This window comes from Aegilops tauschii, chromosome 5 (genome assembly GCF_002575655.3).
Source record: "Aegilops tauschii subsp. strangulata cultivar AL8/78 chromosome 5, Aet v6.0, whole genome shotgun sequence".
Lineage (NCBI taxonomy): Eukaryota > Viridiplantae > Streptophyta > Magnoliopsida > Poales > Poaceae > Aegilops > Aegilops tauschii.
The window spans coordinates 574706476-574778205 of record NC_053039.3 but is presented as its reverse complement, the minus strand read 5'-3'; the positions used below and the strand labels follow the sequence as shown (position 1 = coordinate 574778205).

The 71730-nt window shown below is 43.7% G+C and overlaps 3 protein-coding genes across 10 annotated transcripts; 1 reads left to right on the top strand and 2 right to left on the bottom strand.

Annotated features, from left to right (window-relative positions):
• Positions 1 to 22821: 22821 nt before the first annotated feature.
• LOC109744255 (mediator of RNA polymerase II transcription subunit 13) lies at positions 22822 to 40124 on the bottom strand. Of its 8 annotated transcripts, none has more exons than XM_020303352.4 (23): positions 39787 to 40124; positions 37908 to 38024; positions 36786 to 36859; positions 36530 to 36669; positions 36346 to 36432; positions 36163 to 36250; positions 35989 to 36072; positions 35187 to 35264; positions 35019 to 35098; positions 34130 to 34208; positions 33592 to 33900; positions 33437 to 33523; positions 31841 to 32081; positions 30723 to 30929; positions 28741 to 30033; positions 28415 to 28661; positions 28216 to 28297; positions 28038 to 28125; positions 27497 to 27575; positions 26643 to 26938; positions 24456 to 25497; positions 23996 to 24367; positions 22822 to 23709 (listed from the first exon to the last, which is right to left on the bottom strand). In XM_020303352.4, the coding sequence occupies exons 2-23, from the start codon at positions 37929 to 37931 to the stop codon at positions 23114 to 23116; spliced, it is 5673 nt and encodes a 1890-aa protein (XP_020158941.1). In that variant the 5' UTR covers positions 37932 to 38024; positions 39787 to 40124; the 3' UTR covers positions 22822 to 23113. The 8 variants fall into 8 exon arrangements, with proteins under 8 accessions (XP_020158941.1, XP_073354587.1, XP_073354586.1 ...); XM_073498486.1 differs by having other exon boundaries at positions 31844 to 32081; XM_073498485.1 differs by having other exon boundaries at positions 31841 to 32078.
• A 2055-nt stretch (positions 40125 to 42179) lies between these two features.
• Positions 42180 to 45737, bottom strand: LOC109744256 (RNA polymerase sigma factor sigF, chloroplastic). The gene is made up of 8 exons (XM_020303356.4): positions 44855 to 45737; positions 44625 to 44764; positions 44342 to 44457; positions 43784 to 44249; positions 43435 to 43665; positions 43180 to 43320; positions 42835 to 43032; positions 42180 to 42698 (listed from the first exon to the last, which is right to left on the bottom strand). The coding sequence occupies exons 1-8, from the start codon at positions 44943 to 44945 to the stop codon at positions 42402 to 42404; spliced, it is 1680 nt and encodes a 559-aa protein (XP_020158945.1). The 5' UTR covers positions 44946 to 45737; the 3' UTR covers positions 42180 to 42401.
• A 6599-nt stretch (positions 45738 to 52336) lies between these two features.
• Positions 52337 to 57270, top strand: LOC109744247 (uncharacterized). Its single transcript, XM_020303347.4, has 6 exons — positions 52337 to 52660; positions 53050 to 53161; positions 53730 to 53832; positions 54380 to 55012; positions 56038 to 56087; positions 56668 to 57270. Exons 1-6 carry the CDS (start codon positions 52557 to 52559, stop codon positions 56953 to 56955), a joined length of 1290 nt encoding a protein of 429 aa, XP_020158936.1. The 5' UTR covers positions 52337 to 52556; the 3' UTR covers positions 56956 to 57270.
• Positions 57271 to 71730: the final 14460 nt, after the last annotated feature.

Below are 71730 nucleotides of genomic sequence, written 5' to 3'. Positions count from 1 at the left end.
TTCCATCTACTATTGAGCGTATTCTGTGCGGCCTTAAGCCTTTGCTTCTGCTTCTTCAGACTCCTCGCGGTGGCAATAAGCCTTCTACGGAGGTTCTCTTGTTCCAAGTGCCTTTCCGGGATGATGTGTGCATCGTCGTCCGGACAGTTTTCCTCTCCGGAGAGAGGTTGATGAGCTTTATCCTCGGCGTCGCCGTGATCGGACAGCGGCTCCGTACTATGTTCGACGTCCGTTGGTTCATCATGTTCTGTCGCTGGGTCAATGTGGTCATCGTTTCCTCTGGAGTCGACCGGGGTGTTATTTTTTCTTGTGTTGTTATCGTTGTTCTTGCCGAGGCGGGACTTGGAGCGGCGCCTACGCCGTCGCTTTGGTTGCTTCTCGAGGGAGCTATCCTTCGCTGCATCCTTCCGTTCCTCGTCATTGTTTTCTTTGGGTGTATCCACCATATATATATCGTGTGATGAAGTGGTCGTCCAGCGCCCTGTGGGTGGTGGTTCCTGTTCCTCTCCTGCATCGTCATCCATGTCGTCGATGTCTTCGGAGTCGAAATCGAGCATGTCGGTTAGATCATTGACAGTGGCTATTAAGTGGGTGGTGGGTGGGGAACAAATTTCTTCGTCGTCCGCTTCCCGTTCGGGCCGGACATAGTTCGGCCAAAGGCCTCCTGACAAGGAGAGAGACCTTAACGAATTTAGCACGTTGCCCAGTGGTGAGTGCTGAAAGATATCCGAGGAGGAAAACTCTAAGATCGGTGCCCAATCAGATTCGATAGGCACGGACGCAGGTGGTTCAGAGCCCGTGGCCGGGGACGAATCCAACGGTTCGGCAACACGGGTCTCGTAGGAGGTGAAGTCATTATTCGGCTCTATCGCCACTGAGTGTGCGGCCTCCGTGGCGGGGTCCATCCACCCGTCCTCAGATGGCACAATTTGTTCTGGATTGAGGGCCGGAGTAGTTGCAGGTGTGATCTCCCAAACACTGTCCGACGGCAGAGCTAAGTCATGCTCGTCGTGATTGTGCGGCGCACCTGACATGGGCTCGAATCCGTCGAAGATCAAGTCTCCGCGGATGTCGGCAGTATAGTTCAAGTTTCCAAACCTGACCTGATGGCCAGGGGCGTAGCTCTCGATCTGCTCCAGATGGCCAAGCGAGTTGGCCCGCAGTACGAAGCCGCCGAATACGAAGATCTGTCCGGGGAGGAAAACCTCACCCTGGATCGCATCGTTGCCGATGATCGAAGGAGCCATCTAGCCTTACGGTGACGGCACAGTGGAACTCTCAATGAAAGCACCAATGTCGGTGTCAAAACCGGCGAATCTCGGGTAGGGGGTCCCGAACTGTGCGTCTAAGGCGGATGGTAATAGGAGGCGGGGGACACGATGTTTACCCAAGTTCGGGCCCTCTCGATGGAGGTAATACCCTACTTCCTGCATGATTGATCTTGATGATATGAGTATTACAAGAGTTGATCTACCACGAGATCGTAGAGGCTAAACCCTAGAAGCTAGCCTATGGTATGATTGTTCTTGTCCTACAGACTAAACCCTCCGGTTTATATAGACACCGGAGGGGGCTAGGGTTACACAGAGTCGGTTACAAGGGAGGAGATCTACATATCCGTATTGCCAAGCTTGCCATCCACGCCAAGGAGAGTCCCATCCAGACACGGGACGAAGTCTTCAATCTTGTATCTTCATAGTCCAACAGTCCGGCTAAAGTATATAGTCCGGCTGTCCGAGGACCCCCTAATCCAGGACTCCCTCAGCTGGCGGGTGTCTGTTTCTCCAACTTTAGTTGAATCGAATTTGACTACGGCCGGTCCTTGTTGAAGGTTAAAACATCAAATTTGACGAAACATCGTTGTGGTTTTGATGCGTAGGTAAGAACGGTTCTTACTAGAAGCCCGTAGCAGCCACGTAAAACTTGCAATAGCAAAGTAGAGGACGTCTAACTTGTTTTTGCAGGGCTTGTTGTGATGTGATATGGTCAAGGCATGATGTGATATACGTAGTTGTATGAGATGATCATGTTTTGTGAAAGTTATCGGCAACTGGCAGGAGCCTTATGGTTGTCGCTTTATTGTATGAGATGCACACGCCATGTAATTGCTTTACTTTATCACTATGCATTAGCGATAGTTTGAGAATCAATAGTTGGCGAGACGACCACGACGCTACGATGGAGATCAAGGTGTCAAGGCGGTGACGATGGAGATCATGACTGTGCTTTGGAGATGGAGATCAAAATCACAAGATGATGATGGCCATATCATGTCACATATTATGATTGCATGTGATGTTTATCTTTTATGCATCTTATTTTGCTTAGTACGGTGGTAGCATTATAACTAAAAATTTCAAGGTATAAGTGTTCTCCCTGAGTATGCACCATTGCGAATGTTCGTCGTGCCGAGACACCACGTGATGATCGGATGTGATAAGCTCTATGTTCAAATACAACGGGTGCAAGACAGTTTTGCACGTGCGGAATACTCGGGTTAAACTTGACGAGCCTAGCATGTACAGACATAGCCTCGGAACACTTGAGACCGAAAGGTCGAGTGTGAATCATATAGTAGATATGATCAACATAGAGATGTTCACCATTGAAAACTACTCCATCTCACGTGATGATCGGACATGGTTTAGTTGATTTGGATCACATGATCATTTAGATGACTCGAGGGATGTCTATCTAAGTGGGAGTTCTGAAGTAATATGATTAATTGAACTTAATTTATCATGAACTTAGTCCTGGTAGTTTTTGCATATCTATGTTGTAGATCAATGGCCCGTGCTACCGTTCCCTTGAATTTTAATGCGTTCCTAGAGAAAGCTAAGTTGAAAGATGATGGTAGCAACTACACGGACTGGGTCCGTAACTTGAGGATTATCATCATTGCTGCATAGAAGAATTATGTCCTTGATGCACCGCTAGGTGAAAGGCCTGCTGCAGGAGCAGATGCCGATGTTATGAACGTCTGGCAAGCTCGATCTGATGACTACTCGATAGTTCAGTGTGCCATGCTTTACGGCTTAGAATCGGGACTTCAAAGATGTTTTGAACGTCATGGAGCATATGAGATGTTCCAGGAGTTGAAGTTAATATTTGAACCAAATACCCGAGTTGAGAGATATGAAGTCTCCAACAAGTTCTATAGCTGGAAGATGGAGGAGAACAGTTCTATCAGTGAACACATACTCAAAATGTCTGGGTAGCATAACCACTTGACTCAGCTGGGAGTTAATCTTCCGGATGATAGTGTTTTTGACAGACTTCTTCAATCACTGCCACCAAGCTATAAAGGCTTCATGATGAACTATAATATGCAAGGGATGGAGAAGACTATTCCCGAGCTCTTCGCAATGCTCAAAGCTGCGGAGGTAGAAATCAAGAAGGAGCATCAAGTGTTGATGGTTAACAAGACCACTAGTTTCAAGAGAAAGGGCAAAGGAAAGAAGGGGAACTTCAAGAAGAATGGCAAGCAAGTTGCCACTCCCGGGAAGAAGCCCAAGTCTAGACCTAAGCCTGAAACTGAGTGCTTCTTGATACGTCTCCAACGTATCTATAATTTTTTATTGTTCCATGCTATTATATTATCCATCTAGGATGTTTTATATGCATTTATATGCTATTTTATATGATTTTTCGGACTAACCTATTAACCTAGAGCCCAGTGCCAGTTTCTGTTTTTTCCTTGTTTTTGAGTTTTATAGAGAAGGAATACCAAACGGAGTCCAATTGACGTGCCAATTTTTGATGATTTTTTATGGACCAAAAGAAGCCCCGGAGTAAAAGAATTGGGCCAGAAGAGTCCCGGGCTGCCCACGAGGGTGGGGGGCGCGCCCTACCCCCTGGGCGCGCCCCCTATCTCGTGGATGGCTCGGAGACCCCCCTGACGTGAGACCTACGCCAAAAATTCCTATAAATACAGAAACCTCTAGAAACAAACCTAGATCAGGAGTTCCGCTGCCGCAAGCCTCTGTACCCACCAAAAACCAATCGGGGCCCTGTTCCGGCACCCTGTCGAAGGGGGGATCCCACACCGGTGGCCATCTTCATCATCCCGGCGCTCTGCATGATGAGGAGGGAGTAGTTCACCCTCGAGGCTGAGGGTATGTACCAGTAGCTATGTGTTTGATCTCTCTCTCTCTCTCTCGTGTTCTTGATTTGGCATGATCTTGATGTATCGCGAGCTTTGCTATTATAGTTGGATCTTATGATGTTTCTCCCCCTCTACTCTCTTGTAATGGATTGAGTTTTCCCTTCGAAGTTATCTTATCGGATTGAGTCTTTAAGGATTTGAGAACACTTGATGTATGTCTTGCATGGGATACCCGTGGTGACAATAGGGTATTCTATTGATTCACTTGATGTATGTTTTGATGATCAACTTGCGGGTTCCGTGACCTTGGGAATCTATGCATAGGGGTTGGCACACATTTTTGTCTTGACTTTCTGGTAGAAACTTTGGGGCACTCTTTGAAGTTCTTTGTGTTGGTTGAATAGATGAATCTGAGATTGTGTGATGCATATCGTATAATCATACCCACGGATACTTTAGGTGACATTGGAGTATCTAGGTGACATTAGGTTTTTGGTTGATTTGTGTCTTAAGGTGTTATTCTAGTACAAACTCTATGATAGATCGAACGGAAAGAATAGCTTCGTGTTATTTTACTACGGACTCTTGAATAGATCGATCAGAAAGAATAACTTTGAGGTGGTTTCGTACCCTACAATAATCTCTTCGTTTTTTCTCCGCTATTAGTGACTTTGGAGTGACTCTTTGTTGCATGTTGAGGGATAGTTATATGATCCAATTAAGTTATTATTGTTGAGAGAACTTGCACTAGTGAAAGTATGAACCCTAGGCCTTGTTTCAACGCATTGCAATACTGTTTGTGCTCACTTTTATCAATAGTTACCTTGCTGTTTTTATATTTTCAGATTACAAAAACCTATATCTACCATCCATATTGTACTTGTATCACCATCTCTTCGCCGAACTAGTGCACCTATACAATTTACCATTGTATTGGGTGTGTTGGGGACTGATACGTCTCCAACGTATCTATAATTTTTGATTGCTCCATGCTATATTATATTCTGTTTTGGACATTATTGGGCTTTATTATACACTTTTATATTATTTTTGGGACTAACCTATTAACCGGAGGCCCAGCCCAGAATTGTTGTTTTTTGCCTATTTCAGAGTTTCGCAGAAAAAGAATATCAAACGGAGTCCAAACGGAATGAAACCTTCGGGAACGTGATTTTCGGAACGAACGTGATCCAGAGGACTTGGACCCTATGTCAAGACTTCAACCAGGAAGCCACGAGGTAGGGGGGCGCGCCTACCCCCCTGGGCGCGCCCTCCACCCTCGTGGGCCCCATGTTGCTCCACCGACATACTCCTTCCTCCTATATATACCTACGTACCCCCAAACTACCAGATACGGAGCCAAAAACCTAATTCCACCGCCGCAACCTTCTGTACCCGTGAGATCCCATCTTGGGGCCTTTTCCGGAGCTCCGCCGGAGGGGGCATCGATCATGGAGGGCTTCTACATCAACACCATAGCCTCTCCGATGATGTGTGAGTAGTTTACCTCAGACCTTCGGGTCCATAGTTATTAGCTAGATGGCTTCTTCTCTCTTTTTGGATCTCAATACAATGCTCTCCCCCTCTCTCGTGGAGATCTATTCGATGTAATCTTCTTTTGCGGTGTGTTTGTTGAGACCGATGAATTGTGGGTTTATGATCAAGTTTATCTATGACCAATATTTGAATCTTCTGAATTCTTTTATGTATGATTGGTTATCTTTGCAAGTCTCTTCGAATTATCAGTTTGGTTTGGCCTACTAGATTGATCTTTCTTGCAATGGGAGAAGTGCTTAGCTTTGGGTTCAATCTTGAGGTGTCCTTTCCCAGTGACAGTAGGGGCAGCAAGGCACGTATTGTATTGTTGTCATCGAGGATAACAAGATGGGGTTTATATCATATTGCATGAGTTTATCCCTCTACATCATGTCATCTTGCTTAAAGCATTACTCTGTTCTTATGAACTTAATACTCTAGATGCATGCTGGATAGCGGTCGATGTGTGGAGTAATAGTAGTAGATGCAGGCAGGAGTCGGTCTACTTGTCTCGGACGTGATGCCTATATACATGATCATACCTAGATATTCTCATAACTATGCTCAATTCTGTCAATTGCTCAACAGTAATTTGTTCACCTACCGTAATACTTATGCTCTTGAGAGAAGCCACTAGTGAAACCTATGGCCCCCGGGTCTATTTTCCATCATATTAATCTCCCGACAACAAGCTATTTCTGGCGCTGTTTTTATTTTACTTTCTTTACTTTGCATCTTTATCATAAAAATACCAAAAATATTATCTTATCATATCTATCAGATCTCACACTCGTAAGTGACCGTGTAGGGATTGACAACCCCTTATCGCGTTGGTTGCAAGGATTCATTTGTTTGTGTAGGTGCGAGGGACTCATGCGTGGCCTCCTACTGGATTGATACCTTGGTTCTCAAAAACTGAGGGAAATACTTACGCTACTTTGCTGCATCATCCTTTCCTCTTCAAGGGAAAACCAACGCAGTGCTCAAGAGGTAGCAGGGACACAAGAGACTCTTTGTTATTTGGTTGCAGGGTTGTTTGAGAGAGACCATCTTCAACCTACGCCTCCCACGGATTGATAAACCTTAGGTCATCCACTTGAGGGAAATTTGCTACTGTCCTACAAACCTCTGCACTTGGAGGCCCAACAACGTCTACAAGAAGAAGGTTGCGTAGTAGACATCAAGCAATTTCTGGCGCCGTTGCCGGGGAGGTTAGTGCTTGAAGGTATATCTTTAGATCTTGCCATCGAATCTTTTAGTTTCTTGTTTTATCACTAGTTTAGTCTATAAAAGAAAACTACAAAAAAATGGAATTAAGGGTGCCTCATATGCTTCATCTTTTTAATGTCTTTCGTGAAAATGATGGGAAGGAAAATTGTGCTCAAGTACTAGAAGAAGAATTACATAGAAAGCTTGGCGCAAAATATGTGAATGATGAGCATGATTGCAATGTTGTTATATGAATTCTTTGAATACCCATGATGCTAATGATATGCAAATCCACAAGCTTGGGGATGCTATGTTTGATGAAGATGATATGTTTAGTCCCCCAAGTTTTGATGAGCAAATTTATTATGATGAAAGCATGCCTCCTATTTATGATGTTTATTGTGATGACACATGTTCTATAAAGAATAAAGATAACCATGAAACTTGTCATCATGATTTTAATTTTCAATTGGATTATGCTTCACATGATAGTTATTTTGTTGAGTTTGCTCCCACTACTATTGATGAGAATAAATTTGCTTATGTGGAGAGTAGTAAAATTGCTATGCTTGTGCATCATGAAAATAATGCTTTATGTGATGGTTATATTATTTAATTCATTCATGATGCTACTGAAAATTATTATGAGGGAGGAATATATGCTTGTAGGAATTGCAACAATATCAAGTTTCCTCTCTATGTGTTAAAAGTTTTGAAGTTATGCTTGTTTTGCCTTCCTATGCTAGTTGATTATTGTTCCCATAAGTTGTTTGCTCAAAAAATCCCTATGCATAGGAAGTGGGTTAGACTTAAATGTTCTAGTCATATTCTTCATCATGCTCTCTTTATGTTTCAATTCTTATCTTTTATGTGAGCATCATTGAAATCATCATGCCTAGCTAGGGGCGTTAAACGTTAGCGCTTGTTGGGAGGCAACCCAATTTTATTTTTGTTCTTTGATTTTTGCTCCTATTTAGTAATAAATAATTTCTCTAGACTCTGTTTAGATGTGGTTTTATTGTTTTAATTAGTGTTTGTGCCAAGTAGAACCTTTGGGAAGACTTGGGTGAAGTCTTTGCAATCTTGCTGTAAAAAACAGAAACTTTTGCACTCACGAGATTGGCTGCCATTTTTTACTGGAGAGTGTTTTTAGGTTGATTCTTTTTTCAGATGATTAATAGACAAATTACTCACGTCCACCAATTTATTTCAGAATTTTTGGAGTTACAGAAGTATTCTAATGATGCAGATTACTACAGACTGTTCTGTTTTTGACAGATTCTGTTTTCTATGTGTTGTTTGCTTATTTTGATGAATCTATGAGTAGTATCGGAGGGTATGAACCATAGAGAGATTGGAATACAGTAGATATTACACCAATATGAATTTAGAATGAGTTCACAACAGTACCTAGGTGGTGATTTATTTTCTTATACTAACGGAGCTTATGAGTTTTCTGTTGAGTTTTGTGTTGTGAAGTTTTCAAGTTTTGGGTAAAGATTCGATTGACTATGGAATAAGGAGTGGAAAGAGCCTAAGCTTGGGGATGCCCAAGGCACCCCGAGGTAATATTAAATGACAACCAAGAGCCTAAGCTTGGGGATGCCCCGGATGGCATCCCCTCTTTTGTCTTCGTTCATCGGTAACTTTACTTGGAGCTATATTTTTATTCACCACATGATATGTGTTTTGCTTGGAGCGTTATTTTATTTTATTTTGTTTTGATTGCTGTTTGAATAATATCCCAAGATCTGAAATTCTTAAATGTTAGGGAGTCTTCACATAGTTGCATAATTATTCGACTACTCATTGTTCTTCACTTATATCTTTCGGAGTAGTTTGTCATTTGCTCTAGTGCTTCACTTATATCCTTTTAGAGCACGGCGGTGGTTTTATTTTGAAGAAATAGATGAACTCTCATGCTTCACTTATATTATTTTGAGAGTCTTTAGAACCGCATGGTAATTTGCTTTGGTTATAAATTTAGTCCTAATATGATAGGCATCCAAGAGGGATATAATAAAAACTTTCATATAAAGTGCATTGAAGACTATGAGAAGTTTGATTCCCTATGATTGTTTTGAGATATGAAGATGGTGATATTAGATTCATGCTAGTTGATTAGTTGTGAATTTGAGAGATAATTGTGTTAAAGTTTGTTATTCCCGTAGCATGCACGTATGGTGAACCGTTATGTGATGAAGTCGGAGCATGATTTATTTATTGATTGTCTTCCTTATGAGTGGCGGTCGGGGACGAGCGATGGTATTTTCCTACCAATCTATCCCCCTAGAAGCATGCGCGTAGTACTTCGTTTCAATAACTAATGGATTTTTGCAATAAGTATGTGAGTTCTTTATGACTAATGTTGAGTCCATGGATTATACGGACTCTCACCCTTCCGCCATTGCTAGCCTCTCTAATACCGCGCACCTTTCACCGGTATCATACACCCACCATATACCTTCCTCAAAACAGCTACCATACCTACCTATTATGGCATTTCCGTAGCCATTCCGAGATATATTGCCATGCACCTTTCCACCGTTCTGTTTATTATGGCGCGCTCCATCATTGTAATATTGCTTTGCATGATCATGTAGTCGACATCGTATTTGTGGCAAAGCCATCGTTCATAATTTTTCATACATGTCACTCTTGAATCATTGCACATCCCGGTATACCGCCGGAGGCATTCACATAGAGTCGTATTTTGTTCTAAGTATTGAGTTGCAATTCTTGAGTTGTAAGTAAATAAAAGTGTGATGATCATCATTATTAGAGCATTGTCCCCAGTGAGGAAAGGATGATGGAGACTATGATTCCCCCACAAGTCGAGATGAGACTCCAGACGAAAAATAAAAAAATAAAAAAAGAGGCCAAAGAAAGAGAAAAATAAGAGAAGGCCCAAAAAATGAGAGAAAAAGAGAGAAGGGGCAATGCTACTATCCTTTTACCACACTTGTGCTTCAAAGTAGCACCATGATCTTCATGATAGAGAGTCTCATATGTTGTCAGTTTCATATACTAGTGGGAATTTTTCATTATAGAACTTGGCTTGTATATTCCAATGATGGGCTTCCTCAAAATGCCCTAGGTCTTCGTGAGCAAGCGAGTTGGATGCACACCCACTTAGTTTCTTTTTGAGCTTTCATACACTTATAGCTCTAGTGCATCCATTGCATGGAAATCCCTACTCACTCACATTGATATCTATTGATGGGCAACTTCATAGCCCGTTGATACGCCTAGTTGATGTGAGACTATCTTCTCCCTTTTTGTCTTCTCCACAACCACCATTCTATTCCACCTATAGTGCTATGTCCATGGCTCACGCTCATGTATTGCGTGAAGATTGAAAAAGTTTGAGAACATCAAAAGTATGAAACAATTGCTTGGCTTGTCATCGGGGTTGTGCATGATTTAAATATTTTGTGTGATGAAGATAGAGCATAACCAAACTATATGATTTTTTAGGGATAGCTTGCTTTGGCCATGTTATTTTGAGAAGACATGATTGCTTTGTTAGTATGCTTGAAGTATTATTGTTTTCATGTCAATATTAAACTTTTGTTTTGAATCTTATGGATCTGAATATTCTTGCCACAATAAAGAAGATTACATTGATAGATATGTTAGGTAGCATTCCACATCAAAAATTCTGTTTTTATCATTTACCTACTCGAGGACGAGCAGGAATTAAGCTTGGGGATGTTGATACGTCTCCAACATATCTATAATTTTTTTATTGTTCCATGCTATTATATTATCCATCTAGGATGTTTTATATGCATTTATATGCTATTTTATATGATTTTTGGGACTAACCTATTAACCTAGAGCCCAGTGCCAGTTTCTATTTTTTTTCTTGTATTTGAGTTTTACAGAAAAGGAATACCAAACGGAGTCCAATTGACGTGCCAAATTTTGATGATTTTTTATGGACTGAAAGAAGCCCCCGGAGTAAAAGAGTTGGGCCAGAAGAGTCCCGGGCTGCCCACAAGGGTGGGGGCGCGCCCCCCTATCTCGTGGACGGCTCGGAGACCCCCCTCACGTGAGACCTACGCCAAAAATTCCTATAAATACAGAAACCTCCAGAAACAAACCTAGATCGGGAGTTCCGCCGCCGCAAGCCTCTGTAGCCACCAAAAACCAATCAGGACCCTGTTCCGGCACCCTGCCGGAGGGGGGATCCCTCACCGGTGGCCATCTTCATCATTCCGGCGCTCTCCATGACGAGGAGGGAGTAGTTCACCCTCGGGGCTGAAGGTATGTACCAGTAGCTATGTGTTTGATCTCTCTCTCTCTCTCGTGTTCTTGATTTGGCACGATCTTGATGTATCGCGAGCTTTGCTATTATAGTTGGATCTTATGATGTTTCTCCCCCTCTACTCTCTTGTAATGGATTGAGTTTTCCCTTCGAAGTTATCTTATCGGATTGAGTCTTTAAGGATTTGAGAACACTTGATGCATGTCTTGCATGGGATACCCGTGGTGACAATGGGGTATTCTATTGATTCACTTGATGTATGTTTTGGTGATCAACCTGCGGGTTCCGTGACCTTGGGAATCTATGCATAGGGGTTGGCACACGTTTTCGTCTTGACTTTCCGGTAGAAACTTTGGGGCACTCTTTGAAGTTGTTTGTGTTGGTTGAGTAGATGAATCTGAGATTGTGTGATGCATATCGTATAATCATACCCACGGATACTTTAGGTGACATTGGAGTATCTAGGTGACATTAGGGTTTTGGTTGATTTGTGTCTTAAGGTGTTATTCTAGTACGAACTCTATGATAGATCGAACGGAAAGAATAGCTTCGTGTTATTTTACTACGGACACTTGAATAGATCGATCAGAAAGAATAACTTTGAGGTGGTTTCGTACCCTACAATAATCTCTTCGTTTGTTCTCCGCTATTAGTGACTTTGGAGTGAATCTTTGTTGCATGTTGAGGGATAGTTATATGATCCAATTATGTTATTTTTGTTGAGAGAACTTGCACTAGTGAAAGTATGAACCCTAGGCCTTGTTTCAACGCATTGCAATACCGTTTGTGCTCACTTTTATCAATAGTTACCTTGCTGTTTTTATATTTTCAGATTACAAAAACCTATATCTACCATCCATATTGCACTTGTATCACCATCTCTTCGCCGAACTAGTTCACCTATACAATTTACCATTGTATTGGGTGTGTTGGGGACACAAGAGACTCTTTGTTATTTGGTTGCTGGGTTGTTTGAGAGAGACCATCTTCAACCTACGCCTCCCACGGATTAATAAACCTTAGGTCATCCACTTGAGGAAAATTTGCTACTGTCCTACAAACCTCTGCACTTGGAGGCCCAACAACGTCTACAAGAAGAAGGTTGCGTAGTAGACATCACTTCTACTGCAAAGGGATTGGTCACTGGAAGCGGAACTGCGCCAAGTATTTGGCATATAAGAAGGATGGCAAAGTGAACAAAGGTATATTTGATATACATGTTATTGATGTGTACCTTACTAATGCTCGTAGTAGTGCCTGGGTATTTGATACTGGTTCGGTTGTTCATATTTGTAACTCGAAACAGGGGTTACGGATTAAACGAAGATTGGCTAAGGACGAGGTGACGATGCGCGTCGGGAATGGTTCCAAGGTCGATGTGATCGCCGTCGGCACGCTACCTCTACACCTACCTTCGGGATTAGTTTTAGACCTGAATAATTGTTATTTGGTGCCAGCGTTGAGCATGAACATTATATCTGGATATTGTTTGATGCGAGACGGTTATTCATTTAAATCGGAGAATAATGGTTGTTCTATTTATATGAGTAATATCTTTTATGGTCATCCACCCTTGAAGAGTGGTCTATTTCTGTTGAATCTTGATCGTGGTGATACACATATTCATAATATTGATGCCAAAAGATGCAAAGTTGATAATGATAGTGCAACATATTTGTGGCACTGCCATTTAGGTCATATTGGTGTGAAGCGCATTAAGAAACTTCATGCAAATGGACTTTTGGAATCACTTGATTATGAATCATTTGATGCTTGCGAACCATGCCTCACGGGCAAGATGACTAAGGCTCCGTTCTCCGGTACAATGGAGCGAGCTATTGACTTATTGGAAATAATACATACCAATGTATGCGGTCCGATGAGTGTTGAGGCTCGCGGCGGGTATCGTTATTTTCTGACCTTAACAGATGATTTGAGCAGATATGGGTATATCTACTTAATGAAACACAAGTTTGAAACATTTGAAAAGTTCAAAGAATTTCAGAGTGAAGTGGTGAATCATCGTAACAAGAAAATAAAGTTTCTACGATCTGATCGCGGAGGCGAATATTTGAGTTACGAGTTTGGCCTTCATTTAAAACAATGTGGAATAGTTTCACAACTCACGCCACCTGCAACACCACAGCGTAATGGTGTGCCCGAACGTAGTAACCGTACCTTATTAGATATGGTGCGATCTATGATGTCTCTTACCGATTTACCACTATCGTTTTGGGGTTATGCATTAGAGACAGCTACATTCACTTTAAATAGGGCACCATCTAAATCCATTGAGACGACACCGTATGAACTGTGGTTTGGCAAGAAACCTAAGCTGTCGTTTCTTAAAGTTTGGGGTTGCGATGCTTATGTGAAAAAGCTTCAGCCTGATAAGCTCGAACCCAAATTGGAGAAGTGTGTCTTCATAGGATACCCAAAAGAGACTGTTGGGTACTATCGGTGTCAAAACCGGCGGATCTCGGGTAGGGGGTCCCGAACTGTGCGTCTAAGGCGGATGGTAACAGGAGGCGGGGGACACGATGTTTACCCAGGTTCGGGCCCTCTCGATGGAGGTAATACCCTACTTCCTGCTTGATTGATCTTGATGATATGAGTATTACAAGAGTTGATCTACCACGAGATTGTAGAGGCTAAACCCTAGAAGCTAGCTTATGGTTATCATTGTCGTTGTCCTACGGACTAAACCCTCCGGTTTATATAGACACCGGAGGGGGCTAGGGTTACATAGAGTCGGTTACAAGGGAGGAGATCAACATATCCGAATTGCCAAGCTTGGCTTCCACGCAAAGGAGAGTCCCATCCGGACACAGGACGAAGTCTTGAGTCTTGTATCTTCATAATCCAACAGTCCGGCTAAAGTACATAGTCCGGCTGTCCGAGGACCCCCTAATCCAGGACTCCCTCAGGTACACCTTCTATCACAGATCCGAAGGCAAGATCTTTGTTGCTAAGAATGGATCCTTTCTAGAGAAGGAGTTTCTCTCGAAAGAAGTGAGTGGGAGGAAAGTAGAACTTGACGAGGTAATTGTACCTTCTCTTGAATTGGAAAGTGGTTCATCACAGAAATCAGTTCCAGTGATGCCTGCACCAATTAGTGAGGAAGCTAATGATAATGATCATGAAACTTCAGATCAAGTTACTACCGAACTTCGTAGGTCAACCAGAGCACGTTCTGCACCAGAGTGGTACGGTAATCCTGTTCTGGAAGTCATGCTACTAGACCATAATGAACCTACGAACTATGAGGAAGCGATGATGGGCCCAGATTCCGCAAAATGGCTTGAGGCCATGAAATCTGAGATGGGATCCATGTATGAGAACAAAGTGTGGACTTTGGTGGACTTGCACGATGATAGGCAAGCCATAGAGAATAAATGGATCTTCAAGAAGAAGACTGACGTTGATGGTAATGTTACTGTCTACAAAACTCGACTTGTCGCAAAATGTTTTTGACAAGTTCAAGGAGTTGACTATGATGAGACCTTCTCACCTGTAGCGATGCTTAAGTCTGTCCGAATCATGTTAGCAATTGCCGCATTTTTATGATTATGAAATCTGGCAAATGGATGTCAAACTGCATTCCTTAATGTATATCTTAAAGAATAGTTGTATATGATGCAACCAGAAGGTTTTGTCGATCCTAAAGGTGCTCACAAAGTGCGCAAGCTCCAGCGATCCATTTATGGACTTGTGCAAGCCTCTCGGAGTTGGAATATATGTTTTTATGAGGTGACCAAAGCATATGGTTTAATACATACTTTTGGAGAAGCCTATATTTACAAGAAAGTGAGTGGAGCTCTGTAGCATTTCTAATATTATATGTGGATGACATATTGTTGATTGGAAATGATATAGAATTTCTGGATAGCATAAAAGGATACTTGAATAAGAGTTTTTCAATGAAAGACCTCGGTGACGATGCTTATATATTGGGCATCAAGATCTATAGAGATAGATCAAGACGCTTAATTGGACTTTCACAAAGCACATACCTTGATAAGATTTTGAAGAAGTTCAAAATGGATCAGTCAAAGAAAGGGTTCTTGCCTGTGTTACAAGGTGTGAAGTTGAGTCGGACTCAATCCCGACCACTACAGAAGACAGAGAGAAAATGAAAGTCATTCCCTATGCTTCAGCCATAGGTTCTATCATGTATGCTATGCTATGTACCAGACCTGATGTGTGCCTTGCTATAAGTATAGCAGGGAGGTACCAAAGTAATCCAGGAGTGGATCACTAGACAGCGGTCAAGAACATCCTGAAGTACCTGAAAAGGACTAAGGATATGTTTCTCGTTTATGAGGTGACAAAGAGCTTGTCATAAATGGTTACGTTGATGCTAGCTTTGACACTGATCCGTATGACTCTAAGTCACAGACCAGATACGTATTTATACTGAATGGTGGAGCTGTCGGTTGGTGCAGTTCCAAGAAAAGCGTCGTGGCGGGATCTACGTGTGAAGCGGAGTACATAGCTGCTTCAGAAGCAGCGAATGAAGGAGTCTGGATGAAGGAGTTCATATCCGATCTAGGTGTAATACCTAGTGCATCGGGTCCAATGAAAATCTTTTGTGACAATACTGGAGCAATTTCGTTGGCGAAGGAATCCAGAATTCACAAAAGAACCAAACACATGAAGAGACGCTTCAACTCCATCCGTGATCAAGTCAAGGAGGGAGACATAGAGATTTGCAAAATACATACGGATCTGAATGTGGCAGACCCGTTGACTAAGCCTCTTCCACGAGCAAAACATGATCAGCACCAAGACTCCATGGGTGTTAGAATCATTACAATGTAATCTAGATTATTGACTCTAGTGCAAGTGGGAGACTGTAGGAAATATGCCCTAGAGGCAATAATAAAGTTGTTATTTATATTTCCTTATATCATGATAAATATCTATTATTCATGCTAGAATTGTATTAACCGGAAACTTGATACATGTGTGAATACATAGACAAAAACAGTGTCCCTAGTAAAGCCTCTACTAGACTAGCTCGTTAATCAAAGATGGTTAAGTTTCCTAACTATAGACATGTGTTGTCATTTGATGAACGGAATCACATCATTTTTTTAGAGGACGGAATCACATCATTAGGAGAATGATGTGATGGACAAGACCCATCCGTTAGCTTAGCATAATGATCGTTAAGTTTTATTGCTATTTCTTTCTTCATGACTTATAAAAGTTCCTTTGACTATGAGATTATGCAACTCCCGAATACCGGAGGAAATACCTTGTGTGCTATCAAAGGTCACAACGTAAATGGGTGATTATAAAGATGCTCTACAAGTATCTCCGAAGGTGTTTTGTTGGGTTGGCATAGATCGAGATTAGGATTTGTCACTCCGAGTATCGAAGAGGTATCTCTGGGCCCTCTCGGTAATGCACATCATAATAATCCTTGCAAGCAATGTAAATAATGAGTTAGTTGCGGGATGATGCATTACAGAACGAGTAAAGAGACTTGCCGGTAACGAGATTGAACTAGGTATGAGGATACCGACGATCGAATCTCGGGCAAGTAACATACCGATGACAAAGGGAATAATGTATGTTGTCATAACGGTTTGACCGATAAAGATCTTCGTAGAATATGTGGGAGCCAATATGAGCATCCAGGTTCCGCTATTGTTTATTGACCGAAGAGGTGTCTCGGTCCTGTTTACATAGTTCTCGAACCCGTAGGGTCCGCATGCTTAACGTTCAATGACGATTTGTATTATGAGTTATGTGTTTTGGTGAACGAAGTTTGTTCGGAGTCCCGGATGAGATCACGGACATGACGAGTCGAAATGGTTGAGAGGTAAAGATTGATATATCGGACGATGGTATTCGGACATCGGAATAGTTCCGGAATGTTTCGGGTATTTTTCGGAGTACCGGGAGGTTACCGGACCCCCCCCCCCCAAAGAAAGTGATGGACCTACATGGGCCACAGGGGAGAGGGGAGGCAGCCCACAAGGGGTGGCCGCGCCCCCCCTCCCATGGGGAGCCCGAATTGGACTAGGGGAGGGGGCGCGCCCCCCTTTCCTTCTCCTCTTCCCTCTCCTTCCCCCTTTCCCCCTCCGGAAGAAGGAAGGGGGAGGCTGAATTGGACATGGAGTCCAAGTCGGTTTCCTCCCCCCTTGGCGCGCTCCTTTGCCGGCCTCCTCCCTCTCCTCCTTTATATACGGGGCAGGGGGCACCCCAAAGCACATCAATTGTTCTCTTAGCCGTGTGCGGTGCCCCCTCCATAGTTTACTCCTCTGGTCATAGCGTCGTAGTGCTTAGGGAAGCTCTGCGCGGATCACATCACCATCACCGTCACCACGCCGTCGTGCTGACGAAACTCTCCCTCGACTCTCTGCTGGATCAAGAGTTCGAGGGACGTCATCGAGCTGAACGTGTGCTGAACTCGGAGGTGTCGTACGTTCGGTGCTTGATCGGTTGGATCGTGAAGACGTTCGACTACATCAACCGCGTTAAACTAACGCTTCCGCTTTCGGTCTACGAGGGTACGTGGACACACTCTCCCCCTCTCGTTGCTATGCATCTCCTAGATAGATCGTGCGTGATCGTAGGAATTTTTTTCAAATTGCATGCTACGTTCCTCAACATTGCCACCATCGTTCGCGTTGTGTTTGCCGAAGACGGCATTCACCAGCCTGGACGGGTGAGGGCAGTGGCGCCGACTACGAAGAGTTTATCGGAAAGACAGCTTGTATCTGGCTAGCTCGTCGGGCAACCCAGGCGCTGCAAGCCGAAGAGCTCCTTCTTCTGCTCGCTGGAGAGGCCGTCCCACAAGATTTTGGAGCCGGAGGCCATGGCAGGTGTGGTACAAGGAGGAGATGGAGAGCTGAGGTGAGGTGTGGTTCACGCCCGGCGCCTAGCCACATTTATGTAGCGGGCAGATGTGAGGCGCCAGTCGGAGAGGTGTTTAATGCCGGCCGGTACAGGGACGGACGTGTGGCGCTTGAGGCACCAGAGTAGGTTCCTTGACACACGTGCTGGTTTAACAGACGGGTGTCGTTTCAATGCGGCGAGAAGGCGTGCGCAACGTGTTGCGCTCTCGGTCGGCAAGCCGCTTCAATGCCTGCTCCAGTTAGCGACCGCGTCCGCTCTGGGCCGATATGAATGCGGAGCTGGCGCTCTGGTGTGAAAGTGCGCGGGCGAGGGAGAGGGGTTTTGGGCGGGTCAAGTTTGTCGGTCGCTTACGAGGCAGCGGTCCGGACTCCGGCAAAGCCCCCCGGTTTGCTTCCGGTTTGCGAGAAAAAAGACATCCGGACCGGCCCACGGACACATACATAACCGTGTTAGATGACAAAACATGTCTGGGCGCGCGGTCCAGATGATTGCGGGTCCGCGTTGAAGATGTCCTTCTCCCGGTGATGGGATGCATATGCATTTGCTTCTCAAGGACCACACTGATTTACTCATGTTACTACTCCACCTGCGTCGCTTTCTCCTCAGTATCAGTAGTACTGTACCAGTTAGTACTACTCTACATTAATCGAATTTATGATGATGGCTTTTACTCTGTAATCTGTGTTTGCCAATCTCCCCGGATATCATCATGAAATGAACGAGACGCGTGCGCTGGATGGACAAGTACCGATTCGATCGAGTATTCTATTCTTGTCTGATCCTATTCTACTGGCAGATCCAGCCAGATTCAGACCAGACAGACATTGCAACTCTAGGACCAGCTTAAGCATCTAAAACAATTTTCAATCTAGTACTAGGGAGTAACTAATCACCCACACGCATGTGTGCGGTGCAGATCTCCATGATAGCCACATGTGTGCAGTACATTCCATCTGTACTGGTACTCCGGTACCAATAGATTACTTCTCATTTTAAAAGTAACCATGGCAGCGAAAGGATTAAAGGGATCCTAAGACAGACAGCAAGAGTGAAAGGTCAAAGTGTGTCATTTAGCGCAATGATGGTCCATCAGCTGGAGCTGCTCACTTTAAGCACCATCAGCAAACAAGCAACAACACCAATAGGTTAACCTCCAAAAAAGTTCAAACGAGGGTGGGCAAAGGCGAAAGAATCAAACAAAAGAAGAGAAGCTTCTCATCTAACAAAACGAGGGTGCAATACGATGTTTTTTGCTGAGAGCTCCTCAGCTCAGATGTCCAAATGACTTAAAATTTGAAGCAGGCATCACGCATAAAATTTTCTACCGCACAAAAAAAATGGAATTTTTTGAATTTGTTTTCAATTTGCTACGAATTTTTTTCTAACCGGGTGCAGATGAGCCTGGGCACCGAAATGCCCTACTCGATGAATCATATACTGCTCCTTCCAAATCCATATTAATTTTCGTTAATTTCGTAGTACAACTTTATATATACGTATACTAACAACGGGCATGCATGTGCATTTGCTTCCCAAGGACAGGTCACCAACATTGATGCAACTTTTTCATCCATCTGCATCGCTTTCACCTCATTATCACTGTACATTTGTAGTACAACTGTACGTACGTGATTACAATCGAATTGATGCTGCTGGGTTTGCATGCGCTGTAATCTGTGTTTGCCAATTTCTTTGAACTAAAACCACCACGAGTAAATCGGAACGGAGGGAGTACTTCCTCCGTTCCTAAATATAAGTCTTTGGAGAGATTTCATTATGGACCACATACGGAGTAAAATAAGTGAATCTATACTCTAAAATGCATTTAGATACATCCGTATGTTGTCCATATTGAAATCTCTATACAAACACTTATATTTAGAAACAGAGGGAGTAGTACGTAGTGTATCATGAAATGAATGAATGCGCCAGGTCACGTGTGCTAGCATGCAGTAGGGCAATTCGATCGAGTATTCTATTCTTGTCTGATCCAACTACAGCCAGATTTAGACCAATATTTGTAACCGTAGGGCCAGCTAGCTTAATGCTTCGTCCCAAAATACTTGGATAAAATTGGATGTATGTATAACTAAAAAACATTTAGATTCATCCATTTCTCTGACAAGTATTTCCAGACGGAGGGAGGGAGGGAGTAGTATAATTATTAATAAAGCACTTGACAAAACAATCTTCAATCTAGTACTCCAGTAGGAGTACTCCGTAGACAGAGAGACTGAAAGGTCGGAATGTGTCATTTGCTGGCTCAGTGATGGTCCATCCGATCGATCCATCAGCTGGAGCTGTTTTCTTTCTTCTGCAAACACCATTAGCTAGCCTAGCAGCACCTGTGACACTTTGACACCGTCAAGGACTTTCGTTGTGGAGTGCATGTTTGCATTGGCTGGCCCAGCTCCAAACAAGACAAGAGCTGCATCTACACTGCACTCAGCTGTGCTCATGCATGGTCACATGGCACAGTCGAGCAACAAGCTTCACTTGGCTGCCGTGCAGTCCAATCTACTGTAGGATAGATAGATAGATGCATCCTATCCTATGTACTTACTACCCACGGTCTGTCTTGTCTTACCTGACGTGACGAGCCAAAAAACGACGTGTGAAATACTTACCGTCTTGTATCTTGACACGGAGGGAAGGGAGTCCTGTGTTGGTGTACAGCACACTACTTGGTTACAAGGAAGGAAGGAATTGCATCGCCACCTTGCAATTGCTGGCAAGGAAATTTTACTTGCATACAAAGGCAAAAATAAAAATAAAAAGATGCTTCAATTTCTATCTAGGCTTGCACATGTCGGTGGGGTTCTTCTTTTCTTAGGGATCGATGTGTGCGTACAATTCCATCTACATCTACATACATCCGTGCGCATTTCTTCTTCCCTACGGTAATGTAATGTACCCAAGACTTGGGGAAGAGATATCGATAGTGCCCAGCCGTGGCTCGGGGAAGAAGAAGCAGCAGCAGCAGCAGCTAGAGATTTCTCCAGAGCGCCTTTCATAATTTTTTTAAGGCCGTCGGGCCAAACACTGAGTCTCTGAACCATAGCCTCTATAGGTTTTTTTTTTTAATTGCATTTGCTTGAAGTTTGATGATGATGGATTTGCTCTGTAATCTGTGTCTGCCAACCTCCCCATTCCCCAGATATCATCTCGACTATTCTATTCTTGAAGTTTTTAAATTAAATTGTATCATGAAATGAATGAATGCTCTGCTACTGCTTTGATCATCTCGACTAGTATTCTATTCTTGTGTCATCCTGCTCTACTGGCAGCTTCTACGGCCAGATTCAGATGAGTATAAAAAGCATAAAACCACCACAATTGCGGTGTCATCAACAGTTTACCACCAATTTTTAAAATTAGACAAAAAAACACCGCACACAACACTAAACTTTTACAGAACACACTAGCCAGCACTAAACAATCTTCAATCTACTAAGAGTAATTGCATAAATAAATAAATAATCGCCCAAACCACACGCATGTGTGAAGTGCAGATCTCCATGACAGCCACATGCAGGTGTGCATCAAGTACATTCCTCCATTTGTACTCCAGCGCCAGCAGCAGATCAGGTGTGATAATCTATGTATAACCATTGCAGTGCAGTGTCACTTACACCGTGGACTTGTCAAGTGCCTGTTTCCATTGGCCGACCCAGCTCCAAGAGGACAAAGAGAAAGGCTGGATCTAGCCAAACTGTAAATTTCAAAAAAAAAAAATTGAAAAAATCCATGGTTTTTTTTGTCGTAAACTTTGACAAATGTTTTGTGTGCTTGTAAAAGTTTATCATGAAAGGACATTCATGTAAGTCATTACAAAAAAAGAACAAAAATGCTATTTTTGAAAGCATTTTGGTGTGTTGATCTTGTCTTTTTACCATGACTTCCACGAATGCATTTCTTGATAAAAAAATTCCATCATACAAAATATTTGTCAAAGTTTGCCACACACAAAAATTATTCAATTTTACTGGTCATCTAAACTCATTTTGAGCTCGGGAGTAGAAAAAGGACTTTCACACTCACACCGACAAGATGGTCCCTCAACAAACTTCACTTGGCTGCAGTACAACAAACCAAGGATGCATCCAACCAGTGTGTGCTAGTGACAAACCAAGGACCACCCACTGCCTATCTGGTAAGGCTTGCATGCATACAGTTGTACCTGACCTGACCAGCCAAGAAGGCATGTGAAATACTATGTGCTTGGTTTATAAGAAAGCTGCAACATGCGTATGTATGTATGTACCAACAGCTTGCAATTGCTGCCAAGGAAATTTTACTTACACGGCCAGGCAGTAAAAAAGAAGATCTTATGTGTTTCTCAGCTCCAATTCTAGGTTAATTAGCCCTTAAGGACAAGATGCGGTTGAGCTAAGCTCGAGCTCATGTGAACTCTAGTGAACAGTAAAATCAATAAATCAATAAATAAATAACAGATTCAAAAATTCTGAATAGGTTGTTTATATAACAAAATTGACAAATGTTTTCATAGCCTGTAAAGTTTCGATGACATTCACGGAAAACATGGCAAAACAAACAAAATCGATGCTCCAAAAGTGTTATTTTCTGAAGCAATTTGGAGCATCGCTTTTCAGAAGCACTGGAAAGGGGTATTACCGGGACAAAAGAAAGAAAAGAGAAGCTTCTCATCTTAAGTTCTTAACGGATTTCTCCCTGCCCTCCTTCATTCACACTCGAGGAGCTAGAGTGAGTTAGTGAGAGATTCCAGTAGCTCCTGCAGCTGCCACTTACTTAGGGCATCTCCAACGCCTTAACACGCAAAAATTGAAAAATAAAGGTGTCAGCAGCAACATGAAACCTCAAGCCGATGAACGACAAATACGACTGAGTTACCTTCTACAATGTTACAACGATTACATTCCAGGGAGAGGTATTGCTATTACACACATCCTCAACCCAAGAAATTAGCACTCTTGCTATCAAAGCAAAACCGGGCTAGGCCAGCTCATCAACGCACTCTTCACCTGCCTACCTACCTAATCTAGATACAACAGAGACAGACACTTAGGTTTAAGCAGCATCTAGCCCTTGTAAAACAAACAGCTATAGTTTCGATCATGCGAATTAGCGATCACCTCTCTAAGCTAGCTAACATCTCCCTTGTCTGTTGGCTGAGAGAGATGTCGATCGGCGTAGTGGAGAAGTCTCCTCAACCTCAGAACCATATCACAGTGGAAGGGGAGCGCGCTGCGCCTTTCCATGTACACCGGGCTCACTGTCATCCACGAAAGGGCGTGGAGCTCGGCAGCCACCGCTTCCAGCACATTGTGCATGTCAGTTACGTAATCACGGGCTGATGTTTCATGCCTTGCAGCCTGCTTGCTCCCTCTGCTCATCTTGTCTTGGACAGTGCCTCCGTAGTAATCGACAATGCTAACAGAGAGAACCGAGTGCCTGCTGTCCTCCTTGGTGGGTTGCTTTCTTACTGGTGGGACAGCTTTGGAGACGACATAACCCATTGCCAAGGGAGTTGCTGTCCCTTTGCTGTGCAATAGGTGGGCAAGTGGTGGGGATTCCGATGTAAGGCAAGTTGGAAGCTGTAGTGTTGCAGGGGAAAGATATCGCATACTTGGTGATGGAACCAGAAGATACGATGCAGACATTGACCCTATGGATTTGACTGGGGCAAACCCGTCTAAGTAACTAGATGCCCCAGTGCTGCTGCTTTGATTCCCTTCACCTGTAAGAGACGGGAAAGGAACATTAGTAAATAGTAATGACACTGTCCTTAACTATGGATGGATTTCCTTAAAAGCATGATCCTTTACTTGACAAATAATCATATAAATCCCCACATTAGTAATGACACTTAGCCCGATCAAGATTCAAAACAGATAATCATGAATGTATTTGTATCCTTTAGTGATGATCATTTACTTTATAAATCCCCACATTAAATAAAGTACTCACTTGTAGGTGGAGATAATAATAACATGCAGTAACATACACAGACAGACAGTACTTACCAGAAGTAGGCCTTGTCGCCAGCAGATCCGCTTGGCATGCAAGATGCAGTGAGCTATCTTGCGAAACTGCAACCAAACTGATGCTACGAACTAAGTGCAGTGAACCCCTTGAACCTTCGATTCCAGTTTGTTCCGCTAGGATCTGCTTTTTGTTGCCTGGCTGACCTTTCGTGAAGCTAGATTTTGGATGGGGGCTGTATAACGTACTTGGTGAGGAAGGCATGTTTCTGTCCTGGATTAAGCCCATATCTTGTTGCTCGAGTGTTGGTCCATTAGAATTTGACGGAATACCATCAGGTATAGATCGCCGTAGCTGCACAGGCCACTTCTTTACCTCGTTGCCACCAAAAGAGTATATTGCCTTTTGCCATTCTGCATAAACAATTCATTGACATTACAAACACATAGATATGGCCTATCAAGTGAAAAATACAGAGTTAATGATCAAATTGATTAGTACCCTGGATTTCAAGTTCAAGGAAACCTCCAATACGGGTTATTACTACATCTCTTGATCTCATATTGCTAGCCTCTGGTGAAGACGACATTATTTGACAACCCTGCTGCAGAATTTGAATGAATAGGCTTTGGAGAACTGTAGTGTCTTGGCGGCTACTAATACCACCAAAAGGAAATATTAAGCTGTCTAATAACTCTCCTCTAGAATCTGTCCAGATGCATACTAACCATCGCCAGTCCTCAGTCCAGCCATAACAGCAATGAAGACTCATAGCACTGTCATTCTCAGACCCTTCAAGTAGCGGGCTTGCTCCACTATCAGTGCCACCTGAAATTGAGCTGTAAACCCTGCTGCTACTTGCATCAACTCCAAATCTTGAAGATTCCATTGTATCATTGTAATCAACAGCCCCAGGCTCTGCCAGAATGAAAAGAGGCTCAAAGGCATACTTCCTGTCATCTTGAGCGCATAATTCTGGGATTTTGCTTGGATCAGGCAATCCTACAGCACGGCCAGGTTGCCATGAGTTGTCCCATGATACTGACCTCATGGATGCATCAAACTCTGTTTCTCTAGAGAGAGTTTGTCCAGACATCCGAGGAGCTAGACATTCTTTCCAAAGGGTAGGACCAGGAGATGCAGTATGCATCATCGCCGACTGAGACCTACTCATATAAGTAGGTGACTGGAACATGTCACTCGTAGAAACAAACCGTGGGATCCGTCGAGCCTTATTGTACACAGTGAAAGCTATGTCCTTGAAGGCAGCAAGCTCATTTGGTTTATGGAGTCTCAGTAAAGTTTCAACAGTAACAATCTGCAAGACAAGCTTCGGTATACTGAACCCAGAGAGCATTACAACATTGGATGCTGATGCTTCATCAGCAGAAGCACTGCTGTTTAGAGCTTTGGCGACCTGAGCATATAGGAATGATTTCCTTTCTCTCTCTGATGATAAGATAGACCCAAGGGCAACAGAACTTTCTACCAGTGTCTGTAGGACTGCAGATGGTTCAGGAAATGGGCAGACCACATAAACTACCTGCATACATAATGGACCATGGGTGTTAAAATAGATTAGCATTGTGATTTGGGGGGAAATACCAACTCAAAGTTTTTTTTTGTGGCACAGCACTGCTCCAGGCAAAGCATGAAAGAAATATCAATTCATCCACCTAGAGGCCATCATGCATATAACTGAATGATTAGAAGTCCCGAGCATGTGATCTTTTTTTTGTAAATACAAGTGAATAGAAATGAACGATTGGATCATTTCTGCATCCAAAAACTTAAAAATTGAGTTAATATATACTCCCTCCGTTCCTAAATACAAGTCTTAGAGATTCCACTACAAACTACATACGGATGTATATAGACATATTTTAGAGTGTAGATTCACCCATTTTACTCCGTATGTACTCCCTCCGTTCTAAAATAGATGACTCAACTTTATACTAACTTTAGTACAAAGTTAGTACAAAGTTGGGTCATCTATTTTGGAACGGAGGGAATAGTCCATAGTGAAATCTCTAAAAAGACTTATATTTAGGAACGGAGGGAGTATCTCCAAAAGAATTGGTGACGTATATATGTGAAGTGTACTGCAATGGTGGCATTTATTAGTAACAAGTGCAGAAAAATAATGGCGTCCTACAAAAGTTGTCATAAGAGGAAACAAATAATGGTATATACCATGACAAGAGCCTCAGTTGGATCAAGAAAATAGGAAAGTTGTATTTGGACAGAATGGGAATGACAGAAGCAACATGTCTACAAAGTAACAAATCATATACTGCCTATGTAACTTAATATAAGACGTTTTTGACACTGTCGTCTTACAAAAAGTTACAGAGGTAGTACAAAACAACAATGATAAGTAAATTATCATATCTGATTAAATAAACATCCTACAATAAGTTGACTACTAATATGTATTTCTCGTTTGCCAATTCCTTTTGTACAAGTATGTATTAAAATATTTATTTCAGTGGGCTTCTCTGCGCTCATAAAAAAGAAGAGGAAAAATAAATACTGATCAGAGAAGAGCAAATAATGAGAAGAATACATGACTATAAACCATGCAGAGTATCATCACAGAACAATACAAGAAGTGAGATATGCGGCTATTGTTTTGTAAGTCCCTTGGATCAAAGAAGTGGAGAAGGAAGAAAAGGTAAAAGGCCTTACAGTGCAAGGTATGTTACTGCTCTCTTTCTGATTTGTTGAAATGTTCAAATTAAGCTTTATCTCCTTGATTATCCTTGCCAGAGATGATAAAAAACTTTTCACACTCCAACTTTTTGAAAGAGCCTGAAAGTATTCAGTTACTGAACTGATAGAAACTGAGTGGCTGCCACTAGACTTCAATTGATCAGGGCACTCAACGAGAACAAGTCCTGAAGGCTGGTATTTTCCAGGAGATTGTTCTATTTGCCCCCCACTGTGTTGTGGCGAATGAGTACCCAGTTTGCAAACTTCATAAACTGTAAGAATGCAAAATAGATAAAAGTAAAGAACAAACTTTGAAACACAATGAATTAGAATAATTATATGGAGATTATGAGATTGCTAAACTATGACTAATTGACAAGTCACCCCAGTAATGACAAAACATTGTTATATTATTTTGGATGTTTATATCTATTACAATGTTGTGATCAAATAGAGCAAAATCAATTATATTGCATCCATGAAGCCATATAATTTGTTCAAGTGTTATCTTAAAAGCATAATGACTGGCTGTAAATATTGCCTCTGAATGAAACATATAGCTTGCACAAATAGTAAATACAAAGGTAGGAAAGGTGGCATTAGGCCTAAAACTCTATACATGTCTCATTGTCATACAGCCAACACAGTGAACCAATGATGTTCATTGGATTCATAGACACTTTGCAGGCACAAGTGTAGAAAATAATCAATAGCTATCAAGATTTTAAGTTTATGAATTTGAGTCCTACCTTACTGATCAACATTAATTACCGCTAATTAGCACTGATCATTGCTAGCTATAGAGAAGAAGCATTGTTATAGACACTTACTTGTTCCAAGCTGCATGAAAAAATCAGTGGCTGCAGAAGTAAGCATATCAATATCGGGGCACAGTGCATAGTAAGTAACCTGAAAGAGCGGACAAATGAGAAATTTATGAATCCCAAAACTGTAAAACTCTTTCCAGAGTAACCAAAACAAAGAAACATGTAGTAATCTAGATTCAAGAATGACTACAGAACTTAGGGCCATTTTGCAGGTGTGTTGTGTTGTGCTATTTCCTGATATGGAATACTTAAAGGGCAGACTGGTGCACGTAGCTGCCGCTTGCGCAGGGTCCGGCCACTTTGGATCTATTGTACGCAGCCTTTCCCTATATTTCGCCAAGAGGCTGTTACCAGAACTCGAATCCGTGACCTCATGGTCACAAGGCAACAGTTTGACCTCATAATATGGAATACTTACATTACAAAAATATTTACGGATTCTATTATGGATCTAGAACGACACTACAAATATGCTCTCAGGCAGTGGATATATCAAAAGGTAATAAAAATAAGTTGGCTATAAGCCACCACAGTGCCAACTTACAGGCTTGGCCGAAGCATAAGGTTCCAAAGGAGCCTTCTCCCACAACTTGAGGCAACTAGCAGAGGTCTTTAACCAATCATCCTGATAACTGCAATTTTAGTACTTGCATCAGTAACGCGTGCAGACAATTAAATGTTAGTTCATTTAATAAATATTTTCAGGGAAACAAGTCTGCTACCCAACAAGAAGAGATGGCGAAGGGAGGACGGCGATGGTTGGTCTAACACGGTGATATCCCTTATGATGCTCCTCTGAAGTGCCTGCATTGATATTCAGTCTCCTCTAGATGAATCATGGCTTGCTCCTTCTGGCAAAACTATGCTTGTAACATAATAAAGAAGTTGAAGACAAGTTGAGAGATATGGCAGCAGGAATACCTCGATCACTGCTAGACTGGGGTGGGCTCATTGCATCTCCACCAATGGGTATAGAATTTGAAGACTCTCGAATATCACCAGTATAATGGAAAGAGTATGCATCTCCCATGGCAACAGATTCTGCTATATTACTTCGACCCCTGCACCAATCAATTACTGATAATGGGCCATCCATGTTTGCAAACGCTGTTTTAAGAGCTGATTTTATATCCGACTGCAACAAGCCAATCATGGATGACTCTGAAACCTGTATCCAGAAAGGGACATGGAGACATGATGCATGGATAAGTAGAAATGGCAAGAAAAACAGAGCACCAGATTTTTACCTCTGCAGAAAGTGGATCAACTAAATCAACACCAGCGCAATCCTTGGAATGACATGTTCCTAATAGTCCACCACAGCCAGCATGAACCATAGAAGGATCACAAGAAAATCCGCGTCTCCTCTGCTCATCCAAGGAGAGCCAGAAAAAAGAACCATCCCCATCATCCATATCAAGTGCGATATCAACAAATGAAGTAGATTGCTGAACTAGCAGAGCCATGGCACTGAGGAGTTCCACAATAGGTTGTCTTTGTACAGATGGGCTTGTGCCAGAAAATGTTTTAGCGGACAAAGAATCAAGGGGTTTTGCCCCTTTAGGTACCACGACAGACCTCCAAACTCCCACGTTTTCCAATCGGGACCTATCATACATTTCATGGTCAGCATCACTAGACAGCCTAGCTGGTATACTTTCTTTCCTTTTCATGTCATATTTGGGGACAAGATCCGAGTTACTACTGCTCTCTGTCTGCATAGCACTTTTTAACTCAGCAGATGCTTTGGTTCTCAGAGACACTAGTGTATGCCTTATTCTGCACATGGCAGCCTGAAATGTGATACATTCAATTTCAGTTGCAAGCGCGGTCTTCATAGATAGGAGGAAATACCCAACATTAAGCATGTTATCACTCTTCTTTTGCATAGTCAGAGAAGAGCTAAATGAAGTTTCACCAGAAACAGGCCTTGATGTTTCTCCCTTGCATGATTGTTCGTCTGCATTGTTTAAGCTCTTTTCACTCTCATTTTTCCTACCTTGCACAAGTGTGTATAAGCTCGATCGACCAACATCACGTGAAAGATTAGCTGGCGTTAGTTTATCAGACTTCTCAGACTTGTCTCTTGCAGACTCAACTTTAGAACTTTGTGTGACATCATATGAATAAACTCTTGAGCTAAAACCGCAACTCCCTCTTTTTTTCGATCGGGGCAAGTAGGGATTTGTAAACAGTGCTGCCGGCGTCTCGCAACTGGAAATTTCAACAGCTGCATATTCTGGTGCAAACGTGAGTGTAGCTTCAGCTCTGGTGAGAAAATCAGATCTACTAGATGATAATACTAAGGACTGGGACCCTGCAGGTGATGCAATTTCTTTGAGAGGCTCCTGAACTTTAGAAGCAACATCCTGAATAGGTGACATCGTTTGGTGGTTAAATGCCTCCATAGATGTGAAACCAACAGGAGAAAGTCTTTGTTCAGGTATATCCATAGCTACGGATGGACTATCTATGAATGGCATGTCTCCATATTCCGAAGCAGGGGTTACTAAAGCATGTGATTCAGCAGTACCTGGAGGCTACATAAAATGGAACATCAGGATTATAGATAGCGGGTAAGTCAGAAAGAAGTGATCCTAAAACACAAATATCATCTTCATACAGTTTTCTACTTGCATGTCCAGAAAAGGTAGTATGTTATTTACACTTAAAGAAGGGTTTGGCATTGTGCTCATTGTTTAGATCCAACAAGCAGAGAATTCCACATTTCATGGCTAGTAGACAGGGTAGAAGGTTAAAAGGAACAAGTTGCACAGTAGGAGAAAATTCTTTCACAAGCTTTTGGTGATATCAAAAGCAACATGTTTCAACTCATGAAATATGTAAGTAAGTCAATAAATGACCCTTGATTACAGTCTAAAAGCTCGAGAAAGCAGAAGTGAAGTTATTGGCTACAATCTAGAAACTTAAACAAGCAGCGGCAACAATAGCAACCTTTTGTTAAAAAATGCACAGCATTGCAGGAGCATGAAATGCAACGAAGTCAATACAATATATTAAGTTGCAGAATACAACTAGTGATGTATTTAACGGAATTAAATATTTCAAAAGTACTACAGATTCCGAACAGTCATATTATTGCTGTCATATGCATAATGAGTTCATCATTATCACAGAGCTTCTCATACAAGACCAAGCATAGTCTCTCTAAATGTTGTAACCTTGCTTCATGTACAAATAACTACTATGAGGATGATAGGGTACCTACCTCACCAAAATCTAACTCATCCTCTTGAAAGAAGTCACTAAAATCTCCAAACTCTGAGAGAAGTATATCAATGTCCATCACAACCCCCTCTTCACCCCAGCCCCAAGAACATCCCCCCTGACCATTTGTACCTTGCATGTTTTCCCTAACTTCTTTGCCAGCATGAGAAGAAACTTCCGTTATTTCAGAACGAGAGCGCTTGGATACCTAATTGAACGAATACAAAACGTCAAGACTTCTTCAGCACAAGGTTGACGTAGAATTGTACACAATAGTGTGATTGTGCGGTAATGCTATCAAGCATTAACATAGCAAAATGAGTTAATAACACAAACAGTGTAACATGCATATATGGAGATTATTCACCAGAATAGAACTTCATGCATGTAATGTGGCAAGAAATTTTGGTTTTGTGGTATTTTAGCATCAACAGATTGGTATATGCTCACAAATTAAACTTCTATGCAATGAAATTTAATGTTGTGATAGTTTTACGCAAATAATTATATGCACAAGATGGCATGAACTGTATAGCATGTGTTCTTCCATGTAATGAAATTTCTGCCAGCATTCAATTATCAGTTTCTATCAAGATGTTGCTCCATTTTATCACCATCAATGCTTAGATTATTTGCTACGTAGCGTGTTATGCACTTCCAAAGATAAACTATGCACATATTTGTTCAGCAAGTCATATTCCCGTAGCCTCTATTTCACGTGTAAGCCTCACTGAGGAGTGAAGATGACAAAATATTTTATGCAGTAGTATACATACTTAGTTTTCTGTAGGAAAAAAGGATGCAACTACTCATAGCTGATCATTGTTTTACTTACAGCATCATTCATTTACACAAAAATTGACTCATATTTCACGCGTATAACTAACTAGAAATAAGTCGATAAGCATGTTCGTATGTCAATAGTGGCATAACAGTCTTCTGTTAATCACAAGAATGATGTAGCAAAGCATGGTACTACCACTACAAGTTAGCAGCTACTGAGAAGAGGAAAAAATTAGTGTTGTACAAACAAACATATATTAAAATGCAATTCTTGAGAAAAAAAAACTATTTCAATATGTAACGAGTTTGTAAATTAAGAGGAAAACAACACAGTACCACCTTGCTACCAGCAATGTCATTGTTCAATGGCAGATCAGACTGACGGCATGCTGCAGAGTCAGCATCTGCTAAAAGATCACCACCTTTAGCAGCAACTGCATGCTCACTTCCATTAGAAGTGCTACTGACACTACTGATACTACTAGCCATGCCATTGGAGTTGCTATTCCTTTGTCTTCTTAGTCTTAGAAAATTAGAGTTCACACCAAGTCCACGTGAAGATCCAAAGAAAGAGCTGCTAACAGAACAAAACAATTAATGCAGGAGAAATCAGACAAAACAAATTTGCAATCATGATGTATTAAAAGAAGTACTGAAAAAATGTCATGTAATAATCAGATCAACTCTTTAGTTGCACCCAGAGATTGTGATCCATGTGCACGATTGAATCTATGTAATTCTTGCAAGTAACTTTTGGGTACAATGAACCATGGCAACAAAACGTGTTCTTTTGCATAGAGACTCCGGATGTGCTGCGTGGATGGTAATCCTTAACAAAGAGTTGGTCCAGCTTAGCACACAGTTCAACAACCGCAAGCTGAGCGTTAGAACCTCAAAAAAGTGGATGACAATTCTTCTAGGTCTTCTTATTTTGTCGGAATGAAGCAGTAACCCTGATTACAAAATAAGCACCTTTGTTGATGATGGTGATCCTTAACAAATAGTTAGTCCAGCTTAGCACAGCTTAGCAACCGCAAACTGAGCCTCAGTAACTCTAATTTTTTGGATAAACTTAGCTGCCAATTCTTCTAGGGTCTTTTTTTGTGCGGGAATGTGGCAGTTGAGACTTCAGAGCCTTGATTACAAAATAAGTGCCTTTAAAACAACACTTACAGCCTGTTTGGTTGGAAGCCAAAATTTGCAACAATGTGCCACACTTTTCTTAGCCAAATTAGAAAAGTATCTCATAACCACAGCTAGACATGCCAAAAATGACGTCATAAGAACATAAGTTATGTCATGGTAAGCTAGGTTATGGCTCCACTTGTCTTGGCCACAAGCTAGCCTGTTAGGCAAAAATATTTGGCATGCTAGGACACTGTTAGGCATCAACTGAAACAGTCCTTGGTGCTGTTTTTCTCCAGTTCAAGAGAAGTTCTGGCCCTCAAATGAGAGTAAGCCAGAAAGGAGTTACTGTAAGGAACATGGGTACGTGATATTACAATTTACAGCAAGGTGGTAGGCAACATACTTTATGTTCCAATTATTTTATCCTAGTTCTAAAGAAATCGCATGCTCAGCAATTTAAATTTCTAAGTTCTGAAAAATGGCAAGATTTACCTTGTTCTATGTCCACACCTAGCTCGAAAGTAGGAGGGTGTTTCTATGTCTAACATATCAAAAAAAAATCAGAATTTCATGTATTCCTCTTAAGAAAAATATTTTCTTGTTATTTTTTAGATCTTGTATTCCACTATTTAGTTCCTACAGATATAGGATAACATCAAAACAGTGTTTCAATGCTGTTCTTTCAACATTTTACAGAGTTCATTGTAGATAACAGCATTTGAAGTTGGTCTCCAACATTTTGACTTATGAGCTGTTCCAGATAGTCATTGATTGATAGAAAAAAACAATGTATGCCAGACTGACCTGTTCCGGAAGTAAGAAGACGGAGAGAAGTTCCAGAATGGCCAAGCCTCACATGGTGAACTACCCATACAGTCCTGTGACCACATTCTGCGGGCAACATAATTTAAACCATGCACTCTCCAAATATAACAAGATCATTAGAGCAAGACTATTACCTTTTACTAGAAAATCGAACAAATGCCTGATGGACCATTGGTACCATAACAGCCTCAGGTGGGTATATGAATGTCCTTTCAAGAACTGGAAGGCCATCGGCAGATTCTAACTTTTGCTGCCCATCAGCACCTAAATGAGGGTCGTTCACTGAATCTAATTCCTTCTTAATCTGATTATTTTCCGATTCAGAAGTTTTGCCAGTTGAGGCAGGTGGAAAGCCAAGGGCAACTTCAACATAGTAACTTTGACCTCTCAGCTGGCAGATGGTGGGTTGAGTGAAACCTGGTAGATTAGGTGCCGATAATTTGCTGAAATGTTTACAGAAAGTTACCATGAGAACTAAGTGTCATAATCAACTGCTCTGCATATGAATATCCTTAAAAGAAACACAAGATCTCACTGACAGGTGAGGTAACACCCAATAGGTGCAAGCAGGTCTAAGTGTCTAACTCATCAGTGAGAGGTCATATCAACAGGCATAGAATGCCAAAAAAAGCTTAGCATATAAGTCGATTTGAGTTTTGAGTTCTGAAATACCTTGAATATACTTGTCTCGCGAGGTCACTTGGGCAACAGCCAACAAGCCTACCCAGCATTCCACTAGGAGCGACAATAACTGCAGCATTCAATTAAACAGACCATGAATTTGAATATGCATGATATAAAACATAACTTTCATCCCAAAAAAAGGCAAGCATAATTTACATAAACGATTAAGAAACTGACAAAAGCAAAGTTATCATGAGCTTGGTCACAGAAATAGAATGCACAGTGAAGTTAGTTTAACTATTTAGAGAACTATTTTATATTTCAGCCTGATTCATGATGATGACTCCAAGAATATAAACCACTATATGGCTGTGCTTCTGCCCATTCTGTCAGCGTCATAGGCTCATAGCACACAGACTAAGACAAATACAGAACAGAACTATGACCAGCAGCGCGATTACTTAGAAGGTTCTAACTGTCAAACTAACCAATGTAGTCATGTTTTTTAACTATAAGGGATCCCTTTAAATAACAGTATGATACAAAAGGACCATCGATAAAAGTTGAACAATTGGAAAACTAAATCAAAATGTATGCCATAAGCTAGCATACCGCCTCGTGAAGTTCTATTTGTAAAGATGAAATTTCAAAAACACCATATTACTGAATGGCTCCCCACTCTAAATGAGATTCACTTGTCATCCTTTAATCCTTATAAAGAACTAAAAAGTACGATAAAACAGTGGGCAGTCCCTATTTGTAAATCAGATACCCCAAGGACTTTTCCAAGTCCCCCTACCACAAGAAAATCATGTCAGATCAGAATTGCGAATAGCACAAATATATTATCTTTTTCCAGCAGATAAGACGGTAGATTTTTCTAAGGATGTCAATACAGCAAGATATGTAAAGATAGAATTAGTGAATGAAACAGTACCTGGAAGACCTTCACCAACAGAACGGGGAGTGTGTGTGAGAACTTTCTCTATATCATCACTAGATAGGTTCCGCATATATCTAACAGAATAAACCATTTAAAGTAAGACCACTGGCACTAAATAAACTGAAGAAAGCCAACGATATGACGGACATAATAAGAACTGACCTTGCAGATATAATAACATGCACAAAGATTGCTTCCTCAGTGGCCGCAAAGACAAATTCTACTGTAGGTTGTGCTCGCCTATAACACAATGATAACAAAATTAAATGGAACGGAAATCAAGAAAAGCGAAGTTGTCCTTGGAAAACAAACAGAAAACAATGAAACTACATGGCCAGCCACATCTGTATCCTCCATGTCACACTGTCATTACTTATTTCACCCGTGATCAAAGAGGAATGATTGCGAGCCTGTGACATTATCGCAAGTTGATATGGACTTCTGGTTCATCATACAATTACTAGAAGTCAAGAAAGGTCAGCCTACTAAGTCATCTCGAGAGACTTATTTTGGGACGGAGGGAGTATGTCAGACGATACGAATTCATGCAGGCCCCACTCCAATGCTTGTATACAAGATAAATGGCCAACAAGTATCTGAATATTATCATTACATTCTCGGCATCATATACAGATTGGCAAAAACAAGGGATGCGGCTATTTTCGAAACCACTATAGCAGAAAGAAAAAAGAATCTATTAAGTTGAAACCCTATGTTGACAATTCGGTTATTGTTTAAACAAAGTTTTGTATCACTAGATGGGCAGGGGCCTTTTCATTTCTTCAAACACAGGAATAATGACCAACTTCACTCTATCCCAATATACCATACACTATCTATTGTAGTGCACGACATTTGAACTTTAACAGACATGTTGCATAAGTTGCTGAACAAAGATTGTAAGAAACTAGTTAACAAAGAATACAAAATGAATAGATAAAGGCATAGCAACTTTGTCACGAACCTAAAGCTGTTTTGATTTCTTGTAGGGGGGTTGTATTTTGTAAATACATCACCAAATCTTGCATAGGAAAGCCCTCTTAGTGCTCTGTGCAAGAGAAATTGTCAGATTGGAAATTCATCAATGAGACAGCAAATTATAAATTACAGATTCATACTATAACAGGTATAATGATACCTCTCCAAAGAATTTCTTAAGGCCTGACATAGTGCAGCTGCAACCTCTTCCGAGTTGCCTGGAGCCACCCATAAACCACTTGAAACAACTGCAAAACAGAATAAGCAGTAGAAACAAGCAAATAAATAAGCAAAGTAGACAGTCTAAGACTCCATGCAATAACAAATATCAACAACAATCAACCTCTTAATTTAGCTACAGCGGGCTGGGTCATTTCAGGTACTGACGAGTGACGGCCAGAAAGAAACAACCAGAGCTTGATCTTCTCATCTGTCATTGTTACAAAAATAAAAGTTTGGCATAAATATGCATAGGCTAGACGTAGGTAGAAAGAAAGATGGATGCAGGTAGTGCACATGATTATTACCAGGGTTATGCTCTCCTTGAGATGGATCCCAAGGACCAACAAAAGAATTTGTCCAAGTACTTAAGAAACCTTCATTCTGCAAGCGAAGATATGCTGACAGCACAGTGCTATTAAGAGCATCTTTCTGCTCGGCTTTTGAACTGGACGAGGAACAGGGATCACAAAAAAGAACGCATGCATCAGAACAAAAATAACAAGTGGCAACAAGCAACTAAAGGACAGCACAAAAACGGCATATGGAGGGTACAATTAACACCTTCTATCAGAAGTAGCACTATAATCTGGTTCAACAGGAAGAAATTGGAACCATGATACAGTCTGAAGCTCCCCCTGCAAGCACGAAATATATACATAAGAATTAAGACTAAACCAAAGAAAGCCTATCTGAATAATCTACAGACTAATCCCATAGCAAGCTGTGGCAGACTAAGTAGGTCAAAAATATCTCGCTTCCATACTCTTAAGCTCTAGCAGAAACCTACAGATATGAAATGAAACACCATTCGCAGTTTGGAAGTGTGGCAGGTAATGCCTCTCCTGTGCTGTAGTTTGTCATGTGTGAGGAGGGTGGTTCACTAGCTCTCCTAACTTCCCAACTTTGCAATCAGTTCCAAGTTCTACTTCTACTTCATAAAAAAAAGCTAAAAACCATTACAGAAATTGAAGAGAGAAAAAAGGGCATTTGTAAGTCGCAAAGATAGCAGTGAGAAATAATATGTGGAAGATCCCACAAAAATGACCCATGCAGAAATATTATCCCTATTGGGCAAACTGCGCTGAATAGTTTCTTTCAGGGTATGCTGAGTGTTGTTGTTGGGTGTGGGGTGAGAGGGGTTTTTTCTCCCTCTTCCTTGTACTATTTTCTTCCTTCTTATTCTTAATGAAATGATGCGCAGCTCTCCTGTGTGCCCGAGAAAAAAATGCATCAGAGCAGTTGCCGTACTACATTTTGTTCACTTTTTCACACCATCATCATGGTGGGTATAGAACAAAGTCGTTCGCAAATGATGATACTCCATCCGTTCCTTTTTATTAGGTGTAACTTTAACACGGTAACCAAAGCACTGATTTGAGGATAATTTGGGACAGAAATGCACCTGGTTATACAATGTAGGTTAGAGGGGTAATTACTGGCGGCTAATTAATGATCCTCCAATTCAGGACGGCTGGAATTGGCATCAACAGGGGTAAAAAGGAAATACACCTAATAAAAAGGATGTCGGGAGTATAACGCATCGAGAACTTGCAAGTTGCAATAATAGAAACACTAGAGTTTGCATTTCGCAGTACAATGAAATACAATAAAACAAGTTATGGGGTCACAATTCAACAGAACCCACGCGGGGGCGCGGGGGCGCGGGGGGGGTGTTAAACTTACAATTTTGAAAATGTTGGTCCACATATTCAGTGTAGAAGGCAAGGATACTGCCTTTATAAAATCACCAGTGTTCCTGCCTGTACAGTACAAGGTGAAATCTGCAACATCGTCTGCTGCCTGTCATACAAAGAGTAATGATGTAATCCCATATATAGAACAGAAGAACAAATGAAGAAACTAGATGAAAGAAATGGGATCACACTAAGTTATCTGAAAATAGTGGGATTCTATGGTTGTCATTCTTAATTCCAAATCAGAGTACAAGATATGATAATTGAACAATACTACAACAATGGGAGTCTATCATTGTCATTTTAAATTCCACAACCAGTATTCTGCCATTCTAGTTCCAAAGCCTTAAGAAGTTACGCCATTCCACTCACAGATGAATGAGCAAGAAGTTTCTATTTATAGGGTAAAAACACAATCCAATTGCTTTCAACAACGGTTGCAGTTAACATATTCGAGCTCCCCACAGGGAGTGACCGACACGCACGAAACAGGGAGCAAGCTATAGATTGCCGAACTCCCTAGTCCTTTCGACATCTCACACGATGCTTACCCTTATGGAGTTCCCACGGCCTATGATGCATAAACTCGTTAAATCAACGATAGGCCCGATCTCCTATCTAGGGTTTGTGAGTGAAAGGATGGGAGACGAGATCAGAGAAGAGGGCGGGCTGGTGAAGAGGAGAGGAGTGCTCGGCGGAGGAAGCTCACGTTGAGTTGCCTGGATGCGTCGCCGATCTCGCCGGCCCTGGTCGCGGCCGGCGTGACGTGGAGCTCACCCTCGGTGGTATGTGCGGGCAGGGGAGCGGGGTGCGCAGGGGCGCCTGGGCCGTCTTCTTCGCCGCCGCCGGCGACGGCTGGGACTGGCGAGGGCGAAGGGTGCGGCATACGGCGAGGGAGCGGTGGGGCGGGTGTTAGGGAGCCGGCGTGGGCTTAGCGGCTTCGGGGCACTAGAGGCGCAGGTGGCGTGGGCGTTCAATGAGGATCTGCTGAATCGGATCTGTGGGGGCTGTGATGGATGAGGATTTGTTGAATCGGATCTGTGGGGGCTGTGATGGGTGGGGTCGGGTCAGTCTTTGGAGCGCCTCGTCACCGGCCTCACGAGATACTACATGCCTTAAGATGAACCTTCCACCAATCATCATCGGCTACAATAGTTCCTTTCACGTCATCACAACCTAGCCCAGTTGCCGCATTTTTCAACACCATGAATTGTGTATACTGTCTCCTCAACATGTCCCATTTGTTTTTTAACCGAGTCTTGGAAATTTGTTTCCCTGTCCTAGCCAAGAACTTTTCTCCAAGATTTTTATCATAACCTCTACGGTTCAAACATCCCCCTGGCCTGTTACGATTTTCAACCTCATCTTTGCATATACTGGCATAAAATGGCTATGTGGTGTGCATATCCCAATTTGCCTTTTTCCTTTTTCATCCATTTCACATCACAAATTTCAATCAAGCATGTATAAAAGGTAAATTGTCACACACTTCACTGCTGCCATAACCAGGAAGCTATGTTTTTTTTAAGGCGTCCGTAAGGCGACGCCTAGGCGTCGAGGCGCCCCCCCAGCGCTTTGCAAATATGCCCGTTTTAGGCGCCTAGGCGTCGCCTAGGCGTCGAGGCGCCCCCCCAGCGCCTTAAAGCGAAGCGTCGCCTTAAAAACATAGCCAGGAAGTAATAGCAGTACATGTTTCACACACAAGCTGCTGTGTATCAACATAACCAGGAAATAATGCATGTTGAGGACACACACACACACACACAAGTTATGCATCATATGAATCTACACATAGGTTTTTCATGCTGGGATTTATTCATAAGAATTAGTAGAAACATAAGAAGAGCATATGCAAGTTTGCTTTTTACCTCCGGTTACAGGGGAGACGGGAAGAGCAGCCTCAAGGCGTGCTACCGCTGCTCGAGGTGGATGGGGATGGCGGATGCGGGCAGAGGTGGAGCTCCTGCTGCTCGAGGCGGATCCGGGGGCGGCGAAGCTCCTGCGTTGGCCGTTGGCGGTGGTCGACGAGGGGCCGCGCCGGTGGAGAGCAGCTGGGCGGCGGCCGGAGAAGACAGAAGAGGAGGCGGGCGTGGGTGGGGCTCCTGCGGTGGGCTGTGGCGGTGGTTGACGAGGGGCCGCGCCGGTGGCCGGCGGCGCCAGCAAACCCTAAATCGCGAGATCGGTGGCGCTGCGCATCGGGGGTGCCGATTCAGATTTTTGCGGTGGCAAAGGTGGGTAATTCCCTCACAAATCCAGGGGTAAAGCTGAGGAAGCACCTCTACCTCTACGGGGCCAAAATCACTGTTCTCACCATTGTGCCAAAGTTTAGCACTATTAAAAAAAACGGATTTGACATTTTTGCGACCGGCCTCGTCCCTCGCGGTAGGATACCACTATCTACGGTCGTGGTCAATTGCGGTAGGAAGCAGGTCAATGTGCCTGCGTCGTCAAGGCGCTAGCTGGCATGGACAAGTGTTACCGTCAGGGGTCGTGGCAGTACCTCTTTATACCCCTACCGCCATGGTCGATGGCGGTAGGCCCTTGGGAGGTAAGTGGCCGATGGGGCGGCGGGTGGGCCACCCATCCTTTCCACCAGTTCGTCTCAAAACAGAGAGCTTGCACCTCTCTCCTCCTGTCCGTCTCCTCCGTTTGGGCATCGTTTTTTACAGATCTTGAATGCAAAACAAAGAGGAAGGTAATCTCCTTTGCCCTTCCATTTTTGTCAAATCCTTTAAGTTTTGATGTATTTTTTGGCCCTAGGTGTCACTCATCCACGTCAGCGAGCGTCGTGGCGGCACGGGCATGTTGACCTGCTTCCCATCCGCCGCTGTGGATGCCGTCTATGGGGTCACCATGCTCGGCGGTAGGCAAATGTTTAGTGAAATGCCGTGCTAAATTTTTTGCAACATTTTCTCCCTTCTTTGAAGCAATGGATTTGTACATGGAGTACCTCTGCAAGCACTACGTTGAGTCGTCCGACGAGGAGGATTATGTCCTTGCAGATGCAGAGCATGCGGAAGAGCATGTTCTCAGTTTCCAGGGATCAATCAAGGTGATCGAGTGCTGAATCGGAACATGGCGTGGGGCATTTGACACTGAGGGACGACTGCTTTGCCCCCCATGCCTTAATTTGCGGATAGTTTTCGTCGGCGCTTTCGGATACCGAAAATGTGTTCGAACGCGTCTACAACGGCGTTAAGACCTACGATTACTTCTTCATCCTAAAGAAGGATGCCCTTCGAAGAATTGGATTCTCTAATTACCAAAAATACACAGCCGCTTTGCGAGTACTTGCATATGGCACGACTGCAGATTCATGGGACGAGTACCTCTGGATATCTGAGAGCACATCCACAGACGCCATGGTCAAATTTGATTCACATGAATTAAAAAAAGACAAGATTAGAAAGGCATCTCCACTTGAATCTTATAGGATTAGGAAGTGTTTGATGCCACAAGAAAAATAAAGGAACCATAAAAAAAAAAGGTTTGAGTGGATGAATTTTTTTATTCAAAATGGAGTGCAAAGCAGCTGTTTGAAATTTCCATAAGGGTTCCAATCCTACAAATCAAACAGACTATAAAGGAAAAAATTAAATCCTCTAGAAATCTAGGCCTCATTCGGTTTGGAGAAATCAAAACGTAGGAATTAAGAGTAGTATAGGAATTTGATAGGATGGCACTTGCCAACCTAAGAAATTGTCTTGCCTCGTTCGTACGCACAAAATTAGCTTTGTGTGGATGTGTAGATTCCTCCAAAAACACAGGAAATGAATAGTATTCCTATGAAATTTCCGTACGCGTTTCATACAAACCGAATGCATCTATATTGTTCCTACGTTTTTCTTATAGAATTCCTCCAAACCGAATGAGGCCCTAATCAACGGAGCCCCAACCGTAGCAGGTCTGCAGGGATCAAAGGGATCCTGAGACACACAAAGACTGAAAAGGTGAGAGTGTGTCATTGGACAAAACACGGTGATGGTCCTATCATGGGTATGATCAGCTGCCGTCTTCAAAAGACAAAAGGCTGTATCTAGCCAGACTCACAGCTCACAGGGCATACTCAACAGACTTCACTTGGCTGCAGTCCAAGTCCTAGGTGCATGAAACCAATGTGCTAGTGACAATTTCTTTTTTTGAAACAATCTTAAGGTTCATTTTAGTACCTGATGACCCGGGAAAACAAGTGGCATACGTACTTGGTTGCAATAAATTAATTGCAGTATCAGTATGTATGTAGTATGTACCACCATCTTAATTTGCTGCGAAATTTTTAATTACTTACACTCTGCAAAAAAACATGGCACTGAAACTCTGAAAGTGTGTGTTGTGTGTTTTCTGCTTCAGCTCTAGCTAGGAGGCTTGCACATGTCAGTGGGGTTCTAGCTTCTTAGGCTACATACATACATACATACATACATGTGTGTTCCCTTTTGTATGAATGAACAATTGAGCCGAGAGCAAACGAGGCGCTGCCTAGCTAGCCGTTGGAGGTCAGCAGGTCCAAGTAGACGTGGAACCCCTGCGTGGACACGCTCCTCTTGAGCTTGTCCAGCGCCCGGTTCTGGAGCTGCCGGATCCGCTCCTTGGACAGGCCGTACATGTCCCCGATCACGTGGAGCGTCTTGGGCTCGCCGTCGTAGATCCCGAACCGGTGCTCGATGATCTCCTTCTCCCTCGTGGTCAGGATGCCCAGGAACTCGCGCACCTGCTGCCTCATCATAATCCTGTCCACCACCAGGTCCGGCGGATCGATGTTCGGGTCCTCCGTGATCTCCTGCAGCAGCGTCAATAGATTATCACAGGACAGCTCAGTTCTTGTTTATCTGACCGGCGAAAAGATCATAGCTCAATCGATTCAGTCCTGGAACGATCTGCAGTATGTTTTATACATAGTGTTTTGTTGCTAGTACCTGGAAGGTGACAGCGTCGTTGGACCAGACTTGATCCTGCATTGATCGTGGCTTTCTGGTCTTCGCTTTGAGTTTCGCCAGCTTCTCGATCGTGATGCCCGCACGCCTAGCTACATTTTGGTTAGTAGGCTGCTCCCCTTCTAAGATGCACTCCAGCCTTGCTTTCCCCACCTTTTTCAGACGTGCATACACACTCTCCTGCACAAGAAACACAAAGGTCACACCATTGCATCTGGAAATCTGTAATTTTCAGGAATTAGTTATGCCAAACTAAAATGAACCTGTCCCCTCTCGAACATGGATGGTAAGACTAGAAGATCAAGGTGAACTGAGTTCAGGTCATACCGGCAACCGAATCAGTCTCGAATGCTTGAAGATAGACTTTTTGATCGCTTGGCGTATCCACCAGTACGCATACGTGGGGAACCTGCATCCCTTGCTTGGATTGAATTTCTCGAAGGTTTTCATCAACCCACAGCATCCGTCCTGAAATCAAGGACAGGAAAGAAACATTTACAACAGGATATTGGCATGCATAGGTTTTGCAGTAATGAGTTGATCCTCCTTTCTGGGGAAAAAAATGTAAAGAGTGAAATTAACCTGAACTAGGTCCTCAATGTCAAGGCCATATCCCTGGTATTTCCTAGCTACGTGTATCACAAGGCGGAAGTTGGAGCGGGCCATCTTCTCCCTGCAGCGCCTTCCCATGTGTATGGACGACTGCAGTTCCTTGCAGCTCATTCCTACGGCCTGAGCCCACTCCGGAAGCGTCGGCTCGCGGCCACACTGTGCTTCTAGCCTACGCTGAGCCTCCTCTAGTTTCATAAGGTTCTGTGCATGGAAAGTCATCGTATCCTTGAATTAGCAAGCTGAAATATCTGCATCTCATCTGGGCATCAAGGAAAGGATACAATGGTATAAGGTGTTGTAGAAGTTGAAAAGAACATGCCTGTATTTGACTGAACAGGTGTCTCTCTTCCTTTGCCGTCAAGAACTCTGTCGTCTCGCGGTCTCGTAGGAACAACCTGAAGGGTTCATCTGGACCGAGAACCCTGCCATACTTCTTTGGCTTCTCTTTCTTCTTTGAATCAGCAACACTGCACTGCACAACATCAGTACTGCTTGTTGATGCCTGAGGAACATTCCGCTTCTTGGATCTCCTCTCGAGCAACCGTGTAGACCGAATAAACACTTGCCCATTGCTCAGCAGCTTCTCGTACGGGTGGGTGGACTCCACACTGGTTGCAAGCGTTGGTGGTACATTCAGCTGGGTGGTTGAAGGGCTTGATCCATCTGCCAAAAAGGCCACCTCCTTCATCAAGGTTGCCGAGGTTGTCTTAAGATCCAAAGTTGGAACTGATTTTGCCGATGGCGTTGAAGTTGAAGTGATTGCAGAGGTAAAGTTGTTCTTTTGACTACCAATCAAATGTGATTCAGTTAATGTCAGAATAAGCAGAAAACAATCAATTTGCGCAAGTAAGCAGAAACAGGGACTGAGTGTCATTACCCAAAGGCCTGCTGGTAAATGACTTGCCGCTGCAGGCCTCGCAGATAGCTCTCGAACTCGCCCTCTGCCCCGTCTTCGCCTTTGAAAGTCTTCCCTTCCGTGTGCTGCTCCAAGGCCTTAGTTGAGACAGACAAGACAGAATTTATTAGCACTAGCACTAGCAATGGGACAGAGTCCAGTGTAGAAGTATTTATTTATTTATTTAAATGAATGGTGTTTCTATATTTTTAGCCATCACGAGCTCTTGACCACACATGAAAGGAGGAAGTGTTGGGCAACCAACCATGTCCAGCAGGAACTCCAGCAAGGCCTTCTCGCCCTTCAAAGCCACAGAGCCATGGGCCTGCTGCTCCTCGGCCACGAGCGAGGGCGAGTAGTGGCACGCCGTGGATGCTCTGCCCGTGCTGTCGTGTATCATCGGAACTGCACAAAACAGATGAGCCTCAGGGCTAGGCCAACAGATACCAGAAAGAAAGGAGAGGCAAGGAAAGTTTGTAGCAGTACTGAAGATACCTGATGCGCGGGAGGGGGATGGGGAGGACCTGAAGTTTGGAGAGGAGGTGGGGAAGAGCGGCGACGAGAGCAGGCTCCGGCTGGAATTCATGTCCGGGGAAGAAGAAGAAGAAGCAGCAGCTCACAGTCACAGGTGTCTGTCTGGTTCAGTGCCCTCCTCCTCCTCCTGTCCTATCCGTTTTCATCAGAGGTGTTTTGATTGGTGAGGGAGATCGTGTTCACTAGATGAGGGATCAGCGATGATGATTCCCTCCCCTTTTACCACCTACCTACTCCTACTTCCCATGCTCCTACTCCAGCAGAGCAGAGCAGGGAGCAACAGCGGCCGACTGATTGAGTGAGACAGTGAGTGATATGGTTATGGAGAGAGGGGAGAGGAGTGGAGGCTGCTGTAGCGAGCGAGCGAGCGAGGATAAGGCGCGCGCGCTGCACCATGGATTTTGCTGCCAAGCCGGACCCGCAGATCGACACGTGTGCAAATCGCTTGATTCCTTGGAATTATCCTCCCTCAAAATAGCAACCTTTTTTTTACTTTACCTGAAAATTATCCTTGGAAGGGCTCGCGCTCCCGCTCGTCCAAGTCCAACCGCCGGCGACCTCGACCACGGTGGAGCTCGAGGTGGGCATTCCGCCCAACACCCTGCGGGCACGCACCGCTGGTCGACGAGATCACGGCCTGAGCTGACCGATTCTTGGCTCTTTAATAATGCAGCCCGGATTGCTGCCCGCGGGCCAGTCGCTGAGGTTCACGGCGCCGGTGCACGTCGGCGACGAGGCCGTCGCGGAGATGCACGGCAGTTGGGACCACCGCCGGCGCAAGGAACATGTACCGCCAAGGTCGTCTCCTCTCTCGTTCTTTGCTTTGCTGACAGCATCTCCAGCCGTTTGGCCCCACAGGTCGCCGCGATATTTTGTACAAAATATTGCATACTCGGCGATTTTGGCACAAACTCGGCAAAATTTCATTGAAATTTGTAAAAAAACATAAAAACATGCAAACTACGCCTAGCCACTGCGCCCGCATCCACTGCCCGCCATCTACATGCCGAGAAGCCTGTAGAAGCGGGTGTAGTCGCCGCCGCCGCCGTCGTCGTCGTCGCGCGCCTCGCCGGTGCTGCCGCCGTCCCTGCTGCAGCCCTGGCCAGGGTCGTCGAGGCGCGGTGGGGCGCTGGACGGCCCGGCCTCTTCCTCCTCGTCACTGTCAAGGACGATGACGCCGTCCTCCTCGCGCCCGCGGCGCCGTGCCTGGAGCTCCGCATACACCCGGCGCTGACGGAGCACCTGCTCGCGGACATAGTCCTCTTTCGCCCACTTGAGGGCGGACTCGTCGTCGGGGGCCACCATGTCGACGTGCTCCGGCTTCACGGGGAGCAGCCCTCGCTCGGGCTTCGGCCACCCTTGTTGATGTCGAGGGCGCCACTACGGGTGCGGCGCCCGAGTGGCGTCTCCCCCGGCTCGGGCTTAACGGGGCGGCACGCCGGCAAGCCGGAGCCCGACGACGAGGACGACCCCAGCTCCATTCGCCGCGGCGTCCAGGAGCTGCCACGACGGCGAGAGAAGGATGGCCGCGGGTACTCGAGGGTGCGGCCTGGCACGCCCCACCACTCGCGGGGGATGACGCCGTTGGAGGAGGCAATCTACTCCTCGCGGCGGCGCGCGAAGTACATGGACCACATGGTGTGGCTGTCGGCAGCGTAGCGCGGCTCGTTCCGCTGCTCCTCCGTCAGGGACGAGCGGATGCGGGCGATCTCGGCCCGTCGTGCCGCCCCTTCAGGCATCGGGACACCGCCGGCGCTTGCGTATCTATAATTTTTGATTGTTCCATGCTATTATATTGTCTGTTTTGGATGTTCAGTGGGCTTTATTATACACTTTTATATTATTTTTGGGACTAACCTATTAACCGGAGGCCCAGCCCAAATTGCTGTTTTTTTTTCCTATTTCAGTGTTTCGAAGGAAAGGGATATCAAACAGAGTCCAAACGGAATGAAACCTTCGGGAATGTGATTTTTGGAACAAACGTGATCCAGAGGACTTGGAGTGCACGTCAAGCAATCAACGAGGAGGCCGCGAGGCAGGGACAGGCGCCCCCCCACCCTCATGGGCCCCTCGTGGCTCTCCTGACCGACTTCTTTCGCCTATATATACTCATATACTCTGGAAACATCAGAACAGAGGACGAAACCCTATTTCCACCGCCGCAACTCTCTATACCCGTGAGATCCCATCTTGGGGCCTTTTCCGGCGCTCCGTCGGAGGGGGCATTGATCACGGAGGACTGCTACCTCAACACCATAGTCTCTCCGATGATGTGTGAGTAGTTTACCTCAGACCTTCGGGTCCATAGTTATTAGCTAGATGGCTTCTTCTTTCTCTTTGGATCTCAATACAAAGTTCTCCTCGATTCTCTTGGAGATCTATTCGATGTAATCTTCTTTTGCGGTGTGTTTGTCGAGATCCGGTGAATTATGGGTTTTATGATCAAGATTATCTATGAACAATATTTGAATCTCCTCTGAATTCTTTTATGTATGATTTGTTATTTTTGCAAATCTCTTCGAATTATCAGTTTGGTTTGGCCTACTAGATTGATCTTTCTTGCAATGAGAGAAGTGCTTAGCTTTGGGTTCAATCATGCGGTGCTCGATCCCAGTGACAGAAGGGGAAACGACACATATTGTATTGTTGCCATCAAGGATAAAAAGATGGGGTTTATATCATATTGCTTGAGTTTATCCCTCTACATCATGTCATCTTGCTTAATGCGTTACTCTATTCTTATGAACTTAATACTCTAGATGCATGCTGGATAGCGGTCGATGTGTGGAGTAATAGTAGTAGATGCAGGCAGGAGTCGGTCTACTTGTCATGGACATGATGCCTATATACATGATCATGCCCAGATATTCTCATAACTATGCTCAATTCTATCAATTGCTCGACAGTAATTTGTTCACCCACCATAATACTTATGCTCTTGAGAGAAGCCACTAGTGAAATCTATGGCCCTCGGGTCTATTCTCTATCATATTAATCTACCGTTATTTCTATCACCGTTTATTTTGCTTTCTTTACTTTTAGTCTTTATCATAAAAATACCAAAAATATTATCTTATCATCTCTATCAGATCTCACTTTTGCAAGTGGCCGTGAAGGGATTGACAACCCCTTTATCGCGTTGGTTGCAAGGTTCTTATTTGTTTGTGTAGGTACGTGGGACTTGAGCGTGGTCTCCTACTGGATTGATACCTTGGTTCTCAAAAACTGAGGGAAATACTTACGCTACTTTACTGCATCACCCTTTCTTCTTCAAGGGAAAACCAATGCAGTGCTCAAGAGGTAGCATCGCTCAACCTCCACCCCCGGCACACACATGTCGGGGGCGCCGGATACTCGGCCTCATAGAGGAGCCGCGCCTTCGGTTCTTGGAGATGGCGGCGGCCGAAGCCGTTCGCCGCCGCGCCGTCGCCTGAGAACCTCTCGGCCATTTGTTCGTCGGCGGGAAGGGGAGAGGGTGCTGCTTTGTGTGCCGGAGAGCGGGGAGAGTGTTGCTTTGTGCGCCGGAGAGGGAGGAAATGAGAGTTGTGGCGTCCACTGACGGGGATGTCGTCTTTTATAGCCGCACCGGGGCGGCGAAAGGCTGCCTGCCGAGCGACGCGTGGCGGCAGAGGGCGGGACGCGCGTCGCGGCGCCTTCACTGCGCTGCCCATGAGGCATCAATGGAGGCTGACCGGCACGGTAGCGCGGCAATCTTCGCATTGATTCCCGCGAGAACCGAGGCGATGTGGGCGACGAAGCGGCGTCTCGCTGACTCGGCGGGCCCATCTCCGTTCGCGCCAAAACCACTCGCCCCGGCGCCCCCAGTGCGCCGGGTACGGCCTGGGTCCGCCGGCGCCAGTTTCGGCTCAAACCGGCGAAAAACCGGCTCCTGGGGCGCGACTGGGTCGATTTTCGCCCACCGACACGGAAAAATCGCCTTGGGGGGCTGTTGGGGGCGCGGCTGGAGATGCTCTGAGACCACGGTTACATTTTTTTACAAGCAAGGGATCACTTGTAGTGTTTCTTATCTTAAGAGTATCTTCAGCGGAGCCGCTATATCCACCTGCCCCGTAAAATAGAAGTTGCACAACATGTGCACTTTTGTGCCACAAGTTGAAAAATACGAAAAACTGATGGTGAAACTTGTCTCAGTGTGCATATACGGTTCAATTCTCGGATGAAGCCATATATGACGATAGCGTGGCATGACAGCGTGGCACCGGGCCCACTGTCAGTGACTAGGATGAGTTGGGGCGGCGCTTTTTTGCAGAAACCCCCTAAATTAATAGCAAATCTTGTAAAAAAACCTATGACCGTTGGGCCCCACCTGTCAGGAACAGTACGAAAGGGATAATTCATATGAAAAATAGTGCCAACGCGACTCGATCCCGCGACCTCCCAAACCTATCGAGCTATGCCCACCTGACCAATTTTGAGTTCGTTGTCTAACATCTACTCCCTCTATAACGAAATACTTGTAGTTCGGGAACTACGAACTACAAGTATTTTGGTATAGATGGAGTAGTGACCAACACGCGCAGGGGACTTAAAATGGGTGGCAGTCAATGCGACCGGTTTTTCATATGTTAGTTTTTTTCTTTTTTTGGATTTAAAAAAACGTAAATCATACTCACATTAAAAGACAAAGTTCAAATATTCTTATTCATATATTATAGAGGGTTTCATGAAAAAGGGTTGACATGTTTAATAAAAACTCATAACATAATGTCTGTAATACATTTAATAAAAAATAAAATAGTATTTTAAAAGTATTCAAATAACTAAAGTGGTATTTAAGAAGTATAAAAACGTTAATATATTTTAAAATAATATTTAAGAGTTTTCATTTGAGAACCTGCAGTCTAGTATTAAATAGGCTTGTATATAATTTTCCATAAATCTTATTGTTTATTATTGTCTAATAATAAATAAATATTTTTGCAAATACACAAACTTCATAAAATAATGTGAACACTTTTTAAAACAATATAACACTTTGTATATCCTATATATGAATTAAAAACATGAAGACTTTCCAAAATTAGGTGAACATTTGATCAAATATATATTTTTAAACTGTACTTATATTTTATTAAATATATATTCATTTTTTTAGTTATAAAAATATTATGATAATTCATAAAAAATATTTTTATTATAATTTGTTTTTCAAGTAATACATTAACATATTTTAGTGTTACATGAACATTCTTTGAAATAAGTTATTTTATTTGTATTTAAAATATTATAATACACGAATATTCTATCTCTGTTATTTTACTGTGATTAATTTACATAGTTTCACAAAATTCCATAAAAGGAAAAGAATCTAACATATGAAAATGGGCCGCAGTGATTGCAGCCCATATAAGCCCCATGTGTGTGTGTGTGTTTGTTTATTCTCAAAAAAGGTGATTAGAGTTAGTTCCCCTAAAAAACTGATTAGAGTTTGTGTGTGTTTATTCTCAAAAAAGGTTGATTAGAGTTAGTTAGCGTAAATGAATTTGTCTCATAAAAAAACTTATTGTAAATGAATGTCTAAAAAAGGTTATCCTAAAAGGTCAACAGAGTCTTATTGGTTTTGTGGCTAGAAAAGCAAGGTTTGGAGCAGTTGGTCGCATGTTCGAACCGTAATATGTACTGTTTTTCCTAAATTTTCTCTACGTACTGTTTCCTGATAGGTGGGCCCGGCGCCACGCGAGCAGCATATACAACTACAGCCAGAATTGAACCGTATATGCACACCGAGACAAGTTCGGGCATTAATTTTCTGTATTTTTTCAACTTGTGGTACCAAACTGTACATCCTATGCAACTTCATGTACCACCCATGCATTTATCTCTTTCCTCTATCTTGGAGGGAGCGAAATTGCATGTCAGCTGCTTCCGCCACCGGCGGCGCCGCCTCCCGAGCTTGATTCCGGCCACCCCGCCTCGAGCGCCGGCCTCCACAACATGCCGTCGTACTCCTGCCTTGAGTGTTGGCCACCACGCCTCGAGCACTGGCCTTCGCAACAGGGCGTCCTGCCCTGCCTCGAGCGCCGGTGCCACAATAGGGCACCTAGGAGCGCTCCGGCCGCCTCGCGCTGCCTCTAACGCCGGCCCCGCGTGAAGCTCTAAAGGCTGTCGGAGCTCGAGCCCGCGCCCTTGTTCCGGTCATGCTCACGAGCATCGTTGGGGTCTTTCGAGGATCCAATTGTAATTTAGATTTTGTATTTAGGGTTTGTTGTGTTATTTTGTAAGGACATTATTGTAAAATCAACCGAAATCACTAATTAAAGAGTACTCGTTGCAAAGAACACTCCACCCTCCCAGGTCACGACAAGTGGCGCACATGCAGCGCGCCACTTGTCATAACCTGGGAGTTTTCCCTTTTTTCGTAGATCCGTTTATTCAAAATGTTTTATCTCTTAAACCGTGCGTCCAAATCTCAAACCGTTTTCACCATTCGATTCCTCGCGTCGAGATCGTCAAAACTAGATCCCATGTTGATAGGTTTTGACGAACTTTTTTTTCATGAAAAAAACCAAACAAAAAAAGGACGAAAAAACCAAACCGAGAGCACTGTTTTTTTCCCTTTCCGAAAGAGGCACGCCCGTGCCTCTCGCGAAATTACAACCGTGCCTCTCGTGGAAGCAAAACCGTGACTCTCGTGAAAGAAAAAAAAACAGAAAACACATTTTTTCCTTTCCGAAAGAGGCACGCCTGTGACTCTCGCGAAAGCACAACCGTGCCTCTGGCGAAAGCAAAATCATAACCCTCGCGAAAGAAAAAAAAAACAGAAAACACGTATTTTTTTCCCTTTCCGAGAGGCACGGCCGTGACTCTCGCGAAAGCACAACCGTGCCTCTCGCGGAAGCAAAACAGTGACTCTCACGAAAGAAAAAAAAAGTAGAAAAGATGTTTTGTTTTTCCCTTTCCGAGAGGCACGACCGTGACTCTCGCGAAAGCATAACCGTGCCTGTTGCGGAAGTAAAACCATGACTCTCGCGAAAGAAAAAAAAAACAGAAAACGTGTTTTTTTTCGAAAGGCACGGCCGTGACTCTCGCTAAAGCACAACCGTGCCTCTCGCGAAAGAAAAAACTGTGACTTTTCGCGAAAGAAAAAAAGAAAACACGTTTTTTCGCGTAAAATTTGTCTTTTTCGAAAAATGTTTTTTGGTCGAAAAGCTAAGGAAGACCGGGGGAAACCAAAACGTCGAAAACCCCCGAAAAAAACGTTTAAAAAGCCGAAAACGCGTGCGAAAAAAAAACAAAATCTGAAAGGAGCGTCTAGAGCGCGACACGTGGCGAATGGGTAAGAGCGCGCCAAGTGGCGCTGATCGTTGCGAGGCTTCCGAAGAAGCACTCGTTAACTAGTTACTCTCAAAATCAACTACGTACTGACTAATGGGCTTCACGTCGAAAACAATTTTACCGGATCTGTTCGGCCCTTTTACTTTTAGGACGGGCCGTGCATGAGAGGACGCTCTAACCGGAAGGCGACAGCGGCGGTCAAGTTAAGCACCCCAGTCGCTGTCGGGCGCGCCGCCGACGAGACCACCACCACCTCCATCCAACCAAACCAGTAGGCTCTAGGCAGGCGGAAGCGCCTCCCCCTCCACCTCCATCCCCTTGTGTGGAGACCTAAGCAAGCAGCATACACCAATCGCCGATCCGGACCATGGACGCCAACTGGCGGCCCACCCAAGGGTCGGACCCCGCCGCCCTAGGCGATTGGCGCGCCCAGCTCCAGCCCGAGGCGCGCAGCAGGGTCGTCAATAAGATGTATGTACGCTCACGCTGGGACTCACTCTAATTTATTCGATTTGGTTTTCATCTGATTTCCCCTTCCATAGGGAGCGGCAGAACAAAAGAGGATTTTTTCCATCGATCCATCTGATATCTAGCTTTGATCCATAGCGTCGATTTAGCAGCTCCCAGTTTCAGCGCCTCTGTTTGATTCCTAGTCAAAATCCACCCCGCTTTGAACCCAGCTTAATTACTTCGCTAACTCTGAACAGTCTAACGCAAGTTTACTGACCGAGAGCTGCAGGTTTGTCATGTCCTCGATATAGTTAAGAACTGGAGGCATGTTTTATTGCACACAACAGCTGAAAAGCAATGCATCCCCCCACCCAATTTATTCACATTTTGTATCATTATTATGCGTGTAGATTGGAGACTCTGAGGAAGGTCCTGCCAGTATCTGTGCCAGACGAACTGAACGAACTTCAAGAAGTCGCCAGGCAATTCGAAGACAAGATCTACACTGAAGCAACCAATCAGGTACCTTCTTCGGAGCAGAGCACACATTAGTAATGGGCTCCAACTGGCATAGAAGAATTTTTACATGACGTTTTACTACCTTTAATTAGCAGTTCCCACCCTAACAATCATTTATCTCGCACCGAAAATCAAATAATACCTTACTCCCTCCTCCCCTCTCTCTGAACGGGCTTGCTTAGCTTCATCTACTCTTCCAGTCTGGTAAAAAAAATTAAAATGGATTTATTTGGTTGCGGTGTACCATATCACTATTTCCGTTTCGAATCGCTGTTCGTGGAGCAATCTGCAACTCTTCATCATTTTTGCCTAACTCACTTATGCTGAATATTTGTTTAGTTGATAAAGTTGGGGCACACTGTCACTATTTTTTATTTGGATTTTCTGTTCATATCGCTTACTTGAGGCAGTGTGTTTCTCTGCTTAGATGACATTTTTTGAATTCAAATGTTAAAAGCTGAAACACCTTCTTGACCGTGCTAAACCACTAATCACACAGGAACTGTTGGTCGCAAGCCACTATTAGTAATTTGGTATAGAACTTTACATCATTTTCTTTTGTATTACTCAGTCTGATTATGTGCGGAAGATATCTCTGAAAATGGTCTCTATGGAGACGAACAGACAACAGGCTCATGGAAATGCTCAAGTGATTCCAAATCAAAACAACTCAGGTAAGGCACAATTTATCATCTTTGCTTGGATGTCAATTTACACTCATGAAATGATTATGCCATATGGTAGACTAAAGCCCAGTTCTTTTTGGCTTATTTTGTAAGCCACAAAAGAATTATGTTTTAGTTTTATGTTGGAGTTAGTTTGCAATGCTGCAACCTTTAAGTTACAGTAACATTTGACTATCTTCAGCACTTTTTAGAATTATGTTTAGTCTCTCCTTGCTATTTACTTCTTAAATTAGTCGGTTAGCTCTCAGCTCGCTACAAAAGAACCAACCATTAGTTGTTAAATCAGTTGGTCAGCTCTCAACTGTATTTACATTGACTCTGTCTTATTGAAAAGAATTGCAAACACTTGTTGGCAGGCTCTTGAAAGCAAATCTGGTTGCCAGCCCTTTAATTGCTTTGGTACATTTATTTTTCTCATTGAAAATGCAGAAGGTCTTAATTTGATCTGTAAGATGCTGCTTTCAGCGCTTTGTGTGCCTGTTACAGTTCCACAAGATACTTTCTTAACACACATATGGTACCTTTTCTGAAACAGCTCCTGCACTCCCTCCACAAGGCAGAAATCAAGCACAGACAACAAAGAGACAATCTTCACAGCAACCCATGATGCAAATGTTGTCTGGCCTTCACCCTGGGCAGTCCACCATTCCACAGACACAGCCAATGGCCATGCAGTCGGCTACTCAGAGTGGTACTCAACAGAATCAATTGAATTTCGTACAACAGTCTGTGCAATCATTACTCCACCAACCTCAGCAAACTGTTGGGAGGCAGCAGCAACAAGCACATCCCTCCATTCATCAACAGCCTTCGCTGCATAGTCAGCAGCCCAATATTCCTTTACAGCAGCAGCAACAGCAGTTGATGGGGCACCAGCCAAATTTACAACAAGATCAGCTAATTGGTCAACATAATGGTGCTGTGGAGATGCAGGAGCAACAGAGGCTACCAGTTCAGTCAAATATTCTTTTGAACGTGCAGCAAACACAGCAGATGTTGAATCAGCCGTATATGCTTCTGCATCAGACACATCAATTGGGCTCTCAGGCAAACATGGCGAGTCTACAGCATCAGCAACTTCTTGGAACTGTGCCTTACATGCTCTTGCAACAAAATAACATGGATCCGATTCAGGCACAGAGAGGCCTTCAAGAAGTTTCCTCTAGTAGTAAGTTTTCACACATACTTTCTTTATGGGATCCATCATATGCTCTTATTGGTCCCGTCTTCTTTTTTCTCTGTGTTCTTATATATATCTTCCTGTTGTGGCCTTACATTACTTCTGCAGTTTAAACCAGCTTATCGATCTGGTCTCTCATTATTTTCACCTTACTTACATAGAAAAGTTTAGGGGAAAATGTGTGTTGTCCATCAGGACCCCCACACCCTTACTTATCGTGCTAACAGTTCTGTTGGACTATAATACAACCTGAATTCTTGGATCCTAACTCTTTATTGAACCCTTCGGGCACTCCCGGTGCATTGTATCTTCATTGTATCATATGCATTAAATGTGTGTTTAGATATAACTCTTCCAGTGGCTTATATCTTAGTGTTATATCTAATGGAGCTGCCATTTAATATGTTCTGTGGGAGAAAATAATAATTACCCTAAGTATGACTCAAACAGTTTATGAAGTTAATGTTTATGCTACATGAACTAGCTTTATATCTTTTTAAAACTTCTTTGAAGATGACAACGAGATTCATAATTCAGATGCAATTACATGTTTTTTGACAAGTGAAATGCACCACAGGTCCTAGAACTATCGAGGGGTGTGAAGTTAGTCCTAAAGCTTCAAAACTTCATTTCACTCTCCTTTTGCCTAAACTACGGTAGATAGAAGGACAACTTGAAGATGGAATTATATATTGCGATGTTTAGTGATCCAGTTCTGTGTAATCATCATGTTGACTAAACTGACCCTACTGATCTTCTGCGACTTCTGTTCAGCACATTGGGATTTCTTATTTTCTGGAAAAATGCTACTGTGCAATAATCATGATGATTAAGCTGACCATATTGCTCCTCTGTGATTGTTTGATTTGGTTCACAAGTTTTCCAATTTGCCCCTGCATTCTATCCTACAATGTACTTGTAGCTGTTTATTTGTTGGTTTGTTCATTGTATTGTGATACTCTTCGACTAACTTGCTTTTTGTGCATCATCTGCGGACTCTACTGCTCAAACAGGTCATGAAGATGCAGATGCAGATTATTGGCAAGAGGAGATATATCAAATGGTAAGACATGATACTGATATCATCCTTTTTGGCACTCCCTTCCTTGGAACTCCCTAAAATTCGTAGACAGTGGCCCCTAGAACAAGGAGGTTGAGATTGGCCTGATCTAGATTGTTAGAAGATGAAACAACACGCGGGGCCTTTTACTTTTGCACTTCATGTTGCCCATCTCCTTTCTTTTTGGTATGTATTCCAACAAATTCCTCTTCTGGAATTGAAACCTAAATTTCATACAACAAGTGTGTAGATGCACTACATTCTCGCAGTCTTCTTACAAGATATTTATTATATGTATACGGAATTCTGTATGGAAGCGGAGGATGGAGCATACAACCATACAGAGTATCTAGATGTAGTAAAGCCTCAAGGCAGTTAGCAATTTTATTTTAATCAATGGGCATCATAGTTTCTTATTTTGTTTTAGATTTGTATATGCATCTAAAAGCTAGTTGAAATATCTTTCCAGTGCCATATTCACCGACTTTATGGCAAACCATGGCCTACTAGCTGTTCTGTTCTCATCTCTATATATAGTTTCTGCACGAAATTTATGTGTGTGTGTGGTCTGTGTTATCGGCAGGTCAAGATGTTGAAGGACCAATACTTTGCAGACCTTAGTGAACTGTTCAATAAGATATGTGTGAAGCTACAGCATGTTGAGAGCATTATACCACCTCCGATTCCATCCGAGCAGTATGATAGAATGAAGAGCTTTAAAACATTGTTGGAACGTATATTACAGATGCTGCAAATTAGCAAGAGTATCATCCAACCTGCCATGAGGGACAGAGTTCCGCAATACGAGAAACAGATTATCACTATCTTGAATTGTCTAAGGAAGGCAGTGCAGCCACAAGTGCAGCAATAGTTTCAGCAGAGCCACCTGCAGCTGCAGGACAAGCTCTTAATTCTAGCATTTCGCATTAGCAAAGTTATTGTAGAGTTTGGTTAGAAGACTGGTGGAGGAAGTTTCAGTTTGAACTGAATTATGGTTGCTGGGAAAGTTTCATTTTTCTTTTCTTTACTACTAATTGAGATCCCATCTGTATGCACCTGAACCGTGTTTGATTGAACCGATGGCCGGGCCCATCTCTTGGAGAGAGGCTCGGTGAAATAGGCATGTTGGGGCTAGTGCTTAGTTTTGAGATAATACATACAGGATCTCATGACCCTTTACGTTTTCTAGGGCAGTAATTAAGCCATTTCAGAGGAAGAGCAGCTTGTTACAAACAAAAAATTCACATCATTGGTTCAGCTCTGGGTTATGGCTTGATTGGCCTTAAAAATGCGGCGGTTATGTAATTGTAAACCCCTTCCAGTATTTTCCCAGCCATTTTGACTATATTCAGTGCAACCTCCTATTAGAATTGTGCCACCTACACTGTACAACTTGTTTGGATCTGCACTTGCTGCTATCAGATTAATTTGGGAATTGTATGGAATGTCTGCCAGTGTCAAATCCCGCTTCCCTGTACGTCGCCCTCCTCACCATCGACTTAAACTATGGGCGTCCTCCACATTTGTCTTCCATATCTTCGCCAACCGTTCTGGGGAGACTTGAAACTCTGGGCATCGGACAAAATTACTGTTCTGACCTATGTGGCTAACAAAATCCTGAGTTGACCTCGTTTTAATTTTTTTTTATTCTGACCTTTTTAGGTGACGCCAACATCCCCGGCGTCTGGGTTGCAAAGCAGACGCCAAGAACCCTGGCGTCTGGCCCCTGGCCTGCACGATCCACCAGCCCGTTGACCTGCTGACATGGCAAAGGGGCCAGACGCCAGGAGCCCTGGCGCCTGGCCCTGGTAAGTGGATAACCCCACGGGAGAGTGTGTGGGTCCCACCTCACACACTTTCCCATATCCAGCCCGAGCTTGAAGAAGAGTTGCTGCCCCCCCACTCTCTCTCACCCCTCAAGCTCCCCCCTCAAATCCTCTCCAAAAGGTGCTTCCTTTAGGTGGATCTTTCCATCACTTTGTTGCTTGTGGTAATCTCCCCGAAATCACCCAATTTTTTTGGTTAAATCTTGTTATTTTGGTTGCATTTTTTACATGTTGGTGGAACCCTAGTTCATGTTTTCTCCCTTATGTTAGTGTGAATGGCTTGGTTAACTTTGATAATATAGTGATATGCATGGTGTGTAGTAGGAATATTTGCTTCTTGAGTAGAAAGATTGGGGGTTAGGGTTAGTTAGTGTTTAGGGTTAACTTTGCTTAGTGTGTGTTAATTAGTGAAACTTTTGTGGACATCATCAATAATTTAGTGTTGATATGATTTGGATATAATGAGATGTTTTTGGATAAACACCAATTCTCATTGATGCCTTAAATGCATTCATTTTGTTTTTAGATGGAGAGACTTGTTAATGTTCATTACATGGACAAGGAGGCATTCTTGAGTAACAATGCCGACACGGGTGAGGAACCATTGGTTTTTGATACAAGCCTAGCTATGAGGATGTTGTTGCAAAAGTGAGACAAGTCTTAAAGTGGATGGACACCAATGTTGATGTTAAGTTAATAGGAAGGTATGATGTTGGAGTTGGAGCCAAATCTCGCTTGAAAAGTATGCCTATCACCTCGGATTTGCATTGAGATGTATACAAGGAAAAAGTTTCCCAATCGGAAGACAAGTCACTTGAATTGTTTGCCACCAAGGTTGAATCTCCTCGGTTTACACTTGATTTGAACCGGCATGTCTCTTCCCCAATGGATGACATGAGCGAGAGGACAATGGTGCCACTTGTTGAGCATAGGGTTGTGGTTGATGCCCCCAATGCTTATCGCCAACCACGTCCCCGTGTACCATCTAGTGAAGCAAATGAGGTTGAGTTGTATGCCCCCAATGCTTCTAGCCAACCACCAACTAGCCAAGCAAATGAAGTTGAGGTGATTGCTAGTGACGAAGTAATTCAAGAGGATGAAGATGCTTATGATGACGACGAAGAGCAAGAGGAAGGGTTTCATGGTAATGATGTTGGTGACTTGGATGCGTACATAGCGCAAAAGGACATGGATCGTGAGTTGCCTTTTAGGCGTCAATATGCCTATGACTCGGATGACGAGGGTCCAGCTGAACAGTTGGACGAGGATGGATTCACAAAGGAGGAAAACCAAATCCACTTTGAGCTGACGGGCTTAGAAAAAAGAACTCACTTGTTTCAAGATCTCAGCCTTGCCCATAAAGCTGTTGTTGATGGTGGAATGAGAATGACGGCGATTGAGCCAACACCATGCCCGGATCCAGGCGAACCAAGGGAGGAGAACGAGGACGAGAATGCTCATTTGAAGAAAGGAGTGAAGTTTCTGAGTTTGCCTATGTTGAAGTTTTGGTTGTCTGACATTCGGAACCATAGGCCATTTTATGTTGAGCACTCGGACGTGAAGTTGCGTTACGCCGTGAAGTGTGAGGGAGAAGGATGCCCATGGAAGGTTCGTGCAAGAAAGCTTAAAGAAACCGAAGAATGGGTGTTAATAAGTTGTGTTGCCACTCATAGGTGCAAACCGCCATCGAAACGACTTCGAAAGACACACCGTCAACTCACATATGAGTATCTCGGATACAAATGGATGAAAGACATAGCCATTGATCCAACTGTGAAAGTGAGGTTTCTCATGCGGACGGTGAAAAAACAATTTGGTTATGAAGTCAAGTGGGAAGGCATGGAAGGCAAAGGCAAATGCTATTAGGATGTTGTATGGTGGTTACGAAGAAGCATACAACCAACTCCCGAGGTTGTTGGGCGCGATTGCACATAGGAACCCGGGCATGTTTCATGTGGTCGATGATCACGAGGGAGTGTTCCACCATGCCTTCTAGAGTTATGTACAATGTGTGGAGGCGTTTGAGCATTGTCGTCCGGTCTTGTCTATAGATGGCACATTCTTGACCGGTAGATACAAGGGCACACTAATGGTAGCAATGGCGCACTCATCAAATGACAATGTGTTGCCAGTGGCCTTTGCTTTGGTTCCTTCCGAGCACCAAGACAACTGGGAGTGGTTCATGGGTCATGTTAGGCACAAGGTGAATGGGGCTAGGGAGGTATGCATCATATCGGACCGGCACCATGGCATACTCAAGGCAATGGACATTGTTATTCCAGGATTCCCAAAGCTTCACCACAGATGGTGCATGAGGAATTTTGTGGCCAACTTTTACCGGGCATGTAAGAGCAAGGAGCTCAGCAAAGACCTTACCCATGTATGTGTGGCCTTCACCACCGATGCTTTAGACGCTCGGTACAATAAACTCTTTGCAGCGGTGAACGAAGGGGGAAAAGACTCCTTAACTAGGAATTTCAATGAGAAGCACAAGTGGGCACGCGCTCATGACGATGGAGGTAGGCGATATGGCGACATGACGAGCAACCTGGTTGAATGTTTCAACAATGTGCTCAAGGGTGCTCGTTCATTGCCGGTGACTGCAATAGTGGAGTATACCTTCTTCAAGCTTAATGAGTATTTTCAGAGGCATTCTGAAGAGACTGCAAAATGGATAGGTGAAAAAATGGATTATCCAGAAAAGGTTGATGAATGGCTGCAGTTACAAGCAAGTCTTCACGGCAACAAGTTATCGTATTCGACAAAAGTGAAATGATCTATCAAATTGATGAGCCAGGTGGCACAACACGAGACGGTTTTCAATATGGTGGTGCTGCATTTGAGGTGCGTCTCAAGACTCGGTGGTGCCAGTGTGAGAGGCCTAGTAAGTATCATTGGCCATGCTCGCATTTGATCACGGCGGCGAAGGCGAGAAACATACATGTTTGTGATGGGAAAACCGTGCGGATGCAAGAGTTCCATGTGGAAGCCACTAGGTTGACATGGGCGCCTCGATTTCACCCTTTCTTGGACCAATCACAGCGGCCTGAGTACCATGGCCCTCATATTAAGACAGACCCTCTCCTGAAGGTGGAGACCAAGGGTAGACAGAGAACTAAGAGGTTCAGGGGTGATATGGATGACCTGTCTGGTTTCATGGAGGCTCCTGACACTATCAACTGTGGGGGGTGCGGTGAAGGGCGACACAATGCACGGACATGCAAGAAAAGGAAAATGTTGAAGGGGAGCATTCCTAGCACTAGCCGTAGAGGAAAGACAAGTCGTGGAGGTGGCACCGATGGTGAATGAGGTGGAAGAGGTGCTAGTGGTCTTAGAGGGAGGACAAGTGCTAGAGGTGGTGGTGGTGGTAGAGCAAGCATAAGTGCTAGAGGTGGTGGTGGTCGGAGAGGAAGCACAAGTGCTAGAGGTGGTGGTGGTCGAAGAGGAAGCACAATTGCTAGAGGTGGTGGTGGTTGAAGAGGAAGCACAAGTGCTAGAGGTGGTGGTGGTCGTAGAGGAAGCACAAGTGCTAGAGGTGGTGGTGGTCGTAGATGAATGGTTGATAATGGATCGGCCTTCGGTTATTTGCTTAATCCAGATGGTTGATCTAATAATAATGGTATATTATTTATTGATTTACTGTATTTACACATTTACTCTCTTTGTTTCTTGTGCTAACAATTGTTCTTTTTGTAGGCATGGCTTCATCCGGTTCCAGGATGAGGCCGTCGTGCACGGACCAAGAGGACATGCCGAAGACGTGGATGGGGCCCAGGTTGGACAAGGAGAAGGAGAAGGATGTGCCCACACCACCATGTTGGTGTGGTGATGTTTGCAAGGTGAAGGTGTCCACTGACCGCAAAAAGTCATGGACAGAAGGTAGAAGGTTTTTCCTGTGTCCCAACTATGCACATGATCGTGCTCGGCCAACTAACGCATATGACATACCACCGGTATGTTAGATGTACATACAAAAAATGTAAATATGTTTGAAATCATATTACTAACACAAACATGATTTTTATGTAGTCGCCTCCTCCACTTTGCAAGTACTTCACTTGGATAAATCAGGAGGTACCAAAAGATGTCCAAGAGGACCAACGTCGAGATTGCTTACGAAGGCAGCGCCTGTTCGAGGAGTCCTATGCATTTGGATTGGAGCGGGAGCGTCGTGAGAAGGAGGCTCGTGAGCGCAAGAAGCGTGAGGAAGAGAGGGCACACAAAGAGAAGGAAGCTTGTCAAGAAGAGAGGGCAAGAAAACTTGCAAGGGCTCGCGATGCACAAGAGGAGGACGAGGCACGTGACAAGAAGGGAAAGTGGCCCCGTACTACTCAGTAGACAAATGGAAAAGGCACCGACATCGATGATGGACTTTCGAGACTCCTTGTTGTGATGAACTTTATGTCATTAGAAACCTTGTGTGCGATGAACTCTTTATGTCATTTGAAACCTTGTGTGTGTTGAACTTGTCATTCGAGATTATGTGAAAACTATGTATGTTATTCGAGACTAACCTTCTATGTATCATGATATTTGTTTAGTTAGCTAGCCAAAACTACAAGTGAAGAAAGAAGTGTTGTCTGCACCAGGACCAGACGCCAAGGACCCTGGCGTCTGGGTCATGCCCCAGGTTGTAAAAGTGGTTCTGTTGATTTGGTGCCCCCAGACGCCATGGTCCCTGGCGTTTGGCTATTTGAGCCACGTCAACCAGACGCCAAGGAACGTGGCGTCTGGGTTTGCCAAGTTTCCAGACCCTTCTGTTGATTTGGTACCCCCCAGACGCCATGGTCTCTGGCGTTTGGCTATTTGAGCCACGTCAACCAAACGCCAAGGACCGTGGCGTCTGGGTGCTGCCCAGTTTCAAGACCCTTCTGTTGATTTGGTACCCCCCAAACGCCATGGTCCATGGCGTTTGGCTATTTGAGCCACGTCAACCATACGCCAAGGACCGTGGCGTCTGGGTGCTGCCCAGTTTCCAGACCTTTCTGTTGATTTGGTACCCCCAGACGCCATGGTGTCTGGTGTTTGGCCAGTTACCAGTGGATAAGATGCTTTAGGCCCACATCTAGCCCTCTCATTCCATTCATCTCCACTCACATTCACGAGCTGCTGCCCCCTCACTCCCTCTCCATCACCCTAACCCCCCTCAAATCTCTCACAAATCGGTCCCGTTTCACCGTTGGATCTTCGGGATTTCATAACGAGAAGGTAAATCAACTCCACCCCCATTTTTTGGTTGGTTTAATGTATCATATTTTTGTGCAAACCCTAGTTTTATTTTTTCTAGTGGTTATGCTCAAGGGGTAGGTAAATCTACTCCACCCCCATTACATTCATCTCCACTCACATTCACGACTTGCTGCCCCCTCAGATGGATCAGGGTGCTCAGTGGGTGCTTAGCCGTACTGTTCATGTCCAAGGCCTTCCTCCAAGTGTTGTGCAAGTTAGTGAAGTGGACCTCACTTTTGATTGGTTGAAGACTAAATTCATGTTGAAGCAAGGGTTGAAGGAAGACGATTTTGTGTACTACGTCAGCAGGAAGCAGTCAGGTGGCCCTGGGGAAAGAAAATTGATTGACATAACTGATGATGGCAAGATTCAAGAAATGCTGAGCGAATGGGAATGGAAAAGGGTTGTTGAGTTGCATTGCTACAGGAAACCGAGTCATATGTGTTGTTTATGTCATTTGAACTCTCGTGCACCATAGTGGTCATGAACTATTTGTGTCATTTGATACTATGTAATGCTTATGTCCTAGTGGTTTGAACTATCGTGGTCATCAACTATTTGTGTAATTTGAGACTATGTAATGCTTACGTATATGTGGTTTGAACTATCGTGGTTTGCACCTCGTCTGTCAGATTAATTTGCTATGGACATGAAAATACAACTCTATCACGGACATGAAAATACTACACTAGCATAGATGATGACTTTATCATGGAACTCTAGTGCACACCCAGACGCTAGGGTCCCTGGCGTCTGGCTCCCCTGCTTTGCCTTGTTTCTGGTTCCGGTCGACTACCAGATGCCAGAAGCCATGGTGTCTGGTCCCCTGACTTACAACCAGACGCCAAGGACCCTGGCGTCTGGTCCCCTGTGCATATAAATGACTAAATGACTCCTCCTTTTGACAGATTTCATCAACATTTCACAGAAATCAATGAATTCATAGACATCACAGGAAACAACATTTCACATAAATCACATGACTGAGTACTACTTTTAACCGACAAATTCATGTCATACATTCATAGCAAATTCATGAATTCATTGCAACTTAATTCGAACGACAACAAGTTCATGGGAAGAAACGACAACAAGTTCATGGAAAGAGAGTACACCAAGTTCATGGAAACAAACTACAACAAGCTCATTGAAACAAGCTACAACAAACTCATTGAAACAAACTACAACAAGCTCACTTCCTCCTCCCTCTCTTCACGATATCTGCAAGTGTAGGCTCCTCCTCTTCGCTAGCCTCCTCCGCCTCCGCATCATTGTTGGACTTATATCTTTGCATTCATGTAGGCATAAATTGACGAGGATACTCCGGACTATGGAATGCAGTGTTCCATGTCTTCTTACTACCTTTCTTGCCCGGTGTCTTAGCTATGGCTTTGCCTTTTCTAGAGCGAGCATTGCCTTGTGTCGGTTGTGTAACCTGTGATGGTTGTGGAGCATCAACATCATACTCATGCTCTTGTTAACCCTGCTCCTCTTCTTGTGTTGGCTCCTCTTGATGTGTTGCCTCCTCTTCATTGACCTCCTCCTCTATGTCCTCTTCATTGCGGAGATAACGACGTTTATTAGCTCTGGCGGCGCGGCTACCAGGTGCAAACACATCACTGGGCTGAGCACCATGGCAAGAAAGCATAGCTGCCATCTTATGTAACCGCTTCTTGAACTTCCGCGACAACACAAAATATGCTATGATATGAGATGCAAATAACTAATCCGCGAAAAGAAGCTTTTATAATATATTGCTCACACCTCCATCATGCTCCTAAGAGTCCTCTCAGATAATGCACCACCACGGGGATGACACAGTGCTACATTGGCATCATTGACGCACATAAGCAACTCTCTGCCCTGCAAGTCATGAACACACCAAACTTATGTATTTGAAAGAAGACTATATAATGCAAGTATGTTAGAATAGGCTCATTAGACTACAATTTCGTCATGCATAGGTGCATAGTCAACGTGAGCCCCTCTTGTGTCTCTCACCGCCGTGTTGAAGGTATGATAACCTTCTGCAGTCTCCGGGTCTTCAGACACCAACTCCGACCACTCCTTGTGAGTCCAATCGGGCTTTAGCTTTAACCGGTAACGATCCGCATACCACACTTGATACTTCTGATATGCTGACTGATTGTGAGGTCTACTCTCTGATTCCACTAACGTGTCTCTTTGATTCCAAATTTGTATCCACTTACGTGAAGTAAATATGCCCTAGAGGCAATAATAAAGTTGTTATTTATATTTCCTTATATCATGATAAATGTTTATTATTCATGCTAGAATTGTATTAACCGGAAACTTAGTACATGTGTGAATACATAGACAAATAGAGTGTCACTAGTATGACTCTACTTGACTAGCTCGTTGAATCAAAGATGGTTAAGTTTCCTAGCCATATACATGAGTTGTCATTTGATTAACGGGATCACATCATTAGAGAATGATGTGATTGACTTGACCCATTCCGTTAGCTTAGCACTTGATCGTTTAGTATGTTGCTATTGCTTTCTTCATGACTTATACATGTTCCCATGACTATGAGATTATGCAACTCCCGAATACCGGAGGAACACTTTGTGTGCTACCAAACGTCACAACGTAACTGGGTGATTATAAAGGTGCTCTACAGGTGTCTCCGATGGTACTTGTTGAGTTGGCATAGATCGAGATTAGGATTTGTCACTCCGATTGTCGGAGAGGTATCTCTGGGCCCTCTCGGTAATGCACATCACTATAAGCCTTGCAAGCAATGTAACTAATGAGTTAGTTGCGGGATGATGCATTACGGAAAGAGTAAAGAGACTTGCCGGTAACGAGATTGAACTAGGTATTGAGATACCGACTACCGAATCTCGGGCAAGTAACATACCGATGACAAAGGGAACAACGTATGTTGTTACGCGGTTTGACCGATAAAGATCTTCGTAGAATATGTAGGAACCGATATGAACATCCAGGTTCCGCTATTGGTTATTGATCGGAGATGAGTCTCGATCATGTCTACATAGTTCTCGAACCGTAGGGTGTGCACACTTAATGTTCTGTGACGATCGGTATTATGAGTTTATGTGTTTTGATGTACCGAAGATAGTTCGGAGTCCCGGATGTGATCACGGACATGACGAGGAGTCTCGAAATGGTCGAGACATAAAGATTGATATATTGGAAGGCTATATTTGGACACCGGAAGTGTTCCGGGTGGTTTCGGAGAAAACCGGAGTGCCGGAGGGGTTACCAGAACCCCCCGGGGAAGTATTGGGCCTTAGTGGGCCTTAGGGGAGAGAGAAGGCAGCAGCCCAGGAGGTGGCACGCCCCCTCCAATGGGGAGTCCGAATTGGACTAGGGGAGGGGGGCGCGGCCCCTCTTTCCGTCTCCCTCCCCCTCTCCTTCCTTTCTCCTTCCCCCTTCCTAGTAGGACTAGGAAAGGATGAATCCTACTCCTACTAGGAGGAGGATTCCTCCTCTCCTTGGGGCGCACCAAGGCCGGCCGGCCTCCCCCCTTGCTCCTTTATATACGGGGGCGGGGGGGGGGGGGGCACCCTAAGACACACAAGTTGATTGTTCCAAGCCGTGTGCGGTGCCCCCCTCCACCATATTCCACCTCGATCATATCGTAGCGGTGCTTAGGCGAAGCCCTGCGAACGCCGTCGTGCTGACGGAACTCTCCCTCGAAGCTCTATTGGATCGTGAGTTCGTGGGACGTCACCGAGCTGAACGTGTGTAGATCGCGGAGGTGCCGTACGTTCGGTACTAGGATCGGTCGATCGTGAAGACGTACGACTACACCAACCGCGTTGTCATAACGCTTCCTCTTACGGTCTACGAGGGTACGTGGACGACACTCTCCCCTCTCGTTGCTATGCATCACCATGATCTTGCGTGTGCGTAGGAATTTTTTTGAAATTACTACGTTCCCCAACAGTGGCATCCGAGTCAGGTTTATGCGTAGATGTTATATGCACGAGTAGAACACAAGTGAGTTGTGGGAGATACTAGTCATACTGCTTACCAGCATGTCATACTTTGATTCGGCGGTATTGTTGGATGAAGCGAATCGGTCCGACATTACGCGTACGCTTACGCGAGACTGGTTCTACCGACGTGCTTCACACACAGGTCGCTGGCGGGTGTCAGTTGCTACCTCTTGAGCACTGCGTTGGTTTTCCCTTGAAGAGGAAAGGGTGATGCAGTAAAGTAGCATAAGTATTTCCCTCAGTTTTTGAGAACCAAGGTATCAATCCAGTAGGAGATCACGCTCAAGTCCCACGCACCTACACAAACAAATAAGAACCTCGCAAGCAACGCGATAAAGGGGTTGTCAATCCCTTCACGGTCACTTAGGAGAGTGAGATCTGATAGATATGATAAGATAATATTTTTGGTATTTTTATGATAAAGATGCAAAGTAAAATAAACGGTAATAAAAATAGCTAAGTGTTGGAAGATTAATATGATGGAAAATAGACCCGGGGGCCATAGGTTTCACTAGTGGCTTCTCTCAAGAGCATAAGTATTACGGTGGGTAAACGAATTACTGTCGAGCAATTGATAGAATTGAGCATAGTTATGGGAATATCTAGGTATGATCATGTATATAGGCATCACGTCCGCGACAAGTAGATCGAAACGATTCTGCATCTACTACTATTACTCCACACATCGACCGCTATCCAGCATGCATCTAGAGTATTAAGTTCATAAGAACAGAGTAATGCTTTAAGTAAGATGACATGATGTGGAGGGATAAACTCATGCAATATGATATAAACCCCATCTTTACTTTATCACTAAGCGGTAGCGATAGTCATAGAAGCAATAGTTGGCGAGTCGACAACGATGCTATGATGGAGATCAAGGTGTCGCGCCGGTGACGATGGTGATCATGACGGTGCTTTGAAGATGGAGATCAAAGGCACTAGATGATGATGGCCATATCATATCACTTATATTGATTGCATGTGATGTTTATCTTTTATGCATCTTATTTTGCTTAGATCGACAGTAGCATTATAAGATGATCTCTCACTAAATTTCAAGGTATAAGTGTTCTCCTTGAGTATGCACCGTTGCGAAAGTTCGTCGTGCCGAGACACCACGTGATGATCGGGTGTGATAAGCTCTATGTTCACATACAACGGGTGCAAGCCAGTTTTGCACACGCAGAATACTCGGGTTAAACTTGACGAGCCTAGCATATGCAGATATGGCCTCGGAACACTGAGACCAAAAGGTCGAGCGTGAATCATATAGTAGATATGATCAACATAGTGCTGTTCACCATTGAAAACTACTCCATCTCACGTGATGATCGGACATGGTTTAGTTGATATGGATCACGTGATCACTTAGATGGTTAGAGGGATGTCTATCTAAGTGGGAGTTCTTTAGTAATTTGATTAATTGAACTTTAATTTATCATGAACGTAGTACCTGATAGTATTTTGCATGTCTATGTTGTTGTAGATAGATGGCCCGTGCTGTTGTTTCGTTGAATTTTAATGCGTTCCTAGAGAAAGCTAAGTTGAAAGATGATGGTAGCAACTACATGGACTGGGTCCGTAACTTGAGGATTATCCTCATTGCTGCACAGAAGAATTACGTCCTGGAAGCACCGCTAGGTGCCAAACCCGCTGCAGGAGCAACGCCAGATGTTATGAACGTCTGGCAGAGCAAAGCTGATGACTACTCGATAGTTCAGTGTGCCATGCTTTACGGCTTAGAACCGGGACTTCAACGACGTTTTGAACGTCATGGAGCATATGAGATGTTCCAGGAGTTGAAGTTAATATTTCAAGCAAATGCCCGGATTGAGAGATATGAAGTCTCAATAAGTTCTACAGCTGCAAGATGGAGGAGAATAGTTATGTCAGTGAACATATACTCAAAATGTCTGGGTATAATAATCACTTGATTCAACTGGGAGTTAATCTTCTTGATGATAGTGTCATTGACAGAATTCTTCAATCGCTGCCACCAAGCTACAAAAGCTTCGTGATGAACTATAATATGCAAGGGATGGATAAGACAATTCCTGAGCTCTTCGCAATGCTAAAGGCTGCGGAGGTAGAAATCAAGAAGGAGCATCAAGTGTTGATGGTCAACAAGACCACAGTTTCAAGAAAAAGGGTAAAGGGAAGAAGGGGAACTTCAAGAAGAACGGCAAGCAAGTTGCTGCTCAAGTGAAGAAGCCCAAGTCTGGACCTAAGCCTGAGACCGAGTGCTTCTACTGCAAAGGGACTGGTCACTGGAAGCGGAACTGCCCCAAGTATTTGGCGGATAAGAAGGATGGCAAGGTGAACAAAGGTATATGTGATATACATGTTATTGATGTGTACCTTACTAATGCTCGCAGTAGCACCTGGGTATTTGATACTGGTTCTGTTGCTAATATTTGCAACTCGAAACAGGGACTACGGATTAAGCGAAGATTGGCTAAGGACGAGGTGACGATGCGTGTGGGAAATGGTTCCAAAGTCGATGTGATCGCGGTCAGCACGCTACCTCTACATCTACCTTCGGGATTAGTTTTAGACCTGAATAATTGTTATTTGGTGCCAGTGTTGAGCATGAACATTATATCTGGATCTTGTTTGATGCGAGACGATTATTCATTTAAATATGAGAATAATGGTTGTTCTATTTATATGAGTAATATCTTTTATGGTCATGCACCCTTGAAGAGTGGTCTGTTTTTTATGAATCTCGATAGTAGTGATACACATATTCATAATAGTGAAGCCAAAAGATGCAGAGTTGATAATGATAGTGCAACTTATTTGTGGCACTGCCATTTAGGTCATATTGGTGTAAAGCGCATGAAGAAATTCCATTCTGATGGACTTTTGGAATCACTTGATTATGAATCACTTGGTACTTGCGAACCATGCCTCATGGGCAAGATGACTAAAACTCCGTTCTTCGGAACAATGGAGCAAGCAACAGATTTATTGGAGATCATACATACTGATGTATGTGGTCCAATGAATGTTGAGGCTCGCGGCGGGTATCATTATTTTCTCACCTTCACAGATGATTTGAGCAGATATGGGTATATCTACTTGATGAAGCATAAGTCTGAAACATTTGAAAAGTTCAAAGAATTTCAGAGTGAAGTGGAAAATCATCTTAACAAGAAAATAAAGTTTCTACGATCTGATCGTGGAGGAGAATATTTGAGTTACGAGTTTGGTCTTCATTTGAAACAATGCAGAATAGTTTCGCAACTCACGCCACCCGGAACACCAGAACGTAATGGTGTGTCCGAACGTCGTAATCGTATTTTACTAGATATGGTGCGATCTGTGATGTCTCTTACTGATTTACCGCTATCGTTTTGGGGTTATGCTTTAGAGACAGCTGCATTCACGTTAAATAGGGCACCATCTAAATCCGTTGAAATGACGCCTTATGAACTATGGTTTGGCAAGAAACCAAAGTTGTTGTTTCTTAAAGTTTGGGGCTGCGATGCTTATGTGAAAAAGCTTCAACCTGATAAGCTCGAACCCAAATCGGAGAAATGTGTCTTCATAGGATACCCAAAGGAGACTGTTGGGTACACCTTCTATCACAGATCCGAAGGCAAGACATTCGTTGCGAAGAATGGATCCTTTCTAGAGAAGGAGTTTCTCTCGAAAGAAGTGAGTGGGAGGAAAGTAGAACTTGATGAGGTAACTATACCTGCTCCCTTATTGGAAAGTAGTTCATCACAGAAATCTGTTCCTGTGACTCCTACACAAATTAGTGAGGAAGCAAATGATGATGATCATATAACTTCAGATCAAGTTACTACCGAACCTCGTAGGTCAACTAGAGTGAGATCCGCACCAGAGTGGTACGGTAATCCTGTTCTGGAGGTCATGTTGCTTGACCATGACGAACCTACGAACTATGAGGAAGCGATGATGAGCCCAGATTCCGCGAAATGGCTTGAGGCCATGAAATCTGAGATGGGATCCATGTATGAGAACAAAGTGTGGACTTTGGTTGACTTGCCCGATGATCGGCAAGCCATCGAGAATAAATGGATCTTCAAGAAGAAGACTTACGCTGACGGTAATGTTACTGTCTACAAAGCTCGACTTGTTGTGAAAGGTTTTCGACAAGTTCAAGGAGTTGACTACGATGAGACCTTCTCACCCGTAGCGATGCTTAAGTCCGCCCGAATCATGTTAGCTATTGTTGCATTTTATGATTATGAAATTTGGCAAATGGATGTAAAGACTGCATTCCTGAATGGATTTCTGGAAGAAGAGTTGTATATGATGCAACCTGAAGGTTTTATCGATCCAAAGGATGCTAACAAAGTGTGCAAGCTCTAGCGATCCATCTATGGACTGGTGCAAGCATCTCGGAGTTGGAATAAACGTTCTGATAGTGTGATCAAAGCATATGGTTTTATACAGACTTTTGGAGAAGCCTGTATTTACAAGAAAGTGAGTGGGAGCTCTGAAGCATTTCTAATATTATATGTGGATGACATATTGTTGATTGGAAATGTTATAGAATTTCTGGATAGCATAAAAGGATACTTGAATAAGAGTTTTTCAATGAAAGACCTTGGTGAAGCTGCTTACATA

Coding starts and splice junctions, on each gene's coding strand:
- LOC109744255 (XM_045229396.2), bottom strand. CDS start 38,804: ATGCCGCACCCTTCGCCCTCGCCAGTCCCAGCCGTCGCCGGCGGCGGC. Junction 36,073..36,162: donor TTAAGAAATTCTTTGGAGAG/GTATCATTATAC, acceptor TCTCTTGCACAG/AGCACTAAGAGGGCTTTCCT. Junction 30,034..30,722: donor ATGAGTTAGATTTTGGTGAG/GTAGGTACCCTA, acceptor CATTTTATGTAG/CCTCCAGGTACTGCTGAATC.
- LOC109744256 (XM_020303356.4), bottom strand. CDS start 44,945: ATGAATTCCAGCCGGAGCCTGCTCTCGTCGCCGCTCTTCCCCACCTCC. Junction 44,458..44,624: donor TGGAGTTCCTGCTGGACATG/GTTGGTTGCCCA, acceptor GTCTCAACTAAG/GCCTTGGAGCAGCACACGGA. Junction 44,250..44,341: donor ATTTACCAGCAGGCCTTTGG/GTAATGACACTC, acceptor TTTGATTGGTAG/TCAAAAGAACAACTTTACCT.
- LOC109744247 (XM_020303347.4), top strand. CDS start 52,557: ATGGACGCCAACTGGCGGCCCACCCAAGGGTCGGACCCCGCCGCCCTA. Junction 53,162..53,729: donor ACACTGAAGCAACCAATCAG/GTACCTTCTTCG, acceptor TGTATTACTCAG/TCTGATTATGTGCGGAAGAT. Junction 56,088..56,667: donor AAGAGGAGATATATCAAATG/GTAAGACATGAT, acceptor TGTTATCGGCAG/GTCAAGATGTTGAAGGACCA.